The sequence below is a fragment of the Papaver somniferum genome, chromosome 1 (assembly GCF_003573695.1).
Source record: "Papaver somniferum cultivar HN1 chromosome 1, ASM357369v1, whole genome shotgun sequence".
NCBI lineage: Eukaryota > Viridiplantae > Streptophyta > Magnoliopsida > Ranunculales > Papaveraceae > Papaver > Papaver somniferum.
The window spans coordinates 182,437,263-182,491,616 of record NC_039358.1 but is presented as its reverse complement, the minus strand read 5'-3'; the positions used below and the strand labels follow the sequence as shown (position 1 = coordinate 182,491,616).

General features: G+C 36.8%; 4 protein-coding genes and 1 pseudogene across 6 annotated transcripts; 2 read left to right on the top strand and 3 right to left on the bottom strand.

Moving 5' to 3' along the window:
- Positions 1-2,972: 2,972 nt before the first annotated feature.
- Positions 2,973-11,182, top strand: LOC113309455 (annotated as a pseudogene).
- A 288-nt stretch (positions 11,183-11,470) lies between these two features.
- Positions 11,471-14,712, bottom strand: LOC113309429 (actin-like). 2 transcript variants are annotated; one of them, XM_026557862.1, is made up of 5 exons: positions 14,482-14,712; positions 13,436-13,505; positions 12,909-13,302; positions 12,153-12,766; positions 11,471-11,886 (listed from the first exon to the last, which is right to left on the bottom strand). In XM_026557862.1, exons 2-5 carry the CDS (start codon positions 13,493-13,495, stop codon positions 11,821-11,823), a joined length of 1,134 nt encoding a protein of 377 aa, XP_026413647.1. In that variant the 5' UTR covers positions 13,496-13,505; positions 14,482-14,712; the 3' UTR covers positions 11,471-11,820. The 2 variants fall into 2 exon arrangements, with proteins under 2 accessions (XP_026413647.1, XP_026413650.1); XM_026557865.1 differs by having other exon boundaries at positions 13,436-13,508; positions 14,482-14,693.
- A 493-nt stretch (positions 14,713-15,205) lies between these two features.
- LOC113355353 (callose synthase 9-like) lies at positions 15,206-26,269 on the top strand. The gene is made up of 21 exons (XM_026598192.1): positions 15,206-15,223; positions 17,165-17,252; positions 17,862-17,930; positions 18,007-18,184; positions 18,280-18,394; positions 19,805-19,924; positions 20,437-20,552; positions 20,666-20,749; positions 20,842-20,954; positions 21,124-21,176; positions 21,260-21,436; positions 21,636-21,683; positions 22,064-22,222; positions 22,934-23,047; positions 23,131-23,219; positions 23,305-23,463; positions 23,537-23,645; positions 24,629-24,748; positions 24,920-24,970; positions 25,071-25,253; positions 25,914-26,269. The coding sequence occupies exons 1-21, from the start codon at positions 15,206-15,208 to the stop codon at positions 26,148-26,150; spliced, it is 2,400 nt and encodes a 799-aa protein (XP_026453977.1). The 3' UTR covers positions 26,151-26,269.
- Positions 26,270-26,651: 382 nt separating this feature from the next.
- On the bottom strand, positions 26,652-29,860 carry LOC113309406 (actin-like). 2 transcript variants are annotated; one of them, XM_026557846.1, is made up of 5 exons: positions 29,659-29,860; positions 28,617-28,689; positions 28,090-28,483; positions 27,334-27,947; positions 26,652-27,067 (listed from the first exon to the last, which is right to left on the bottom strand). In XM_026557846.1, the coding sequence occupies exons 2-5, from the start codon at positions 28,674-28,676 to the stop codon at positions 27,002-27,004; spliced, it is 1,134 nt and encodes a 377-aa protein (XP_026413631.1). In that variant the 5' UTR covers positions 28,677-28,689; positions 29,659-29,860; the 3' UTR covers positions 26,652-27,001. The 2 variants fall into 2 exon arrangements, with proteins under 2 accessions (XP_026413631.1, XP_026413623.1); XM_026557838.1 differs by having other exon boundaries at positions 28,617-28,686.
- Positions 29,861-44,555: 14,695 nt separating this feature from the next.
- On the bottom strand, positions 44,556-45,167 carry LOC113355345. Its single transcript, XM_026598184.1, has one exon. The coding sequence runs from the start codon at positions 45,165-45,167 to the stop codon at positions 44,556-44,558; it is 612 nt and encodes a 203-aa protein (XP_026453969.1).
- Between the last annotated feature and the right edge of the window lie 9,187 nt (positions 45,168-54,354).

The window sequence follows — 54,354 nt, the reverse complement described above, 5'->3', positions numbered from 1 at the left end:
ATATTTTTTTACCCAAGATTGCATCGATGGTGTACAACAACATGGTAACACCATGTGAGATAACATATTTATGAAATATCAAGAACAGACCATGAACATCAATGATCATGATGCGACTGGGTTGGCACAACGCTTCATTATGATCAATAAGGAAGTCACCTCTTGCGTTGCTGCAATAATGCAAACCAAGAGAGGTCGGAAAAGTGGTGTTGTGGATGTTATATGGAAATACTGTATCGTACAAATTGGCAATGCAAGAATGAAAAAAATTCTAATTCGAAAGCTTTTATCATATTTTCAAAGTGTTCAACAAATATAATCCAGACGTGTTAGCAGCTAATCAACGAGTACCTGAAAGATCACCTTACAATTCTTCTGCCTCAACCCCATTTTCACCAAGTGTATCAAATCCAACTTCTTCACCAGATACCACAAGAAACCCAAATGCCAAGTTAGTTCTCAATGATGATGCTAATAAAAAATTATAGGAAGAAACTGAGCAAGACTGACTAGAAAATTAGCTCAAGAAAGGGGAACTCTGATGGTTTTAACACGAAGGAGTTTATGGAACATTAGAAGACCGCCGAGAAGCAAATAGAGGTTGGCCGGAAATACCAAAAAAGGGAGACGAAAAATAACCGGCTTTCTCAAAATCTTTTGCTAATGGCTATGATAAGCATAAGATTCTTGGTACGGACATTTCAATTATGAACCCCCAGCAGAAACATGTGTGGCAACAAGTCGATTTAATAACAATACAACTGATGGTGAGGAGGAGGATAATGAGTTCGATGCAGTAGTACCTTTAGATAATTGATGTATTAATTTTAATTCTAATTTGAAATGTTGTTGCTTTCTAATGAATATTAATTTGAAACAAAAAGTTGCTTAATTTGTCGTTGCATTCTATTTAATAACCTTTACTTAATTATGACACCACATTAACATCTTACATCGTATATAATGAGAAACCGGTGCAACTATGATGTGGTCGGGACACATACTTGGAGTATGTGGCCCATCTTTTATATTGACACGTATTGTAAAGTAGAAAATAAAGTCTCACAACGGTTTTATTACCAACTGTTTAACTTCCTAATTTTTCTCAAAAAGTAATCTTTTTACGGGGATTTAGAGGGGGCATGTTTTTAAATTAAATACGTATGTGGCCTGACCATATCTTAGACGAAAGGATGAGAAACTCCTTGAGGATGTGAAAATGAGCTTTGTATTCAAAATTCTTTATTTTCCATCTTCATCATTCATCTCGCGATCGAACATCAATTTCATCATATATCGACTTACAATCCTACGCTATATCGACTTACAATCCGAATTAAAGTAATAAAATCTTCTACTTGTTTTCTTTAAAAAAAAATCAACCGAACAGTTGTGCACGATCCCGATTGTGAGGGTTACCTATGTCATTGCATAAGATATCATGAACTTTACCCCAATAACTCTGACTGACTAAACCAGCTTGGCGCTGTTCTTCACTCCTCCTCGAATAGTATATTACATAATTTCTGCAAAGAGATAAATCTTCGTCTGGAGTAAAGTTAGGACTAGGCATATTGATTGAGATTAGATAGTGAGAATATAATATTTTTGTAGAAGTTGTGATCTTGAAATGGGATGAGTGGGTAAATATTTGGGATATATTGAAAGCCGTTGGAGATAAAGTTTTTATCACATGATCAACTGAAAACCTCCAAGTGACAATTGAATATTTTTATAAAAATTAAAATTGAATAACACAAACTACAAACAAATTAACAATTAAATGTTTAAATTAATACATTAAATAAAATTATAATTACATCCGACGTCTCATCCATAATCTTCCCACCGATTTACTCTCATATCTTCTCTTAACCTGTCATACAGATTCTGGTTCTGAATGTGATTAGTCATTTGGTATAGTTTCTTGTAGACAAGCTTTTTCTGGTTGAATCTCAGGCCTCAAATATTCATCTTCATAGTTAGTCCACTTCTGAACTTTTTGAAAATCCCAGCGATGTCCTGGAGCTTAGGTTTTGGGCTTCTTACCGCGGACAAACATTAGCTAGGACTGGTAATTTCTTAAAAACTTTTCACTAGGTCTCCTATTTCTTGATCTTTCTATGTTTGTTGAGAAAGCTCCATAATTTTGATATAGTACTTGGTGTCGGTTGCATTGATTTCTGAATGAAGATTATCCTTCGTACTCTTGATGTTTAAACTGATTGTCTAATATTTTCTTACCAATTTACGACACCTTCCAAGATAGTGACAGCATATTTTGTGGGATATCTTTTGTATCCTCTATGTTTGAATTGATTGCTTAAATTTAAAGTGACAGCATGTGGTTTAAGTAATAGATTCTTGAGGGTTTGTGTTTGCCTTTTTTCCCCCTCTCATTCTCGTACTGTTTGTTTCTTTATCAAATTAAATTACCATATGAAGGATCAGGCAGCATGATTATTAAAGTTGAGTTAGTACAAGAATTTTAGTTTCTTGAAGAAACGGTTATAATTTTCTTCCTGGTAATTCTGTGTGACCTTTTCGATATTGCTAGGTTATATGCAAGATTGGTCCTCAATTTTCACTGAAACTAAAATTGCTGTATGTCTTCTCTTAGCCTTTTAGCTCTTGTAGTTTGTAGTTTTTCTGCATTCTTTAACTTGCTGGAGTTGATGCAGTACGGGGAATGATGTACTACAGGAAGGCAATTATGCTCCAGAGCTATTTGGAAAGGATTTCTCCCGAGGTTTGCATTCTTGATTCCATATATTATATTCTTGTTTGAGTTGTATTAGGAGATGCTCTAATGTTGGAAATTACAGATACGGAAGCCACACTCTCAGCAAAGGAGGCCTTTGACACTCAAGGTTTTGAGCTGTCCCCTGAAGCTCGAGCGCAGGCAGATCTTAAGTTTACGTATGTTGTAACATGCCAAATCTATGGGAAACAGAAAACAACAAAAACCAGAGGCTGCAGACATTGCAATGCTGATGCAACGGTATTATGCAACTCATTCCGATCTCGTGTTTGTGTATGGATGTTTTATCAACTGTTTTTAGTTTCTTAGATATTGATGATTGCTTTTGCTAATAGACACGAGGCTCTTAGAGTTGCTTTCATTGATGTTTTGAAACTCTAAAGGAGGGTAGAGTTCATACAGAGTACTACTCAAAGCTTGTTAAGGCTGACGACAATGGGAAAGACAAGGTTTGAATCTAACTGACCCTCTTATTTTAGGTCTTCCTATCGTTATATTATGACATCTTTCTCTCATTGGATGTCATTTATCTTTTTTCAATTATTCCCGTTAACTATGACATCATTTAGCAAATTAGGAGGAACCTTTTAAAACATATAGGGAGCCTAAAATTTCCGACTTCACGAGAACCTAAGATGTCTATCTTAATCAATCCACTAATGCACTACTCCTTGATCAATTCACAGAGTTGAAGCAATGATTCACTACCGTATGCGGTTAGTTCTTCCTAAAAATTATAAGTCGTGAAAACTTGCTATTTCGAAACTGAAAACTGTAATAGAGTATCTACATTGTCTACTGATCACCATCATGTGCCATTGCACATGAACCCGAAACCAGTGATATAGATATTGAAACATATCAGCGGAACAAGGCTTTATGTGTAGCTTTCTTAAATTTCCAAAATTTTGGAATCCCTTCATTTCCCCACGGTTCTTGCTCTTGTGAAGGCCATAAGACCTAGTCTTAGGAGCCTAAGATTTTCCATTCCGCAAGAATACATGCTGTTTATGCTCCATGATTGCACTATTCTTTGATCCATAGTGTTAAATTTTCTAAAACTCATTAGTCACCAAAGCTAGCTAGCTAGCAGAAAACAAAAACAGTAGTGGAGTGTCAACATTGTGTAGTAATCAGCTAGTGTCATTGCTAAATATTGCGACCTGAGGCAATTCTTGAAGCTAGTAATCAGCTAGTGTAAACATATCATTTGATAATACCTTATGTGAGCTTTCCAAAATATTAAATGTTTGAATAAGAACGCTTTGCCTTCGTGTTTCTATTTTGTCATCTTATATTAGTGCGAAAAGATTTTACTTTGTAGTGAGCCTAGGATTTTCCACTTCCCCTTCAAAAACTAGATGAAAGAAAGACATCTTTATCTTCATCCTACATTAGTGCAAAAAGATTACTCAGAGAGCCTAGGATTCACTTCACAAGAACACAAGCTATCTATCTTAATCAATCAACTCCTCAGTCAGATCATAGAGTTGAAACAACGGTCCACTACCTAGAGCGTCTATTCTCTTCTAAAACTTGTTGGTCATTAAAACTAGCTACACAAAAGAAACAAAAACCCGTAGTTGGAGTATAAACATTTAGTAATCAGCCATTTATGTGCCATTGTTAAAGATTGCGATCAGAGGCAATGCTTGAATGCGAAACTGGTGTTGTGGACTACCAGCTGACTAACTGCTTTAATAAAGATGACATCTTAACAAACCCTGAAACCAAAATGCTTGTGCATACTCAAGCATGTAAAGGCCTAATACAATTTCTTTTTTTTGCTTCATGTTCAAAGTTCCTCTCATGCTAATCCAGAAAATTTGCATGGCCAATTCTTCTCGTATTGCAGGAAATATACTCCGTAAAATTACCAGGAGATCCAAAACTTGGTGAAGGGAAGCCTGAAAACCAGAACCATGCTATCATTTTTACACGTGGTAGTGCAGTTCAGACAATTGATATGAATCAGGTTACCATGACTCTTACTTTTACTGGATAAACATTATGTGTAGTAGCTATAGCCCGTCTTTCTCTATGAGTATCCTCGCCTTTATTGTTTACATCAGACTCGTATATCTGAGATTTTCTTAGAGTCATTCTACAAAATCCAGTGCACAAGAAGTGTGTGGTCTCCTGTGCCTGGTTTACAGTTTGTAGAATGATTTGCTTTTTAAACTATTGTTTGTATATGGAAAATCACTGTCCCTTCTTGGTACAATTCTTTAGTGTGTCATCTAGTAAGGTACTGTGTGTCATCTAGTAAGGTACTGTCCAATGTAAAGATAGCAAGAGCTGGTTGTGATATTGGCATAATTATGTCTGGAGAAATACGTAGCTGTACTTTTGTTTGCTTTCATTAAATTCTCTCTTTAAAAGAGATAAAGAGATAATACTCTCTTTTAAATCTGTAATTTGCTGATTACATGTCCCTATCACTTCTTTTTGGGCGACCTAATTCTTCTATGGAATATTTTCTTAGGATAATTACTTCGAGGAAGCCTTGAAGATGAGAAATTTGCTGGAGGAGTTCTATCATGATCATGGTATTCGTCCTCCAACTATTCTTGGTGTGTAAGAGAGCATGTCTTCACAGGAAGGTATACCTCTTCTTTCTTTCCTTCATTTGACAATTGTGTATGTACCATAACTGCGTCACTGTTTTCTTTTGTATCTATAATTATCAAGATCGCTTCTCTGTAATGATTCACAGTGTTTCATCCTTGGCGTCATTCATGTCCAACCAAGAGACAAGTTTTGTAACTTTAGGCCAACGTGTTTTAGCAAATCCTCTGAAGTAAGTCTACCTATCATGTGCATATGGTTTGTTTTAAATTTTTCCATACATGTTCAGAGGTAACACATTTTACATCTTTTCGAATTATATAGGGTGCGCATGCATTATGGACATCCAGATGTGTTTGATCGAGTTTTCCACATAACAAGAGGCGGCATCAGCAAAGCATCACGTGTTATTAACATTAGCGAAGATATATATGCTGGTAACTCCAATATATTGCTGTGAGGCAACTATTCATAGTTTCTCTTAGTGACTGAATTTTCTGCTGAGGAAATAGCCAATGAAGAATATCAGTTTGCTTAGTGTCTCAAAATAATGCTATCAAAAAAAGAAAAAAAAAAGGTGTCTCAAGATTATTAGTTTTTGTGCAGGGTTCAATTCAACATTGCGTCAAGGCAATATTACTCACCATGAGTACATTCAGGTATGACTGGACGTTTGCTCAAAGAACGTTTCGTATTTGACATTATATTGGGTTATTGCAGTTCTCTTATTATGTACCTACAGGTTGGAAAAGGTCGAGATGTTGGTCTTAATCAGATTGCAGTATTTGAAGGGAAAGTGGCTAGTGGTAATGGTGAACAGGTTCTTAGTAGGGACATTTACAGACTCGGTCAACTCTTTGATTTCTTCCGCATGCTGTCGTTCTACTTCACCACTGTTGGATTTTATTTTTGTACTATGGTATGCTACTCGACTGCAGTTATTAGACCATTCTCAGTCCTATAAAAAAAATTCTTGAACTTTAGACAAGATTTAGGGCTTGGGTTCACTTTCATATACACATTAGGTGAATATGTTCTGAATTTCGTTTTCTCATGTTGAGTAGATTAACTTGCAGTTTAAAGTTCTCCGGTGATTGAACATTTTCATGTTTATGCAGTTAACAGTGCTGACTGTGTATATTTTTCTGTACGGGAAGATATATTTGGTGAGTTGGCATCTCTGCTTCTATATGATACTGATAGATTCTTAAAACCAAAGCAGGTATTGTCTGAATATTCTTAATTCCGTGAAGCATGTCTTGTTGGCTGATGGCATCCTGTAAGATGGTGACTAGGCATCTATGACTCAGAGTTCAAAATTTGTGCATCTTCGATGATAGCAATAGGAACTTGCTAAATAATTCTTACTTGTTTGTTATAAATAGAAAGTAGCTATGTTGTTGCAGTTCTGTATAAAACTCTGAAGGGGTGAAAAATACGTGTTTCATTTATCCTGTCTTGCTTTTGAAGTTCTCTTGAATTACTTGAGTAGCTGAGATTTGAAGTTGCCATCTTGAAAAACTTATCCTGAGATTTGATCTAGGCACTCTCTGGAGCCGGTGAATCTATTATGGAAAAAGCCAATGTGTTGCAGAACACTGCATTGACTGCTGCTCTCAATACACAATTTCTTTTCCAGATCGGTGTTTTTACTGCTATACCGATGATTTTGGGATTCATTTTGGAGCAAGGTTTTTTGAGGGTACATCGTCTCTAAAACTTATGTCCCTTGCTATGTTTTACTTAAAATTTTCTTTGGGTGATTAATTAATGAACAGTCCTACAGCTACTTGCCATGTCACACTAATTATTAAATCTTGTTTGTTATTGATATGCATATATATATATAATGCCCCATAGCCTTGGGAGGTTGGTTTTTCTCTATGTTAAGCTTGCAGTCATGCCAACGCCATTTAAGAGAGTTAGTCTTGGTCCTGGGCACTAGCCAAAAACAAATTTCATGCATGCGCTACAGGTGACTTTAATTTTGGTAGATATGGCTTGGTCATATATTCCAGAAAAATCGTGGTATTTCCAAGTGGATTTAACTGCAATAAACATATTTAGTAAGGTAAAGGAACTGACATCTCAATATCGAGCATGTGCAAATCTGATAAGTGGTATCTTAGAAGCATCATGTCTAAACTATACGAGGATCCTACTCTGCATTGTCTTAGAGAGTCATATCTCATGGCTTCCTTATGAAGATATTATCTCATGTTAGTGTTGCTATTTTCTTCTTTTGATTTTGTTGGCAAGTTGGCACCTTCCATATGGTGTGATCTGGCTAGATCTATTTGTTGTGTTGGCCATTCACTTTATTCACCTATATAGACATTTTTACCCCTTTAAAAGTGAAAGATTTTTGATCTCGAGGAAACTTCTTTATCTCTGCATATATCTTCTGAATTCCTGTAGGCGGTTGTCAGTTTTATCACAATGCAACTCCAGCTTTGTTCTGTCTTCTTCACATTTTCTCTTGGCACAAGAACGCATTATTTTGGTAGGACAATTCTCCATGGGGGTGCAAAGGTATATTTTTGCTGATCTTTCTTAGTATCTTTTTTCTATCATTTTCATTCAGAAAATATCTAAAAATTAGTTTCTCTCAACAGTATCAAGCAACAGGCAGGGGGTTCGTGGTGCAACATATTAAATTTTCAGCAAATTATAGGCTATACTCGCGAAGCCACTTTGTTAAAGGGTATGTGGTCTGTTCTTTTGGATTTGGTGATTGTTTTTAATTAAGTTGGAGCTGTTTTTAATTCTTGTCATCCAAAACTTTATAGGTTAGAAGTTGCACTTTTGCTGGTGGTGTACGCTGCTTATAGATATGATGATGGTGGTGCTTTAGGCTATATTCTTCTTTCTGTTAGCAGTTGGTTCATGGCACTCTCTTGGCTATTTGCACCCTATGTGTTCAATCCATCTGGTTTTGAATGGCAGAAGTAAGTAACTTTCCATTTTTGATTCATTAGACGGGGACAAGTAGAATGACAAGTGTGTTCTACTGCTCTTCAGGACTGTAGAGGACTTCAGAGACTGGACAAATTGGCTCCTGTATAGAGGTGGTATCGGAGTAAAGGGCGAGGAGAGCTGGGAAGCTTGGTGGGATGGGGAATTGGTATTTTGTCTTGCTACCTTGGCTTGACGCTTTCTTTTTTGACAAACTCCCGGAGGAGTATTTTATTGAAAATTGAAATAGGAGGTGAACCTTAGTCTCAAACATCTAAATAAAAAAGAAAATATCACAAATATGTAGGTAGTCAACAGAGATCCCTCGCTCTGAGATCCGTCACTCCCCATAGCATGTTATGGAACATCAGGTGGTTAGTGCGACCATTTGGCCGTAATGCGTGGGCTAGAATATTCCCTATAAATGTGAGAGCGCCTAAATTGAGTCGTCTTTTAGTGTGCCAAACAATTATTCCAATGTACGTGGAACCTCTGTGGTACAATAGGTTTGACCTATAAAAGAAACAACAGAAAAGAGACTCTAAATCCGCAGTTGACAATTCAGTAGCAATCAGTTATGGTGAGATGGCCAGAAAGCATCTTGTTCATTCACTACTAAGTTGCTGTGGCAGATGTTTTTGGTAAGAAATATGGTACTATTGTCTGATGTATGGAAAGCTCAATAGAAGTATTGCATGTAACAGTTGTTTTAGATAGAAGAAGAGATGTGTTTCTTTTTCTTTTTTTCAGATGAGAGGAGCATACTGGTTGGCTTACATTATGTTATGCGTGCAGTTATATACAATACATAGCACAAATGTCTTAAACCTGTATACTGGCTACTGCCAAATTCGTTCTTAGAATCTGAAAAAAGCTCAGCTTTAACCTTCGGGGGCACTATCTATACCACCAAGTTTGAGATTGCGAGTGATCCTTTCTGCTATTAGATCGGGATTGACCTCAGAAACAAATTACTTGTATGGAGCTATTTGGTGATGGACAAAACCTTACACATGTTACGGATGCAAGTTATTATGTATCACCACACTTATTCTAAAAGTCTGGTTTCTGTTAAGACAGTGTCTTATAACATTTTTATTTTATCACTAGCTTTTGCTAGCATATTTTTAATGCCAAATCTTGTCTTTTAATATCTGTAGGAACATATTCGAACATTTGGAGGGAGGTTAATGGAGATCTTACTGAGTTTAAGATTTTTCATTTTCCAGTACGGCATTGTTTACAAGCTGCATGCATCAGGGGATGATACCTCTTTGACGGTAGACATTCTTGAGAAATAAAATTTGTTTTTTTTTTTTTTTTTTTTTTTGTATGGGCCCTCTTTTTTGTCATAGAAAAAGTGTAATTGCAAATCAAAAGAATTTCATTGCTACTGAAGAAACATTTCTATTGTTGCCTATGCTTGAACTCAAGTTGTTATTTATTTTGCAGGTCTACGGGTTATCGTGGATCGTGCTTGCTGTTCTCATTATTCTTTTCAAGGTAAAAACTACTTGAATCAAACCGTATCCCGTTTTCTGGAAGAAAACTTCTGGTATCATGTTATGAACATTCATTCATCCTCATGTGGTGGGTTTTCCAGGTGTTTACCTTTAGCCAGAAGATATCTGTTAATTTCCAGCTGGTGCTGCGCTTTGTCCAAGGCGTATCATTCATGCTAGCAATGGCTGGTTTGGCTGTTGCAGTGGTACTGACTAATCTATCCGTGCCAGATATCTTTGCCTGCATCTTGGCATTTGTACCCACTGGATGGGGTATTATTTCGGTAATATTCCTGGCCTGCTAGTGGTTCTTTTTCACACTTACTGTTTTTCTTTTTCCCGTTCTCTATATTGAGCTGACTGAACGAAGTGGCATTTTGATGCTTAGAGTAATCCAGTTTTATGGTAGTTGCTGTAGAGGAACATTTTGGTCAGTTGTATTTATGAATGTCAACTTCAGACTCAAGTATAGGTATTTAAGAGATGCTACTATAGTTTTTTTTTGAGGTAAAACTGAGATGGTGCTCTACTGTGGTACAACTAGTATAATGTAACATTGATGATGAGTGGTACTGGTATAGGATGCCTTATCAATTATGTTCTCCCCAGGATGTCATCACCTTCAGAATAGCCTTTTGTTTGTATATATACATCAACATTGATGATGAGTGGTACTGGTATAGGATGCCAGCTTATGACTTACGTTCTCCTCAGCATTCAAGAAATCAACTTTGTAGATTTATTGGAAATCACCCGTCAGTGAGCCTAGAACCTTATATTTAGTTGTTGTTAGTGAGGGATTAGAAGTATTGCTTCTAGGCTAAAATGATTATATGTTGTCATGAGATCTCATCACTTAAAGTTGGCATTTGAAGTATCTGTACACTCTTTTGGCATTTAATTTACAGCGACTTGAAAATTATGCTGTTTAATGAAATTATAGATAACTGTTGCTTGCAAGCCGTTGATGAAGAAGCTTGGGTTGTGGAAGTCGATACGCTCCATTGCTCGTCTATATGATGCTGGAATGGGAATGATTATCTTCATTCCCATTGCCATTTTCTCCTGGTTCCCCTTTGTCTCAACATTTCAGACACGACTGATGTTCAACCAAGCATTTAGCCGGGGGTTGGAGATTTCTCTCATCCTTGCTGGAAACAACCCGAACTCTGATCTATGATGGCTGTGTTTCATTTTAAACTCTGTATTGTAAAATGTAGGAATGAAATGTTTTTAGGCTTTACTCCATTTTTCAGTGTCAGGATAGTAAGATGTGTAATGACGTTTGATCAGTTGTGATGATATATCTCATGAGAGGTTGGAAATACTTTCTGTATAAAGAACGGTGTAATGATTCCTAATTCTTCTGTATAAAATTTTGTTTGTATTTTGATCAGTTGTGATGATAGATACTTTCCAGGAGTCTATGTTTCTCAAACCTGCAAGTGTAATTTTCATATCGATGAAATTAGGGTAATCCAGCTGATGCATAGATTTTAAAAGCTGGATTAATGAGCTAAAAATTCATGGCAGCGTGTAATAAATGTACAACTATCACCAGGTGCATAAATTTTGATTTTCCCTTGCTTGGTTTCTTGATTATGCTGTAGGAGCTGTCTTTTTCCATTATTTTATAGATTCCTTCTTTCATAGTTTCATTATGATAAAATGATAAGATTCCAACTTACTTAACGAGCCAATAACTTTTACTTGATGATTCAATAACAAATCAAGTGATGCAAAAATGTTATGAAGCACAATTTTGGCGCGGAAGATATATTTACTCAGTTATATAGAAACCGAGCTATGCTATAGATGATTTGACTTTCCCTATGTCCCGACCAAAACCAACAATGGCCATGCATTAATACACATTTTCAAATTAGGAAATTATAACAAAACTATGTCTGGACACTGAAATAGTGAAATGATAAAGTAAAGCTGAAGTTTTTTTTTCTTCTAGACAAGGAACAATACTTCTCTCTTCTTCACCTGCACAACCTGCTTCAAACTTTTAAGAAAATAAAATAAAAATCAGAAGCATTTCCTGTGAACGATAGATGGCCCGGACTCGTCGTACTCTGCCTTCGCAATCCACATCTGCAATCATATCCAAAATTTCGGTCAAGTAAGCAATCACTTACCTAACGTATCCCATTTAAGAAAAGCCACCAAAATCACGATTTGTGTTACTGTTCTCATGAGCAGGTGGAGTATGGGTTCGTTTTACCCCTTTTTCTCATTGGTGGCGAAGCCCTATCATGCCTTACTAGCCATTTAATTCGCAACCATAAATTCTCTGTTGATTCTGTTTGCCAATGTCAAAAATTTTGGGACAAATATGAAAAAAGAAAAGAAGCAAATACCTGCTGGAAAGTACTTAGGGATGCCAAGATGGATCCTCCAATCCAGACACTGTATTTCCTCTCGGGAGGAGCCACGACCTTTATCTTCATGCTGCTTGGAGCTAGAGCGGTTATCTCCTTGCTCATCCTGTCAGCAATCCCGGGGAACATAGTGGACCCACCACTGAGGACAATGTTGCCATATAAATCTTTCCTGATATCAACATCACACTTCATGATAGAGTTGTATGTGGTCTCGTGAATACCAGCAGCTTCCATACCAATCATTGATGGCTGGAAAAGGACTTCTGGGCATCGGAAACGCTCAGCTCCAATGGTGATCACCTGTCCATCTGGAAGCTCATAGCTCTTCTCTACAGATGAGCTTGTCTTGGCCGTTTCCATCTCCTGCTCATAATCCAGAGCAATGTAAGCAAGCTTTTCCTTCATATCCCTCACAATTTCACGCTCAGCCGTGGTGGTGAATGAGTAACCTCGTTCAGTCAGGATTTTCATCAAAGCATCTGTAAGATCACGTCCAGCCAAGTCAAGACGCAGGATGGCATGAGGGAGTGCATAACCTTCGTAGATGGGAACTGTGTGGCTGACTCCATCACCAGAATCAAGAACAATACCTGCACAGTAACAACATAGTTGGTATAAAGAAATACACAAAAAAGACCTATGCACAATGTGCTTTTGTTAGCATAAACAACAAGAATCTCCATCAGCATACCACATTCCTCTTAGAAACCCAGAGAATGTAGAGATGCTTACCAGTTGTTCGACCACTGGCATAAAGGGAGAGAACAGCCTGGATAGCAACATACATAGCAGGAGCATTGAAGGTCTCAAACATAATCTGAGTCATCTTCTCTCGATTAGCTTTAGGGTTCAGGGGTGCTTCAGTAAGCAGAACAGGATGCTCTTCGGGAGCTACACGAAGTTCATTATAGAAGGTATGATGCCAAATCTTCTCCATATCATCCCAGTTGCTCACAATCCCATGTTCGATTGGATATTTTAGAGTTAAAATACCACGCTTGGACTGAGCCTCATCTCCAACGTAAGCATCTTTCTGACCCATACCAACCATCACACCAGTGTGACGAGGACGTCCTACAATGCTAGGGAACACCGCCCTAGGGGCATCATCTCCAGCGAAACCAGCCTAAAATGGGAAATTTAAATCAGAGAAAAAAAGACAAAAAAGATTGTAAAAGACATTGGAGAAGTCATCATCAGGAGTGTGTAGATGGTTAATTAAGAAGAATTGTCCCATTTGAGAGCTCCCCATCAATTACCTTAACCATTCCCGTCCCATTGTCACAAACAAGGGGCTGAATATCATCAACGTCAGCCATGATGCACTACCTGCTGGAGAGAAAAAACCAAGCTTCAGCAACATAATACACAGACAAAAAAGAAAGTGCATTCAGCTCCCATCAGCTTCATTTTCTGAAGTAAAACGAGTTCTTTCGTGTTTCATATCTGGGTAAGGGAGCTTACCAAATATCTTTCGGAGGTAAACAGTCATCTAGCCCTGGCAATTGGTTGAACAAATACACAATACAACCCACTTTCCTCAAAGTGCTTGCAATGTACAGTAAAAAGACAATAGCAGGTCTAGTTCGAGGTTTGAGTGTTTAATATCATATCAAAAGGACTGAAAACAAATATCAAAGAAACCAAGTTGAGGTTCTTGGCAAAATGGTATCATGATGTCTCTGAAACAAAAAATCTATTACATTCAAAATTACACAGAAGATTAACGAGTTAAAATCTAGGAAATGCTAATACGTAGTTACCATGCGCTGAATCTTTTAATATCTTAAAATGGTCCTAGCAGATTCCAATTATATTCTTCAAAGTAGAACTAGTAGCCGAAACGAAAAAACCTTTCCTTCCCATTCCCCACAAACTCAGTAACTAGTGAGATGAATTTCGGCACATTACAGTCTCTATCTAGAGTACCAATCCCTGAACTAAAATGTTGAAACTGGTCCGAGATCGTGGTTTAAAACCCCGACATCCAAATCCATATGCAAGGATTTCAGACCTAGAATGCTCAATGGTGTTTGCCAAATTCAGTTTGCCCCATCCATCTAATGCTTTTGACAAAATATATTCCTATATCAAAACTGAGAAATGCAAATCTAGGAACATCAAAATTCCGCCAAAAATAAAGAGAAGAAACAACAAACTCATGAAACTGAGGTTTCGGATATAGATAATTCACACATGTAAAGCAGATCAAATGTATAACAAAATTCAGATCTGATTAAAACAATCACCAAATGCCATTATGAAATGTAGATCAAATATGATTCTTAAATTCAAAACCGATTACCTTGATACCCTACTTAGGATCAGAACTCAAAAATCCTTTCTTCTGGATATCTATCTCCTCGATTAAATGGTTCCTTCCGTCTACTTTTCTTGTCGACGAAAAGACAGATTATTGTTTTTTAAAAGGAAAAGTTTCAACCAAATATTAAAATTTTAGTTACGGTTACCAAAAACAAATCCAGTCTCAAACTTAAAAAACTAACCACAAAAATCCAAAGATCCAAACAACAAACTCGGTCCTCAAGAAAATAAATATTTTTAAAGAAAATATCTTGATTGCCCCTCAAAACAAACCGTTTCCAAATAAGCATAAGGCCTGTTCCTATGCATATTTCAAACAACATAATTTGTCATTTTTGCACCAAGTGGGTAAGGTAAAGTGATAAACCCGACAAAATCTCTAGCGAGCGATAGGGACTCCGTCGCTCGATGGTCTGGACGATGCTAGTGCTTGTCTTTCTAAGCTCGTCCTTTTGATTAACGCTCAATAGTTTCTCATGTCAGAATTTTTATATTTTTCTAGAATTTTTTAGTCTCTCACTAATCTTCTAATCTAAAACAAGATAAACTAATTTCTCTAGAACTTCTTAGTTTCTCGTAATATGGATTCTCAAGGGAAAAGGTAAAAGTAAAAAATGTGATAGAGCTCAGGGGTCAAATTCAATGTCTCAGAAGATGAATGTATTTGTCGTAATTATAATATTTTTTTACCCAAGATTGCATCGATGGTGTACAACAACATGGTAACACCATGTGAGATAACATATTTATGAAATATCAAGAACAGACCATGAACATCAATGATCATGATGCGACTGGGTTGGCACAACGCTTCATTATGATCAATAAGGAAGTCACCTCTTGCGTTGCTGCAATAATGCAAACCAAGAGAGGTCGGAAAAGTGGTGTTGTGGATGTTATATGGAAATACTGTATCGTACAAATTGGCAATGCAAGAATGAAAAAAATTCTAATTCGAAAGCTTTTATCATATTTTCAAAGTGTTCAACAAATATAATCCAGACGTGTTAGCAGCTAATCAACGAGTACCTGAAAGATCACCTTACAATTCTTCTGCCTCAACCCCATTTTCACCAAGTGTATCAAATCCAACTTCTTCACCAGATACCACAAGAAACCCAAATGCCAAGTTAGTTCTCAATGATGATGCTAATAAAAAATTATAGGAAGAAACTGAGCAAGACTGACTAGAAAATTAGCTCAAGAAAGGGGAACTCTGATGGTTTTAACACGAAGGAGTTTATGGAACATTAGAAGACCGCCGAGAAGCAAATAGAGGTTGGCCGGAAATACCAAAAAAGGGAGACGAAAAATAACCGGCTTTCTCAAAATCTTTTTGCTAATGGCTATGATAAGCATAAGATTCTTGGTACGGACATTTCAATTATGAACCCCCAGCAGAAACATGTGTGGCAACAAGTCGATTTAATAACAATACAACTGATGGTGAGGAGGAGGATAATGAGTTCGATGCAGTAGTACCTTTAGATAATTGATGTATTAATTTTAATTCTAATTTGAAATGTTGTTGCTTTCTAATGAATATTAATTTGAAACAAAAAGTTGCTTAATTTGTCGTTGCATTCTATTTAATAACCTTTACTTAATTATGACACCACATTAACATCTTACATCGTATAATAATGAGAAACCGGTGCAACTATGATGTGGTCGGGACACATACTTGGAGTATGTGGCCCATCTTTATATATTGACACGTATTGTAAAGTAGAAAATAAAGTCTCACAACGGTTTTATTACCAACTGTTTAACTTCCTAATTTTTCTCAAAAAGTAATCTTTTTACGGGGATTTAGAGGGGGCATGTTTTTAAATTAAATACGTATGTGGCCTGACCATATCTTAGACGAAAGGATGAGAAACTCCTTGAGGATGTGAAAATGAGCTTTGTATTCAAAATTCTTTATTTTCCATCTTCATCATTCATCTCGCGATCGAACATCAATTTCATCATATATCGACTTACAATCCTAAGGCTATATCGACTTACAATCCGAATTAAAGTAATAAAATCTTCTACTTGTTTTCTTTAAAAAAAAATCAACCGAACAGTTGTGCACGATCCCGATTGTGAGGGTTACCTATGTCATTGCATAAGATATCATGAACTTTACCCCAATAACTCTGACTGACTAAACCAGCTTGGCGCTGTTCTTCACTCCTCCTCGAATAGTATTACATAATTTCTGCAAAGAGATAAATCTTCGTCTGGAGTAAAGTTAGGACTAGGCATATTGATTGAGATTAGATAGTGAGAATATAATATTTTGTAGAAGTTGTGATCTTGAAATGGGATGAGTGGGTAATATTTGGGATATATTGAAAGCCGTTGGAGATAAAGTTTTTATCACATGATCAACTGAAAACCTCCAAGTGACAATTGAATATTTTTTAAAAATTAAAATTGAATAACACAAACTACAAACAAATTAACAATTAAATGTTTAAATTAATACATTAAATAAAATTATAATTACATCCGACGTCTCATCCATAATCTTCCCACCGATTTACTCTCATATCTTCTCTTAACCTGTCATACAGATTCTGGTTCTGAATGTGATTAGTCATTTGGTATAGTTTCTTGTAGACAAGCTTTTTCTGGTTGAATCTCAGGCCTCAAATATTCATCTTCATAGTTAGTCCACTTCTGAACTTTTTGAAAATCCCAGCGATGTCCTGGAGCTTAGGTTTTGGGCTTCTTACCGCGGACAAACATTAGCTAGGACTGGTAATTTCTTAAAAACTTTTCACTAGGTCTCCTATTTCTTGATCTTTCTATGTTTGTTGAGAAAGCTCCATAATTTTGATATAGTACTTGGTGTCGGTTGCATTGATTTCTGAATGAAGATTATCCTTCGTACTCTTGATGTTTAAACTGATTGTCTAATATTTTCTTACCAATTTTACGACACCTTCCAAGATAGTGACAGCATATTTTGTGGGATATCTTTTGTATCCTCTATGTTTGAATTGATTGCTTAAATTTAAAGTGACAGCATGTGGTTTAAGTAATAGATTCTTGAGGGTTTGTGTTTGCCTTTTTTTCCCCCTCTCATTCTCGTACTGTTTGTTTCTTTATCAAATTAAATTACCATATGAAGGATCAGGCAGCATGATTATTAAAGTTGAGTTAGTACAAGAATTTTAGTTTCTTGAAGAAACGGTTATAATTTTCTTCCTGGTAATTCTGTGTGACCTTTTCGATATTGCTAGGTTATATGCAAGATTGGTCCTCAATTTTCACTGAAACTAAAATTGCTGTATGTCTTCTCTTAGCCTTTTAGCTCTTGTAGTTTGTAGTTTTTCTGCATTCTTTAACTTGCTGGAGTTGATGCAGTACGGGGAATGATGTACTACAGGAAGGCAATTATGCTCCAGAGCTATTTGGAAAGGATTTCTCCCGGAGGTTTGCATTCTTGATTCCATATATTATATTCTTGTTTGAGTTGTATTAGGAGATGCTCTAATGTTGGAAATTACAGATACGGAAGCCACACTCTCAGCAAAGGAGGCCTTTGACACTCAAGGTTTTGAGCTGTCCCCTGAAGCTCGAGCGCAGGCAGATCTTAAGTTTACGTATGTTGTAACATGCCAAATCTATGGGAAACAGAAAGAACAACAAAAACCAGAGGCTGCAGACATTGCAATGCTGATGCAACGGTATTATGCAACTCATTCCGATCTCGTGTTTGTGTATGGATGTTTTATCAACTGTTTTTAGTTTCTTAGATATTGATGATTGCTTTTGCTAATAGACACGAGGCTCTTAGAGTTGCTTTCATTGATGTTGTTGAAACTCTAAAGGAGGGTAGAGTTCATACAGAGTACTACTCAAAGCTTGTTAAGGCTGACGACAATGGGAAAGACAAGGTTTGAATCTAACTGACCCTCTTATTTTAGGTCTTCCTATCGTTATATTATGACATCTTTCTCTCATTGGATGTCATTTATCTTTTTTCAATTATTCCCGTTAACTATGACATCATTTAGCAAATTAGGAGGAACCTTTTAAAACATATAGGGAGCCTAAAATTTCCGACTTCACGAGAACCTAAGATGTCTATCTTAATCAATCCACTAATGCACTACTCCTTGATCAATTCACAGAGTTGAAGCAATGATTCACTACCGTATGCGGTTAGTTCTTCCTAAAAATTATAAGTCGTGAAAACTTGCTATTTCGAAACTGAAAACTGTAATAGAGTATCTACATTGTCTACTGATCACCATCATGTGCCATTGCACATGAACCCGAAACCAGTGATATAGATATTGAAACATATCAGCGGAACAAGGCTTTATGTGTAGCTTTCTTAAATTTCCAAAATTTTGGAATCCCTTCATTTCCCCACGGTTCTTGCTCTTGTGAAGGCCATAAGACCTAGTCTTAGGGAGCCTAAGATTTTCCATTCCGCAAGAATACATGCTGTTTATGCTCCATGATTGCACTATTCTTTGATCCATAGTGTTAAATTTTTCTAAAACTCATTAGTCACCAAAGCTAGCTAGCTAGCAGAAAACAAAAACAGTAGTGGAGTGTCAACATTGTGTAGTAATCAGCTAGTGTCATTGCTAAATATTGCGACCTGAGGCAATTCTTGAAGCTAGTAATCAGCTAGTGTAAACATATCATTTGATAATACCTTATGTGAGCTTTCCAAAATATTAAATGTTTGAATAAGAACGCTTTGCCTTCGTGTTTCTATTTTGTCATCTTATATTAGTGCGAAAAGATTTTACTTTGTAGTGAGCCTAGGATTTTCCACTTCCCCTTCAAAAACTAGATGAAAGAAAGACATCTTTATCTTCTCATCCTACATTAGTGCAAAAAGATTACTCAGAGAGCCTAGGATTCACTTCACAAGAACACAAGCTATCTATCTTAATCAATCAACTCCTCAGTCAGATCATAGAGTTGAAACAACGGTCCACTACCTAGAGCGTCTATTCTCTTCTAAAACTTGTTGGTCATTAAAACTAGCTACACAAAAGAAACAAAAACCCGTAGTTGGAGTATAAACATTTAGTAATCAGCCATTTATGTGCCATTGTTAAAGATTGCGATCAGAGGCAATGCTTGAATGCGAAACTGGTGTTGTGGACTACCAGCTGACTAACTGCTTTAATAAAGATGACATCTTAACAAACCCTGAAACCAAAATGCTTGTGCATACTCAAGCATGTAAAGGCCTAATACAATTTCTTTTTTTTGCTTCATGTTCAAAGTTCCTCTCATGCTAATCCAGAAAATTTGCATGGCCAATTCTTCTCGTATTGCAGGAAATATACTCCGTAAAATTACCAGGAGATCCAAAACTTGGTGAAGGGAAGCCTGAAAACCAGAACCATGCTATCATTTTTACACGTGGTAGTGCAGTTCAGACAATTGATATGAATCAGGTTACCATGACTCTTACTTTTACTGGATAAACATTATGTGTAGTAGCTATAGCCCGTCTTTCTCTATGAGTATCCTCGCCTTTATTGTTTACATCAGACTCGTATATCTGAGATTTTCTTAGAGTCATTCTACAAAATCCAGTGCACAAGAAGTGTGTGGTCTCCTGTGCCTGGTTTACAGTTTGTAGAATGATTTGCTTTTTAAACTATTGTTTGTATATGGAAAATCACTGTCCCTTCTTGGTACAATTCTTTAGTGTGTCATCTAGTAAGGTACTGTGTGTCATCTAGTAAGGTACTGTCCAATGTAAAGATAGCAAGAGCTGGTTGTGATATTGGCATAATTATGTCTGGAGAAATACGTAGCTGTACTTTTGTTTGCTTTCATTAAATTCTCTCTTTAAAAGAGATAAAGAGATAATACTCTCTTTTAAATCTGTAATTTGCTGATTACATGTCCCTATCACTTCTTTTTGGGCGACCTAATTCTTCTATGGAATACTTTTTCTTAGGATAATTACTTCGAGGAAGCCTTGAAGATGAGAAATTTGCTGGAGGAGTTCTATCATGATCATGGTATTCGTCCTCCAACTATTCTTGGTGTAAGAGAGCATGTCTTCACAGGAAGGTATACCTCTTCTTTCTTTCCTTCATTTGACAATTGTGTATGTACCATAACTGCGTCACTGTTTTCTTTTGTATCTATAATTATCAAGATCGCTTCTCTGTAATGATTCACAGTGTTTCATCCTTGGCGTCATTCATGTCCAACCAAGAGACAAGTTTTGTAACTTTAGGCCAACGTGTTTTAGCAAATCCTCTGAAGTAAGTCTACCTATCATGTGCATATGGTTTGTTTTAAATTTTTCCATACATGTTCAGAGGTAACACATTTTACATCTTTTCGAATTATATAGGGTGCGCATGCATTATGGACATCCAGATGTGTTTGATCGAGTTTTCCACATAACAAGAGGCGGCATCAGCAAAGCATCACGTGTTATTAACATTAGCGAAGATATATATGCTGGTAACTCCAATATATTGCTGTGAGGCAACTATTCATAGTTTCTCTTAGTGACTGAATTTTCTGCTGAGGAAATAGCCAATGAAGAATATCAGTTTGCTTAGTGTCTCAAAATAATGCTATCAAAAAAAGAAAAAAAAAAGGTGTCTCAAGATTATTAGTTTTTGTGCAGGGTTCAATTCAACATTGCGTCAAGGCAATATTACTCACCATGAGTACATTCAGGTATGACTGGACGTTTGCTCAAAGAACGTTTCGTATTTGACATTATATTGGGTTATTGCAGTTCTCTTATTATGTACCTACAGGTTGGAAAAGGTCGAGATGTTGGTCTTAATCAGATTGCAGTATTTGAAGGGAAAGTGGCTAGTGGTAATGGTGAACAGGTTCTTAGTAGGGACATTTACAGACTCGGTCAACTCTTTGATTTCTTCCGCATGCTGTCGTTCTACTTCACCACTGTTGGATTTTATTTTTGTACTATGGTATGCTACTCGACTGCAGTTATTAGACCATTCTCAGTCCTATAAAAAAAATTCTTGAACTTTAGACAAGATTTAGGGCTTGGGTTCACTTTCATATACACATTAGGTGAATATGTTCTGAATTTCGTTTTCTCATGTTGAGTAGATTAACTTGCAGTTTAAAGTTCTCCGGTGATTGAACATTTTCATGTTTATGCAGTTAACAGTGCTGACTGTGTATATTTTTCTGTACGGGAAGATATATTTGGTGAGTTGGCATCTCTGCTTCTATATGATACTGATAGATTCTTAAAACCAAAGCAGGTATTGTCTGAATATTCTTAATTCCGTGAAGCATGTCTTGTTGGCTGATGGCATCCTGTAAGATGGTGACTAGGCATCTATGACTCAGAGTTCAAAATTTGTGCATCTTCGATGATAGCAATAGGAACTTGCTAAATAATTCTTACTGCTTGTTTGTTATAAATAGAAAGTAGCTATGTTGTTGCAGTTCTGTATAAAACTCTGAAGGGGTGAAAAATACGTGTTTCATTTATCCTGTCTTGCTTTTGAAGTTCTCTTGAATTACTTGAGTAGCTGAGATTTGAAGTTGCCATCTTGAAAAACTTATCCTGAGATTTGATCTAGGCACTCTCTGGAGCCGGTGAATCTATTATGGAAAAAGCCAATGTGTTGCAGAACACTGCATTGACTGCTGCTCTCAATACACAATTTCTTTTCCAGATCGGTGTTTTTACTGCTATACCGATGATTTTGGGATTCATTTTGGAGCAAGGTTTTTTGAGGGTACATCGTCTCTAAAACTTATGTCCCTTGCTATGTTTTACTTAAAATTTTCTTTGGGTGATTAATTAATGAACAGTCCTACAGCTACTTGCCATGTCACTAATTATTAAATCTTGTTTGTTATTGATATGCATATATATATAATGCCCCATAGCCTTGGGAGGTTGGTTTTTCTCTATGTTAAGCTTGCAGTCATGCCAACGCCATTTAAGAGAGTTAGTCTTGGTCCTGGGCACTAGCCAAAAACAAATTTCATGCATGCGCTACAGGTGACTTTAATTTTGGTAGATATGGCTTGGTCATATATTCCAGAAAAATCGTGGTATTTCCAAGTGGATTTAACTGCAATAAACATATTTAGTAAGGTAAAGGAACTGACATCTCAATATCGAGCATGTGCAAATCTGATAAGTGGTATCTTAGAAGCATCATGTCTAAACTATACGAGGATCCTACTCTGCATTGTCTTAGAGAGTCATATCTCATGGCTTCCTTATGAAGATATTATCTCATGTTAGTGTTGCTATTTCTTCTTTTGATTTTGTTGGCAAGTTGGCACCTTCCATATGGTGTGATCTGGCTAGATCTATTTGTTGTGTTGGCCATTCACTTTATTCACCTATATAGACATTTTTACCCCTTTAAAAGTGAAAGATTTTTGATCTCGAGGAAACTTCTTTATCTCTGCATATATCTTCTGAATTCCTGTAGGCGGTTGTCAGTTTTATCACAATGCAACTCCAGCTTTGTTCTGTCTTCTTCACATTTTCTCTTGGCACAAGAACGCATTATTTTGGTAGGACAATTCTCCATGGGGGTGCAAAGGTATATTTTTGCTGATCTTTCTTAGTATCTTTTTTCTATCATTTTCATTCAGAAAATATCTAAAAATTAGTTTCTCTCAACAGTATCAAGCAACAGGCAGGGGGTTCGTGGTGCAACATATTAAATTTTCAGCAAATTATAGGCTATACTCGCGAAGCCACTTTGTTAAAGGGTATGTGGTCTGTTCTTTTGGATTTGGTGATTGTTTTTAATTAAGTTGGAGCTGTTTTTAATTCTTGTCATCCAAAACTTTATAGGTTAGAAGTTGCACTTTTGCTGGTGGTGTACGCTGCTTATAGATATGATGATGGTGGTGCTTTAGGCTATATTCTTCTTTCTGTTAGCAGTTGGTTCATGGCACTCTCTTGGCTATTTGCACCCTATGTGTTCAATCCATCTGGTTTTGAATGGCAGAAGTAAGTAACTTTCCATTTTTGATTCATTAGACGGGGACAAGTAGAATGACAAGTGTGTTCTACTGCTCTTCAGGACTGTAGAGGACTTCAGAGACTGGACAAATTGGCTCCTGTATAGAGGTGGTATCGGAGTAAAGGGCGAGGAGAGCTGGGAAGCTTGGTGGGAGGGAATTGGTATTTTTGTCTTGCTACCTTGGCTTGACGCTTTCTTTTTTGACAAACTCCCGGAGGAGTATTTTATTGAAAATTGAAATAGGAGGTGAACCTTAGTCTCAAACATCTAAATAAAAAAGAAAATATCACAAATATGTAGGTAGTCAACAGAGATCCCTCGCTCTGAGATCCGTCACTCCCCATAGCATGTTATGGAACATCAGGTGGTTAGTGCGACCATTTGGCCGTAATGCGTGGGCTAGAATATTCCCTATAAATGTGAGAGCGCCTAAATTGAGTCGTCTTTTAGTGTGCCAAACAATTATTCCAATGTACGTGGAACCTCTGTGGTACAATAGGTTTGACCTATAAAAGAAACAACAGAAAAGAGACTCTAAATCCGCAGTTGACAATTCAGTAGCAATCAGTTATGGTGAGATGGCCAGAAAGCATCTTGTTCATTCACTACTAAGTTGCTGTGGCAGATGTTTTGGTAAGAAATATGGTACTATTGTCTGATGTATGGAAAGCTCAATAGAAGTATTGCATGTAACAGTTGTTTTAGATAGAAGAAGAGATGTGTTTCTTTTTCTTTTTTTCAGATGAGAGGAGCATACTGGTTGGCTTACATTATGTTATGCGTGCAGTTATATACAATACATAGCACAAATGTCTTAAACCTGTATACTGGCTACTGCCAAATTCGTTCTTAGAATCTGAAAAAAGCTCAGCTTTAACCTTCGGGGGCACTATCTATACCACCAAGTTTGAGATTGCGAGTGATCCTTTCTGCTATTAGATCGGGATTGACCTCAGAAACAAATTACTTGTATGGAGCTATTTGGTGATGGACAAAACCTTACACATGTTACGGATGCAAGTTATTATGTATCACCACACTTATTCTAAAAGTCTGGTTTCTGTTAAGACAGTGTCTTATAACATTTTTATTTTATCACTAGCTTTTGCTAGCATATTTTTAATGCCAAATCTTGTCTTTTAATATCTGTAGGAACATATTCGAACATTTGGAGGGAGGTTAATGGAGATCTTACTGAGTTTAAGATTTTTCATTTTCCAGTACGGCATTGTTTACAAGCTGCATGCATCAGGGGATGATACCTCTTTGACGGTAGACATTCTTGAGAAATAAAATTTTTTTTTTTTTTTTTTTTTTTTTTGTATGGGCCCTCTTTTTTGTCATAGAAAAAGTGTAATTGCAAATCAAAAGAATTTCATTGCTACTGAAGAAACATTTCTATTGTTGCCTATGCTTGAACTCAAGTTGTTATTTATTTTGCAGGTCTACGGGTTATCGTGGATCGTGCTTGCTGTTCTCATTATTCTTTTCAAGGTAAAAACTACTTGAATCAAACCGTATCCCGTTTTCTGGAAGAAAACTTCTGGTATCATGTTATGAACATTCATTCATCCTCATGTGGTGGGTTTTCCAGGTGTTTACCTTTAGCCAGAAGATATCTGTTAATTTCCAGCTGGTGCTGCGCTTTGTCCAAGGCGTATCATTCATGCTAGCAATGGCTGGTTTGGCTGTTGCAGTGGTACTGACTAATCTATCCGTGCCAGATATCTTTGCCTGCATCTTGGCATTTGTACCCACTGGATGGGGTATTATTTCGGTAATATTCCTGGCCTGCTAGTGGTTCTTTTTCACACTTACTGTTTTTCTTTTTCCCGTTCTCTATATTGAGCTGACTGAACGAAGTGGCATTTTGATGCTTAGAGTAATCCAGTTTTATGGTAGTTGCTGTAGAGGAACATTTTGGTCAGTTGTATTTATGAATGTCAACTTCAGACTCAAGTATAGGTATTTAAGAGATGCTACTATAGTTTTTTTTTGAGGTAAAACTGAGATGGTGCTCTACTGTGGTACAACTAGTATAATGTAACATTGATGATGAGTGGTACTGGTATAGGATGCCTTATCAATTATGTTCTCCCCAGGATGTCATCACCTTCAGAATAGCCTTTTGTTTGTATATTATACATCAACATTGATGATGAGTGGTACTGGTATAGGATGCCAGCTTATGACTTACGTTCTCCTCAGCATTCAAGAAATCAACTTTGTAGATTTATTGGAAATCACCCGTCAGTGAGCCTAGAACCTTATATTTAGTTGTTTAATGTGAGGGATTAGAAGTATTGCTTCTAGGCTAAAATGATTATATGTTGTCATGAGATCTCATCACTTAAAGTTGGCATTTGAAGTATCTGTACACTCTTTTGGCATTTAATTTACAGCGACTTGAAAATTATGCTGTTTAATGAAATTATAGATAACTGTTGCTTGCAAGCCGTTGATGAAGAAGCTTGGGTTGTGGAAGTCGATACGCTCCATTGCTCGTCTATATGATGCTGGAATGGGAATGATTATCTTCATTCCCATTGCCATTTTCTCCTGGTTCCCCTTTGTCTCAACATTTCAGACACGACTGATGTTCAACCAAGCATTTAGCCGGGGGTTGGAGATTTCTCTCATCCTTGCTGGAAACAACCCGAACTCTGATCTATGATGGCTGTGTTTCATTTTAAACTCTGTATTGTAAAATGTAGGAATGAAATGTTTTTAGGCTTTACTCCATTTTTCAGTGTCAGGATAGTAAGATGTGTAATGACGTTTGATCAGTTGTGATGATATCTCATGAGAGGTTGGAAATACTTTCTGTATAAAGAACGGTGTAATGATTCCTAATTCTTCTGTATAAAATTTTGTTTGTATTTTGATCAGTTGTGATGATAGATACTTTCCAGGAGTCTATGTTTCTCAAACCTGCAAGTGTAATTTTCATATCGATGAAATTAGGGTAATCCAGCTGATGCATAGATTTTAAAAGCTGGATTAATGAGCTAAAAATTCATGGCAGCGTGTAATAAATGTACAACTATCACCAGGTGCATAAATTTTGATTTTCCCTTGCTTGGTTTCTTGATTATGCTGTAGGAGCTGTCTTTTTCCATTATTTATAGATTCCTTCTTTCATAGTTTCATTATGATAAAATGATAAGATTCCAACTTACTTAACGAGCCAATAACTTTTACTTGATGATTCAATAACAAATCAAGTGATGCAAAAATGTTATGAAGCACAATTTTGGCGCGGAAGATATATTTACTCAGTTATATAGAAACCGAGCTATGCTATAGATGATTTGACTTTCCCTATGTCCCGACCAAAACCAACAATGGCCATGCATTAATACACATTTTCAAATTAGGAAATTATAACAAAACTATGTCTGGACACTGAAATAGTGAAATGATAAAGTAAAGCTGAAGTTTTTTTTTCTTCTAGACAAGGAACAATACTTCTCTCTTCTTCACCTGCACAACCTGCTTCAAACTTTTAAGAAAATAAAATAAAAATCAGAAGCATTTCCTGTGAACGATAGATGGCCCGGACTCGTCGTACTCTGCCTTCGCAATCCACATCTGCAATCATATCCAAAATTTCGGTCAAGTAAGCAATCACTTACCTAACGTATCCCATTTAAGAAAAGCCACCAAAATCACGATTTGTGTTACTGTTCTCATGAGCAGGTGGAGTATGGGTTCGTTTTACCCCTTTTTCTCATTGGTGGCGAAGCCCTATCATGCCTTACTAGCCATTTAATTCGCAACCATAAATTCTCTGTTGATTCTGTTTGCCAATGTCAAAAATTTTGGGACAAATATGAAAAAAGAAAAGAAGCAAATACCTGCTGGAAAGTACTTAGGGATGCCAAGATGGATCCTCCAATCCAGACACTGTATTTCCTCTCGGGAGGAGCCACGACCTTTATCTTCATGCTGCTTGGAGCTAGAGCGGTTATCTCCTTGCTCATCCTGTCAGCAATCCCGGGGAACATAGTGGACCCACCACTGAGGACAATGTTGCCATATAAATCTTTCCTGATATCAACATCACACTTCATGATAGAGTTGTATGTGGTCTCGTGAATACCAGCAGCTTCCATACCAATCATTGATGGCTGGAAAAGGACTTCTGGGCATCGGAAACGCTCAGCTCCAATGGTGATCACCTGTCCATCTGGAAGCTCATAGCTCTTCTCTACAGATGAGCTTGTCTTGGCCGTTTCCATCTCCTGCTCATAATCCAGAGCAATGTAAGCAAGCTTTTCCTTCATATCCCTCACAATTTCACGCTCAGCCGTGGTGGTGAATGAGTAACCTCGTTCAGTCAGGATTTTCATCAAAGCATCTGTAAGATCACGTCCAGCCAAGTCAAGACGCAGGATGGCATGAGGGAGTGCATAACCTTCGTAGATGGGAACTGTGTGGCTGACTCCATCACCAGAATCAAGAACAATACCTGCACAGTAACAACATAGTTGGTATAAAGAAATACACAAAAAAGACCTATGCACAATGTGCTTTTGTTAGCATAAACAACAAGAATCTCCATCAGCATACCACATTCCTCTTAGAAACCCAGAGAATGTAGAGATGCTTACCAGTTGTTCGACCACTGGCATAAAGGGAGAGAACAGCCTGGATAGCAACATACATAGCAGGAGCATTGAAGGTCTCAAACATAATCTGAGTCATCTTCTCTCGATTAGCTTTAGGGTTCAGGGGTGCTTCAGTAAGCAGAACAGGATGCTCTTCGGGAGCTACACGAAGTTCATTATAGAAGGTATGATGCCAAATCTTCTCCATATCATCCCAGTTGCTCACAATCCCATGTTCGATTGGATATTTTAGAGTTAAAATACCACGCTTGGACTGAGCCTCATCTCCAACGTAAGCATCTTTCTGACCCATACCAACCATCACACCAGTGTGACGAGGACGTCCTACAATGCTAGGGAACACCGCCCTAGGGGCATCATCTCCAGCGAAACCAGCCTAAAATGGGAAATTTAAATCAGAGAAAAAAAGACAAAAAAGATTGTAAAAGACATTGGAGAAGTCATCATCAGGAGTGTGTAGATGGTTAATTAAGAAGAATTGTCCCATTTGAGAGCTCCCCATCAATTACCTTAACCATTCCCGTCCCATTGTCACAAACAAGGGGCTGAATATCATCAACGTCAGCCATGATGCACTACCTGCTGGAGAGAAAAAACCAAGCTTCAGCAACATAATACACAGACAAAAAAGAAAGTGCATTCAGCTCCCATCAGCTTCATTTTCTGAAGTAAAACGAGTTCTTTCGTGTTTCATATCTGGGTAAGGGAGCTTACCAAATATCTTTCGGAGGTAAACAGTCATCTAGCCCTGGCAATTGGTTGAACAAATACACAATACAACCCACTTTCCTCAAAGTGCTTGCAATGTACAGTAAAAAGACAATAGCAGGTCTAGTTCGAGGTTTGAGTGTTTAATATCATATCAAAAGGACTGAAAACAAATATCAAGAAACCAAGTTGAGGTTCTTGGCAAAATGGTATCATGATGTCTCTGAAACAAAAAATCTATTACATTCAAAATTACACAGAAGATTAACGAGTTAAAATCTAGGAAATGCTAATACGTAGTTACCATGCGCTGAATCTTTTAATATCTTAAAATGGTCCTAGCAGATTCCAATTATATTCTTCAAAGTAGAACTAGTAGCCGAAACGAAAAAACCTTTCCTTCCCATTCCCCACAAACTCAGTAACTAGTGAGATGAATTTCGGCACATTACTCTCTATCTAGAGTACCAATCCTGAACTAAAATGTTGAAACTGGTCCGAGATCGTGGTTTAAAACCCCGACATCCAAATCCATATGCAAGGATTTCAGACCTAGAATGCTCAATGGTGTTTGCCAAATTCAGTTTGCCCCATCCATCTAATGCTTTTGACAAAATATATTCCTATATCAAAACTGAGAAATGCAAATCTAGGAACATCAAAATTCCGCCAAAAATAAAGAGAAGAAACAACAAACTCATGAAACTGAGGTTTCGGATATAGATAATTCACACATGTAAAGCAGATCAAATGTATAACAAAATTCAGATCTGATTAAAACAATCACCAAATGCCATTATGAAATGTAGATCAAATATGATTCTTAAATTCAAAACCGATTACCTTGATACCCTACTTAGGATCAGAACTCAAAAATCCTTTCTTCTGGATATCTATCTCCTCGATTAAATGGTTCCTTCCGTCTACTTTTCTTGTCGACGAAAAGACAGATTATTGTTTTTTAAAAGGAAAAGTTTCAACCAAATATTAAAATTTTAGTTACGGTTACCAAAAACAAATCCAGTCTCAAACTTAAAAAACTAACCACAAAATCCAAAGATCCAAACAACAAACTCGGTCCTCAAGAAAATAAATATTTTTAAAGAAAATATCTTGATTGCCCCTCAAAACAAACCGTTTCCAAATAAGCATAAGGCCTGTTCCTATGCATATTTCAAACAACATAATTTGTCATTTTTGCACCAAGTGGGTAAGGTAAAGTGATAAACCCGACAAAATCTCTAGCGAGCGATAGGGACTCCGTCGCTCGATGGTCTGGACGATGCTAGTGCTTGTCTTTCTAAGCTCGTCCTTTTGATTAACGCTCAATAGTTTCTCATGTCAGAATTTTTATATTTTCTAGAATTTTTTAGTCTCTCACTAATCTTCTAATCTAAAACAAGAAGATAAACTAATTTCTCTAGAACTTCTTAGTTTCTCGTAATATGGATTCTCAAGGGAAAAGGTAAAAGTAAAAAATGTGATAGAGCTCAGGGGTCAAATTCAATGTCTCAGAAGATGAAGTAGTTGTCGTAATTATAATAGTTTTTTACCCAAGATTGCATCGATGGTGTACAACAACATGGTAACACCATGTGAGATAACATATTTATGAAATATCAAGAACAGACCATGAACATCAATGATCATGATGCGACTGGGTTGGCACAACGCTTCATTATGATCAATAAGGAAGTCACCTCTTGCGTTGCTGCAATAATGCAAACCAAGAGAGGTCGGAAAAGTGGTGTTGTGGATGTTATATGGAAATACTGTATCGTACAAATTGGCAATGCAAGAATGAAAAAAATTCTAATTCGAAAGCTTTTATCATATTTTCAAAGTGTTCAACAAATATAATCCAGACGTGTTAGCAGCTAATCAACGAGTACCTGAAAGATCACCTTACAATTCTTCTGCCTCAACCCCATTTTCACCAAGTGTATCAAATCCAACTTCTTCACCAGATACCACAAGAAACCCAAATGCCAAGTTAGTTCTCAATGATGATGCTAATAAAAAATTATAGGAAGAAACTGAGCAAGACTGACTAGAAAATTAGCTCAAGAAAGGGGAACTCTGATGGTTTTAACACGAAGGAGTTTATGGAACATTAGAAGACCGCCGAGAAGCAAATAGAGGTTGGCCGGAAATACCAAAAAAGGGAGACGAAAAATAACCGGCTTTCTCAAAATCTTTTTGCTAATGGCTATGATAAGCATAAGATTCTTGGTACGGACATTTCAATTATGAACCCCCAGCAGAAACATGTGTGGCAACAAGTCGATTTAATAACAATACAACTGATGGTGAGGAGGAGGATAATGAGTTCGATGCAGTAGTACCTTTAGATAATTGATGTATTAATTTTAATTCTAATTTGAAATGTTGTTGCTTTCTAATGAATATTAATTTGAAACAAAAAGTTGCTTAATTTGTCGTTGCATTCTATTTAATAACCTTTACTTAATTATGACACCACATTAACATCTTACATCGTATAATAATGAGAAACCGGTGCAACTATGATGTGGTCGGGACACATACTTGGAGTATGTGGCCCATCTTTATATATTGACACGTATTGTAAAGTAGAAAATAAAGTCTCACAACGGTTTTATTACCAACTGTTTAACTTCCTAATTTTTCTCAAAAAGTAATCTTTTTACGGGGATTTAGAGGGGGCATGTTTTTAAATTAAATACGTATGTGGCCTGACCATATCTTAGACGAAAGGATGAGAAACTCCTTGAGGATGTGAAAATGAGCTTTGTATTCAAAATTCTTTATTTTCCATCTTCATCATTCATCTCGCGATCGAACATCAATTTCATCATATATCGACTTACAATCCTAAGGCTATATCGACTTACAATCCGAATTAAAGTAATAAAATCTTCTACTTGTTTTCTTTAAAAAAAAATCAACCGAACAGTTGTGCACGATCCCGATTGTGAGGGTTACCTATGTCATTGCATAAGATATCATGAACTTTACCCCAATAACTCTGACTGACTAAACCAGCTTGGCGCTGTTCTTCACTCCTCCTCGAATAGTATATTACATAATTTCTGCAAAGAGATAAATCTTCGTCTGGAGTAAAGTTAGGACTAGGCATATTGATTGAGATTAGATAGTGAGAATATAATATTTTTGTAGAAGTTGTGATCTTGAAATGGGATGAGTGGGTAAATATTTGGGATATATTGAAAGCCGTTGGAGATAAAGTTTTTATCACATGATCAACTGAAAACCTCCAAGTGACAATTGAATATTTTTATAAAAATTAAAATTGAATAACACAAACTACAAACAAATTAACAATTAAATGTTTAAATTAATACATTAAATAAAATTATAATTACATCCGACGTCTCATCCATAATCTTCCCACCGATTTACTCTCATATCTTCTCTTAACCTGTCATACAGATTCTGGTTCTGAATGTGATTAGTCATTTGGTATAGTTTCTTGTAGACAAGCTTTTTCTGGTTGAATCTCAGGCCTCAAATATTCATCTTCATAGTTAGTCCACTTCTTATCACGACGACTTTCCAGAATTACCAATTATGTATAATTATGCAATTGATATGGGACACAAATGATTGTGAACTTCCTCTTCAAAATTCCAAATGCCCGTTCCACATCCTTCCTCAACGCCATTTGGTGTTGGTTAAAATGCTGGTATGAGTGACCCAATTGCCGGCAGGGGGCTGACGGTAATATTGAACCAATGTTGACCATTTTGGATAAATCCCATCCGCAAGATGATACATGTGTGGTAAATTTTTTCAAAGTACTTTTGGAAAGAAGCTCTTCCATTTTAGACCTGCTTTTAAAAGCTACTTTGCACTAGCTTTTAAAAGCTGGAAATGCAAAACCTATGGACCCACGTAATTTGATTTAATTGATTCTCAATTTTAACCTTATTATTTTATTATAAAAAGATGTTTTACACTTGTCATTATATTTATAGCTTCTATTTAATTCCTCTATTCTTCATTTTTTCCTTTTAAAATAATAAATAAAAATATTGCTTATTAATAGATAAAGAGTATTACATTAACTAGGTGGAAGCCTAACAAGCTAAGCTCCAACAACATATTACTACATTAATTGAACAAGTTGTTGTGCTAGCCTACCAGTGAGCCTCATGGGTAACCTAGCCAAGGGAACCGAAGCGGATGGTGGTGTATTTTCAAATGTTATTGTAGATAGTGGTGAAAACTGGGTTCTTTTCGAACTTGTGAAGGTAACTCTTTTTTTTTTAAGATTTAAACAAATAAATAAATGAAGGAAATTAATAGTAATGTCAAGATTTTAGAAAGATGAAGGCTCATGATTCACTATTACTTCAAGTTGATTGGTTATAAATAATATTTCAGAAATTATTATTAAGCTCTTTTTCTTATTAAATCATTTTTTAATTTAAAAGGTGTCCAAATATTAAGTTGTAATCCTTAAGCATGGTTTATCAAAGAATATATTCTAAGCATAAAACATCAAACTGATTCACAAATAATTAAGAAAACCATTTTATCCCTTTTTTTATATTTTTATCCAAGTGAATTAAATAAAATAAATAATTAACGAAATGATAAATAAAAATATTACCAATCAAACATGAGTGAATAGATCCTCCATTGCCTCAATCACCAGGTATTTTAGCCGCTCATCATGTTGGAAAACCTCTCAAAATATTTCATTGATGCTCAAAAGTGTTTTACAATGAAGAGAAAGACAAGAAAATGATATAAAACAGGATTCTGAGACCCACAGAAGGCGTCCAGAATCAACGATAGAGATAAAGTGCTGTTGTCGTTGAAAAACTATGACCCACGAACGATAGTCGTTGTCTTTGTTGGTAAACGACTGCCTTTGGTAGTCTGTTCTTCCTCTTCTTCTTCCTCCTCGAGCAGCAGCAGCAGCAGAACCAGAATCTCTGCAACTTCAATTTTCTTGCTCTGTAGTGCTCTAAACCTCTCCCAATTCCCTCTAAACTTCGCTAGCTGAATCAAAGAGCCTTCAAATCTTCACAATAACTCCCAGAAATCTCCATTAACGTCGGGAATATTTTCTTTGTATTTCATGCAGGATATGGGATTTTCTTCCCTGTTTAACTCTTCTACGCGTCTCTGGATTGTCTTAAATTGTTCATATAATATCATGAGAGAATATCTTCCCAAATATCTTCTCCCAATCTTCACACAGCTTCCGTAATTAACATAATCTTCTAAAATATCTCGGTCCCCTGTTTACTTCCAAACTCGGATTTCTGGCCCAAGTTACTCGATCAAATCGCTTGCATATACCCTGTCTAGTGTATTCAGGCCCAGCCCAACCGTTTCTAGCGATTGAATCTCGCTGAAATCCCTCCAACAATCCGACCCAAAATCAACAGCGTCTGCATTAAGTATTCCCGCCAAAACCAAATTCAAACAAAGAAGATGACCTCCCCCTATCCAGTTCAGGGGTGCGAATAGCAAGTGGTCACCCCTTATCAAGTGGGTGCCCCTTATCCAAAGCAGAGAGACCGAATAACAAATGTCCCCCGGGGATGCTCCGCATAATTTTTCGAGCCGATTTTTCCAAAATTATTTATTTCCAAAAAAATACCTACAAACACACAAAACACCATAATAAGGACGAAAACGAGTACTAACAAAATACACAAAAGAGATGAAAATAGACACATAAATGCGTCTATCAAATACCCCCAAACTTATTATTTGCTAGTCCTCGAGCAAATTTATTCTAGAAAGGAAAATCATTTGAACCCCTAGGTGGCCCTAGTGGCGGAGTGTTGTCTCCGGAGGGTTTACCAGAGGTGTACCCACAAAGCCTTTACTCCAGACCCTAACTATCTACGCAAAATCTTGGAAAGCACTAAAGAATCTCCTTGGTTGGCATACTTATTAATTATAGGAGGAAGTACCCTGATGCGAAATTCCAATTACTGTACACGAGTTTTCACTCAAGCATACTAAAATTCATATAAGTGACAGAGATCTACTAAGATAGTTTCACGATGGACATCATACTCGGAGTCAGACTAATCACATGAAAAGATTAAGAAGATGGAAAAAGAAAAATGTAGATGGTTGAAAAGTGAACGGTGTTTCCCATATCTGTCTAAAGGCCTCTGCCAAGGTGAACCTAACCTAAATGACTGAGATACCGGTCTGACTAATATTAACACACTGGCATATACAAGGGAACGAGTGGTCAATAATCCTAACTCTAGGTCAACACAACTGGCATATACAAGGGTACCAGTGGTCGACTTTATTAAACACACATTTATTTAAGAACTAACAACATGATTGGACCTTATGGACCCAAGCGCATGTTTCTTGTCAGCAGATTACATGGTAATTCCCGTGGATCCTGCATTCCACGCTTGTTTAGGCGACGGAGACAGGGAGAACACACACATATTGCTATCCAAGTGTTAGTATTTATTCCGATTGGTCTACTGGTCTGGTCTGGTCTAATTTTTTTTTTTTTTTGAAAAGGTAACTCAGTCACTCTATTTCACCCTAGCAAAGGTAACAACTTGAATCGTGTGCCCCACCAAATCACTTGAAATAAAAGAAAACTGAAAATAGAAAGTGAAAAGGACTCGACGAGATATGGCGAAACTATCATGTTATTTCTAACACCTGAGCTCTGTGCTTTTATGAATAGACTCTATAGATGTTTCCATCTAGTCAGATTGGTTCCTCAACTCCTAAAACAAAAATGTTTCCATCCACTTAGATTGGTTAGTGCTATCCTTAATAGGCATAAATTTCTAGGCTCTGGAGTTTATTTATTGCAACTTAAAACTAAAAAAAAGTTTCTTCCCCACCCCCAAACTTAAATCTAACATTATCCCCAATGTTTCTAATGAAAGAGCAGTACCAAAAGTAACATAACACGAGGAGAAGTTGGAAAGATAGTACCTGGGTGAAGAAAATCAAAAACTAATATACAACATACAATCCGCCTCGATGGTCAATCAAGGGTAAACAGGGTCCTCCAGAGGGACCTCCTCAACATCACCTGTAGGCAAGGGCTCTAAAAAGGGTTTCAATCTCTGACCGTTAACCTTAGAAGAACTACTACCATCCGGTGACTTAATTTCAACAGCTCCATGAGGAAAAACAGTGCGAACAATAAAAGGACCCGTCCACCGAGAACGCAACTTCCCAGGGGAAAGATGTAAGCGGGTATCATACAGAAGAACTTTTTGACCTGGAGAAAATGTATTTCTTAGAATATTCCTATCATGCACAAGTTTCATTTTGTTCTTATACTCCTTCGCACTATCATACGCATCTCTACGAATCTCTTCCAACTCATTGAGCTGGAGTTTCCTATGGGCTCCTGCCTTGTCGAGTGAAAAATTTAGCTGCTTAACAGCCCAATAAGCTCTATGTTCTAACTCAACAGGTAAATAACATGCCTTGCCATAAACAAGCCGATAAGGCGATATTCCAATAGGAGTCTTAAACGCAGTACGGTAAGCCCATAAGGCATCAGTAAGCCTAGACGACCAGTCTTTCCGATTAGGATTAACTGTTTTCTCTAATATACGTTTTATCTCCCTATTGGAAACCTCAACTTGACCACTAGTATGTGGATGATACGGGGTAGCTACCTTATGAGTAATACCATATTTCTTCATTAAAAGCCTAAAAGGTCCATTACAAAAGTGCGACCCTCCATCACTAATTATAGCTCGCGGTGTACCAAAACGTGTAAGTATATTTTCTTTCAAGAACTCTATCACAACCCTATGGTCATTGGTTTTACACGCAACCGCTTCAATCCACTTAGATACATAGTCTACAGCGACAAGGATGTATAGGTTACCAAAAGAATTAGGGAACGGACCCATAAAGTCAATACCCCACACATCAAAGACCTCAACAATCAGAATCGGGTTCAAGGGCATCATGTTCCTACGGGAAATGGTTCCTAATTTTTGGCAACGTTCACAAGTAACACAGTAACTATGGGAGTCTTTAAACAACGAAGGCCAATAGAATCCACACTGCAATATCTTAGCAGCAGTCTTCTTAGCACTAAAGTGACCCCCACAAGCATGATCATGACAAAAGGAAATAATACTGGACTGGTCACTCTCAGGTATACATCTCCTAATAATCTGGTCTGGACAATACTTAAACAAATAAAGATCATCCCAAAAGAAGTGCTTAACCTCGGCTAAAAATCTAGAACGATCTTGTTTACCCCAATGTTGGGGCATTCGACCAGTAACAAGATAGTTCACTATATTCGCATACCAAGGTAATTGGGTAACAAAGAACAATTGTTCATCAGGAAAGCTATCCCTTATAGGAAGGGAATCATCTGGGGAACTAACAACTAGCCTAGACAAGTGATCTGCTACAACATTTTTGGCACCCTTTTTGTCTCTAATGTCTGGAGAAAACTCTTGCAACAACAGAATCCACCTAATCAATCTAGGTTTAGTATCCTTCTTAGACAAAAGATATTTTAAAGCAGCATGATCAGTATATATGATGATCTTAGAACCTAAGAGATAGGGTCTAAACTTGTCTAAGGCAAACACAATGGCTAATAGTTCCTTCTCGGTAGTGGTATAGTTCAACTGGGCATCATTCAGAGTTTTGCTAGCATTGTAAATCACATGAAGTAACTTATTTTCTCGCTGACCTAGCACAATACCAATAGCATAATCTGAAGCATCACACATGATTTCAAAGGGTAGGTTCCAGTTGGGTGCCTGGACTATGGGGGCGGTAGTGAGTAATGACTTAAGCTTCTCAAAAGCCTCTAAACAAGCATCATCAAAGACAAACTTAACATCTTTTGCAAGCAAATTGCAAAGAGGTCTAGACATCAAGCTAAAATCCTTAATGAAACGACGATAAAAACCAGCATGCCCTCAGAATGACCTAATATCTCTTACGGTTTTTGGGACCGATAAAGTTTTAATAAGGTCAACTTTGGCTCTATCTACCTCTATACCCTTTGAAGATACAATATGCCCTAGAACAATTCCTGAACGAACCATAAAGTGACATTTCTCCCAATTAAGCACTAAATTCTTTTCCTTACACCTAGTCAAAACTAATGACAAATGATGCAAGCACTCATCGAAAGACGAACCAAACACTGAAAAATCATCCATAAAGACCTCTAAGAACCGTTCTACCATGTCAGAAAATATGCTCATCATGCAACGCTGAAAAGTCGCAGGGGCATTACATAGCCCGAAAGGCATGCGTCTATACGCAAAGGTACCAAAGGGACAGGTAAAAGTGGTTTTCTCCTGGTCTTCTGGGGAAATAACGATCTGATTATATCCAGAGTAGCCATCTAAAAAGCAGTAGTGACTATGTCCAGCTAATCTCTCTAGCATCTGGTCGATGAAGGGAAGGGGAAAGTGGTCCTTCCTAGTGACCTTGTTCAATTTCCTATAGTCAATACAAACACGCCAACCCGTGGTCACTCGGGTCGGGATTAACTCATTGTTATCATTCTGGACTACAGTAATACCAGATTTCTTGGGAACAACCTGAACGGGGCTGACCCACTTACTGTCTGAAATAGGGTAGATAATGCCTGCATCTAATAGCTTAAGAACCTCAGTTCGAACTACTTCTTTCATATTGGGGTTTAGTCGACGTTGCATCTCCCTAGAAGGTTTGGTGTCTTCCTCTAAATAGATCTGATGCATACAAACAGTAGGACTTATACCCTTAATGTCTGCTATGGTCCACCCTAAAGCTTCCTTGTTGTTTTGAAGGACGGTTACTAGCCTACTTTCCTGATCTCTATCCAAGTCGGAAGAAACAATCACAGGTAAAGTCTCAGACGGGCCTAAAAACACATACTTCAGGGTATCTGGCAATGGTTTTAGGTCCAACTTAGGAGGCTCTTCTAAAGAAGGAACTAGGGTAGACTTAGAAACTGGTAGTGGTTCGAACTTAGGTTTCCATCCATTACTAGTATCTAACAAAGGGGTTGAATCTAACAAAGCATTCACCTCATTAATCACTTATCATCATCAAAATCAATCCCAAAGTGAGCTAGGCATTTCTCTAATGGATCTTCTAACAAAGTGTTTGGTAATGACTCCTCGACTAATGTTCCTATCATGTTCACCTCTTCTATATTCGAGTCATCTAGTTCAGAGGGTAGCTTACTAATATTAAAAATGTTCAGCTCAATAGTCATATTACCAAAAGACAAATTCATAATACCATTTCGACAGTTAATGATCGCATTGGATGTAGCTAAAAACGGGCGACCTAAAATCACTGGTATTTGGTTCTCTGGGTCAGGGACAGGTTGGGTATCTAGGATAAAAAATCCAGGATATATAAACTTGTCGACCTCTATGAGAACATCCTCGATCACACCACGAGGAATTTTAACGGACCTATCAGCTAACTGAAGTGTCATCTGTGTAGGTTTCATCTCACCAAGTCCTAGCTTAAGGTACACATGGTATGGCAGTAAGTTCACACTGGCTCCTAAGTCAAGCAACGCTTTCTCAACACGGTACTTACCTATTGTACAAGCAATGGTAGGGGACCCTGGGTCTTTATACTTAGGAGTAGTGGTATTCTGAATAATAGAACTCACATGACTAGCTATGAAGGCTTTCTTCTGGACACTGAGCTTACGCTTTCGCGTACACAAGTCCTTAAGGAACTTGGCATAAGAGGGAATCTGCCTAATTGCATCTAATAACGGAAGGTTGATATTAACCTGCTTAAAAACCTCCAATATATCATTAAAGTTGGACTCCCTCTTAGTCGGAACTAGCAGCTGGGGGAACGGGGCTCTGGGAACAAAGCCGGGCTCATCAGGACCCTCATTGGTCTCTTTGGAGACTCTATCAGTCTCTCATTTTCTGGCTCATAAGGGTGAACTACATGTTCACTATCAGGCATGGCAACCTTATTGTCAACTTTCTTTCCACTCCTAAGGGTTGTAATAGAGTTCACATGATTGTACGATTTCTCTGCTTTAGGATTGGGTTGAGTTTGACTAGGAAACTTACCTTTTTCCCTCAAAGACTCATTTATATGACTAACCTGGGTTTTCAACTCGGAAATAGCCTGAGAGTTAGCCTGACCTATTCTCTTATTTTCTTCTATACCTTGAGCAACAGATTGCTGAAACATAGTGTTACGAGTTAACAAAGCAAGAGACTCTTCTAAACTCATAATCTTCTTATCCGAAGGGTTCTGAAACTGTGCCGGGGCTGAAGGATTCTTAGGATAGCCAAAACCTGGGGGAGCTTGAGAGTTACTAGACTGACCTTGATTCTGGCCCTTAGACCAAGAAAGGTTGGGATGGTTTCTCCAGCCAGGGTTATAGGTTTCTGAATAAGGGTCAAACTTCTGACGGTTATCGAATCTAGTGTTGTTATAAAGAGCATTGGCTTGCTCTTCAACAGTATGGTCTTCCCAAAAAGGCTCTATTCTACCACTAGTACCACTAGAATGACCTAATTCCAACGCTTCTAACCTTTTGGCTATGGCTGCTATTTTAGCATCTGACTCATAGGATCCTTCTACCCTATTGACATTTCCTCTACTTAGAAGAATTGTTTTCTGGGGTTCCCTATTATTTTCCCATTGTTGGGTCTTATTGGCGATTTCATTCAAAAATGTCATCGCCTCATCAACAGTTTTATTCTCAAACCCACCTGTGCATAAGGACTCAACCATGGTCGTTGTTGAATAGTCTAAACCCTCGTAGAGGATCTGAACTAACCTAACCTTCTCTAAACCATGATGAGGACATTGAGAAATTAAGTCATTGAACCTTTCTAAATACCTATATAAAGATTCTCCCTCTTGTTGAGCAAAAGTACAAATTTGTGTCCTAATAGACGATGTTTTGTGCCTTGGGAAAAACTTATGTATAAAGGCAGATGTAAGTTGTTCATAGGTTTCAATTGACTCAGAATCCAAACTATACAGCCAAGATTTGGCTTTATCTTTTAAGTAAAAGGGGAATAACCTAAGTTTCAGTGCATCATCACTAAGGTTTTTAATTTTCAGAGTACTACATACTTCCTCAAATTCCCTAACATGAAAATAGGGGTTCTCATTCTCTTTTCCTAAAAAGGTTGGGAGCATCTGTAAAGTCCCAGGTTTGAGTTCATAATTTGCCTCGGTTTCAACTAACTTGATACAAGACGGACGAGAGGTCCTAGTTAGGTTCAATAAAGCTTTTAAAGTTGCCATTTCTGGCACTACCAAAGGACTAGGAGAAATTTCTTCACAAAGACGCAGATTCTCAAAACTGAAGTTTCCAAAAACGGGGCTCTCTAAAGAAGAGTCTTCGAGCTCCCCGCCTCCACAAGAAGAACTACTAGGTTTATCACTAATCAGACGACCTAGAGTATCTCTTTTCCAAGCCCTATTAACAAAATCGGGCATACACTAAAAAAAATCAAAAAGAAATAAAAATCCTAACAGGAAGGTTCTAGCAATCACACAACAGGCTGACTCGACTTTACCACAGCAAACCTAGAGATTTATAGCAAACAACAAGCATGATGGCTCACTTAGATTGTTTCTAGACTAGCTTCCATATCTCGAAAGGGAATTCGTTACAATTTAAGCAAACCCCTCTGGAATCAATCTGAGTCAAAGTAAGTTGAATCGAGGCGAGGAAAGCTTAGTGGAGCTTTGATACCCAAGGCCTCACCGCAGTACAAGGCGGCGCAGTCACGCATTCAACTCACAGAAACCGTCATGAACTTCGAAGTATGCTAAAAGAATAACCAATATCCTTCGAAATTTTTTCCTAACAAGCTCGATACCCTATAGGTCTCTTTCTAATCAGATTTTAAAGCTTGGGTTCGTGTTAGGTTTTGTTCTCCTAAAGCGGGCAAGAAGGGAGCGGTGATGAAATCCGAACCCTTATCTTGTTTAGGCCAGGACTTGCCCTTTACTAGGAAAATAAATACAGTCCAAATTCGTCCTCAATCAATGATCACCTTAAGGAATACAGTAACTCGCTGACAGGAGATTCGCGAGTGTTTCGATTGGACTTACATCCCGTACCAGACGGGGGATGAACCGTTGTCGTCGACTCGGGCCACGAATCCTATGCCGTGTGGAACCCGAGGGGCCGAGGTGATATTGTAATCACCGTCCTTCCCTGCACACAGTTTGTATTTAACTACCCTTCCGTAGGGTTTTTAAAAAAATAATAATGATAAAGTCCAAGAGTCCAGTCCAAAGTCCAAATAAAGTAAAGTGCAAAAGAAAAAGAAAAAATAACCTAAAAAAAAAAAAAAATCTCTCTTTTTTTTTCTCTCTTTTCTATATATAAAACAAAAAAAAAATTCCTCTTTCGCTCCTTTCGCTTTAAGCTTTTCCTTCCAAGGTCCTTAGTACTCCACTTCGAACCTGCAAATCAAAGACAAAAAGAAAAGTAAAAAGGAAAAAAAAATAATAAACCTAAAAAAAAAATCTACCTAAGCACAGGTCCGCGTCGGCGGCGCCAAAAATTTGGTGTATTTTCAAATGTTGTGGTAGATAGTGGTGAAAACTGGGTTCTTTTCGAACTTGTGAAGGTAACTCTTTTTTTTTTTAAGATTTAAACAAATAAATAAATGAAGGAAATTAATAGTAGTGTCAAGATTTTAGAAAGATGAAGGCTCAGGATTCACTATTACTTCAAGTTGATTGGTTATAAATAATATTTCAGAAATTATTATTAAGCTCTTTTTCTTATTAAATCACTTTTTAATTTAAAAGGTGTCCAAATATTAAGTTGTAATCCTTAAGCATGATTTATCAAAGAATATATTCTAAGCATAAAACATCAAACTGATTCACAAATAATTAAGAAAACCATTTTATCCCTTTTTTTTATATTTTTATCCAAGTGAATTAAATAAAATAAATAATTAATGAAATTATAAATAAAAATATTACCAATCAAACATGAGTGAATAGATCCTCCATTGCCTCAATCACCAGGTATTTTAGCCGCTCATCATGTTGGAAAACCTCTCAAAATATTTCATTGATGCTCAAAAGTGTTTTACAATGAAGAGAAAGACAAGAAAATGATATAAAACAGGATTCTGCGACCCACAGAAGGCGTCCAGAATCAACGATAGAGATAAAGTGTTGTTGTCGTTGAAAAACTATGACCCACGAACGACAGTCGTTGTCTTTGTTGGTAAACGACTGCCTTTGGTAGTCTGTTCTTCCTCTTCTTCTTCCTCCTCGAGCAGCAGCAGCAGCAGAACCAGAATCTCTGCAACTTCAATTTTCTTGCTCTGTAGTGCTCTAAACCTCTCCCAATTCCCTCTAAACTTCGCTAGCTGAACCAAAGAGCCTTCAAATCTTCACAATAACTCCCAGAAATCTCCATTAACGTCGGGAATATTTTCTTTGTATTTCATGCAGGATATGGGATTTTCTTCCCTGTTTAACTCTTCTACGCGTCTCTGGATTGTCTTAAATTGTTCATATAATATCATGAGAGAATATCTTCCCAAATATCTTCTCCCAATCTTCACACAGCTTCCGTAATTAACATAATCTTCTAAAATATCTCGGTCCCCTGTTTACTTCCAAACTCGGATTTCTGGCCCAAGTTACTCGATCAAATCGCTTGCATATACCCTGTCTAGTGTATTCAGGCCCAGCCCAACCGTTTCTAGCGATTGAATCTCGCTGAAATCCCTCCAACAATCCGACCCAAAATCAACAGCGTCTGCATTAAGTATTCCCGCCAAAACCAAATTCAAACAAAGAAGATGACCTCCCCCTATCCAGTTCATGGGTGCGAATAGCAAGTGGTCACCCCTTATCAAGTGGGTGCCCCTTATCCAAAGCAGAGAGTCTGAATAACAAATGTCCTCCGGGGATGCTCCGCATAATTTTTCGAGCCGATTTTTCCAAAATTATTTATTTCCAAAAAAATACCTACAAACACACAAAACACCATAATAAGGACGAAAACGAGTACTAACAAAATACACAAAAGAGATGAAAATAGACACATAAATGCGTCTATCAGATGGGGGGATGATATTGTGGCACAAGGGGGGCAAACTAATGCTACCTTCCATGTTAATTTCTGCAGTATTAAGCCATTGGGGGCTCGAACCTGGGACCTTCTGGAACGCGTGAAACCTATGTGGAATGGGGATGACCAGCTGAGCTAGGTGGCCCTTTTTTTAATAATATTTCGAGGCAAACCATAATCAGAAAATTATTTATTTCTTTTCAAATAATAAATAAAAATTACAATAATAATAATTTTTCGAGGCAAACCATAATCATAAAATTCTTTATTAAATGATAAAACTAATTATAAAAAATAAACGGTTAGCTAGCTCAGCTGGTCATCCCCTTTCCACAAAGATTTGGTGCGATCAAGGAGGTCCAGGTTCGAGTCTCTGATGGCGCAATATTGCAGAGTTTGACATGGAAGGTAGAGTTAGCTTGCCCCCTTTGCGACATAATCAGTCCCCTATCCGCTTCGGCTCCCTTGGCTGGTTCCTCATGAGGCTCGCTGGTAGGCTAGCGCGGTAACCTGTTAAAGTAATGTAGTAGTGCGCTATTGGAGCTTAGCTTGTTAGGCGTCCAACTAGTTTCCTGTAATAATAGTCTTTTTTTTTTTTTTTGAAAAGAGAAAATTATATTAAGAAAGAAAAATATTTACAACTCAGGGAGGGTTCAAACACTTATATTAAGAGTGTAGAACCGTTTCCCAATTAAACAAAATAGGCAACGGGAATAGGTATAAATGTTTCCTTATCATGAAGCCAAAGGACAACATCATGTTTAATAAGCAGTACTAATTCAGACACAGTCTTGTGTCTAGCACCAAAAGCTCTATCATTTCTTTGCTGTAAAATGTGCCAAATGATAACATAATGTATCCTCTCCCAAACATCCCTACACCTGCCTCTGAGCTTACACTGACTCCACATCTCAAATAAACTCTGTAATGTAAAAGGCATCACCCATTGCATTCTAAAAGTTCTTAAGAACTCCATCCAGATCTCATAAGTATACTTACAGTTCACAAAAATATGATCAGCATCTTCCACCTCAGTCTGACAGAAGTGGCATCTATCTGAAGCAACTTCAACACCTCTATGGCTAAGCATAGTAAGAGTTGGAGTGGAATTATGCATGTAAGCCCATAAAAGGAAACTGACCTTAGTAGGTACCTGCTTTTTCCATAAGAACTTCTGAAAAGTAAGTATTTCTGCATCTTCCAGCTGCATCTCATAGATCTTCTTCACACTGAATTCTGCTTCATAAGTGATTTCATCCATGTCTTCATTAAAAACTGTTACAGGACCCAGTTCATTACACATACTATCCCATTCCAGCTGTTCAATGCATTCATCGTATAATAATAGTCTTTAACCAATAATAAAATATGTGTATAATAAAAACTAAATAAAACAATAAAATAAATATTACTTACATTTTGTAAATATATTAGAATTACACAGCGCTTTTTAAATTATAGTTTACCAAACGTCATGCTGTTTTATTTTCACAGCACAACACAACAACCCGTAACAGAAAGGTTTTTAAAACTCACAGAAACTCCAAACTGGATAATAGATGTAGACTGTCCTTAACAGGCCAGTAGTAGCCATGAGATTTTCGGCAATATCTATGGTGCCAAAGTAAAAAAATTCGTACATGGGATAGGGCAAGTTTTGATTTACAAAATATTTTTTGGTCATGGTATCAAGCTGGATATAATTTTGAAAATTGCTAGTTGGTCCACAAACTCGTACACCACTTATCCTTTAGTCTAGCGGGAGATATTTTTTAACCGTTGGTCCAAAAAAGTAAAAAAAAAACGAAATTACCAAGCTACCTATAACCAAAAACACGTGTGTCAGAGTAACACGTGAACACGCAGGTTGCAGTTTCTCATTTTCCAGTTTACGTATTGATATGTACTGAGTCTCCGAATGGATATGTGATATACATATTGACATGTATAGAATACAAAACAATGCTTGGCTAAGTTAGGCTAGATAAAGAGCGGCCGAGATTTATCTAGGACGGATAAATCTACGGACGTGGTTTTTTCAACTAACTATTATACATACTTTATTAATTAGTGTCCTATTAATTTCTCATGATGAATGATTAATTAATTTTTCATGATAAATGTTCATTTAATGAATCTAATAAATACACATTTTTATTAATAAACAAGTTTATTAAAACCTATATACTGATCGGTAAAGAATTTGGTGCTAGCGAGTTTCGAACCCAGGTAACTGGTATCATCACCCAATGACTTTACCACTGTACTACAGTGACCCCGGTTAAAGATTGTATTAATAATTTTTAATGGTGGTAGTGAAAGAAGCAGTGGGTGGTGGAAACAGTGGCGGGTATTTGTGAGTGGTGGAGGTGATAACATTACTGGTGGTGGACAAAATAGTGGGTGTGGCTGGTTTTTACGTACGGTGGTGGATATTAGTGAATAGTAGTGGACAATAATAGTTTTATGTCTTTACAAAATGGGAAACATTTTATTGTGATAAATGCAGTTGGTTGTTTTTAGCACAACTGGTAAGGACAAAACACAAATATTTTGAGGAGGATACTAAATCATACAAGACAATATGATCATGACCGCTGGATCACCCAAATGGGATCCCAACTATTTATTTTACCCGATCGAATAAATCATGGTTTTTAGTATTAAAATAAAATTGATTATATTTCCATAATACAAAACAAAGTTTGAAAAAGTTAGGCTAGATAAAGAACAATCAAATTTATACTTGCAGAACATAAATCTACCGCTATAAATGATCACGTTTAATTAAAATTTAATAATAAATGTTCAATTGATATTTCATGATAAATGTTTCTTTAATTAATCAAATGGATATATTTTTGTTGATACATAATAAATTTATTTGATATTAACTATATCAGTAAGCATTAATGGTGGTTGTGATGGTGCGCAGTGATGGGGATAATGGTTGTGGTTATTGGTGAGACTAGTGGAGTGGTGACGATAATGTGGTGGTGGAATAAGTAGTGGTAGTATGGTGAGAAAAGGGGTCCTAAGATAGGTAATTAAGCACTAATGGTGGTTGTGATGGTGGGTGGTGGTGGTGGATCGGCGGTGGAGATAATGGCGGTGGGAATAATGGTGGTGGGTATTGGTGAGACTGGTGACGATAATGTGGTGGCGGTAGAAGTAGTAGTAGTAGGGTGAGAAAAGGTGTCCTAAGATAGGTAAATTACTTAGTCACCCTTAGTTAATTTTTCTATGTTTTTTTTTAATTTGATTTTAGTTTTCAAGTTACTTTTTGTATTATTTTTTAAAATTAAAACAATTTTTAAAGGCCAGATTTTTCCAAAAAACAAGATGTTGTGATTTTAAAATTTGTCGGGTAGGAGGCAGGAAGAAAAGTGAAATATATAAAAAAAAATTGACCAAACACAAGGCTACTTTCGAATTAGTTGTAATCGGTTCAGTTTCTCACATCTCTCTTTATTCCCCTTCTTTATCGTGGTTTCTGTCATTATTTCTCCCATACTTCATGGGATTATGGAAGGCTACGCGTGAATTAATTGTAATCGATTCAGTTTCTCACATATCTCTTTATTCCTCTTTTTTGTCGTGATTTCTGTTTTTGTCATTTCTCTCCAACTTCGTGTAATTATGCATGCTTGAGAAATAATTCATGATAATAGGTAAAGAGACAAGAAAAGAAATGGATCAAGAATTAAATATTATTATAAATTTTAGGAAAATGAATAAACACAAATCTATGTAATTTGGGAACCCAACAATTTATATCAAAGACAAAAATTAAATTCTAATGCTAACAGATTTTGCAAGATTAATCTAATTGATTTTAAAGTAATTTTAGGTGTTTTTAGTTTTGTTACAAGTTTGGTGAATGACCTTTGATGATATTTTTTGAAGTAGTGAACGAAGTAATGTTCTACTTCCCATAGGATTTACTCTAACGATTAACTATGTTTGTCCCAAAGGGTTGTATAACTTACATACACAATATTAAAAGATTTGAGGATAAGGAAATGTTCATTAACCAACTCCTCAAAACATTTAGACCTGGATCTATCGGTTCGATTCTTCTCAGACAATTACAACATGTATGAGTCAATAGATACAGGGGCGGAGCCAGCCCATTGCAAAGGTGTGCAATTGCACCCCCTGCCCAGCTGGCTCCAAAGCCTAATTTAAGGCCCAATAATTTTTTGGGCTATCTATAAGCCCAATTTTGCTTTTCTGCACCCCCTAAAATTTATTTTTGCACCCCCATTGGAGAAATCTTGGCTCCACCCCTGGATGGATACATTTGAAACACATATCCTTACCCGTGCTGTTACGGAACGGGTTGAGACCTAGTACTACATGATAAAGAAAAGTCTCTGGATGGATATGTGCTATACATTGATATGTATTGACATGTTGTGTGCAGACATGTACTGAGTCTCTGAATGAATATGTGCTATACATTTTTATATGTATTGATAACATGTACTGCAGGATGAAGAAGAGCATGCTATATGCAGTTACGTATTGGTATGAAATGTAGGATAAATAACAAAACATTGTGATACATATCAATATGTACCATTTATATGAATGAGTATGTTCCATATATTTTGAGAAACATGATCATATATATACATAAAAAAACATGCTAATGAACTGCAGCTATAAAAGAAAAAAGAAAATTGTTGCACGATATGTCTAATGAACAACATATATCAGAAATACAAAAATCAGATTACAAAAATCACAATCACTTAAAAATCGAACGAAAACTAAATAGAACAATGTAAATCATAATAAAAAAGATTAGTTGCTAATTGATAAAAGAAATTGAACAATGTACATCATATACAATTATTCTGTCATGATTTCAAAAAAAAAAAAAAAACAGAGCAGCAACAAAGAAAGATGATTATAGTAAAGTACCTTGTCCGAATCTGAGATAAACCTAATTCGAAACTGAGATAAACATAATTGAAAGACACCAGCAACAGCAGAGAGCGGGAGACACAAAAAGCAGCAACATAGAAACGAGAGACTCGGATCTGAAATGAAGAAAAAAAAAAGGAAAGAAATATAGCTCGAATTTGATTTCCTTGTTATATAGAGTTGCATAATGGTGCATTTGGTATATGCAAAAAACAGATTCAAATCACACACACGTGTGATTAAAAAATCTGGTCAAAAAACCCAGCGATTAAATGTTTTTTAGTGATGGACTGCACACTAACCGTTCTCCTATACCGGATTACATGACCTTTTTTGGCTACAAATTATAAAAATTTGTACAATGGTAAAAAAATTTCCTCCTAGCCAAGGCCCGTTGGGAGTGGGAGATCACATAATCCAAACGTTGCAAACACATTCATTAGATCATTAACCTTGTCCTTTTTTTGTTGATCTTGTTGTTGTTTTCTCTTCAATTTTCACCTGTTTTCATCAATTATAAACCTAATTTCTTCATCCTTATCCTTTTGTTGTGTTTTTTTTATTTCTGATCTTTACCTTCTTTTAATGTAATCGAATCTTACAATTTTGGGAGTTTCCTTCTTATCTCTCTGGTGTTTGTTTCTGATTCCTTGTGTTTTGTTTATAATTTGTTTTCTGTTTTCTTTGTTGTCTTCTTCAGAGTTATGCAACTTTAAAGCCTGGTTGTCGGCATCAGTGGTTACATCAATGTCTATCATCTTCAGTTGGCTCAAATTTCATTGGTTACAGGTCTGTTGGCTTATCCTATTTGCAGTGGTGCATCTTTATTATCATATTAATCACAGTATATCCTCAATTGCTACATGGTTCTTCCTGAATGGGCCTGAAAACTTTAAATTTAGGTATAACACATTACCTTCAATTGTAACACCTCCTTTTCATCTCTTATATTACTCACCTTCTTGTTTTTCAATATTGTTTAACACTTATCATCGACCTTTCAACATCATACTTACACCCACCTGCTCTAAGTTTTCTTTAAATACCTTCTCAACCTCAACTATTCAGTTACCTTTTCTTCCTCTATATCCGTGGCTTTGTTTTCGTCTTCTCACAATGTCTGTTTATATTAACAACATCTCTTAGCATATGGAAGGTATTGATTTAACAGATCATCCTGAAAAGGCTAGAGTTGTAACTCACTCTACTACAACTATCTCTCAAGGTATTAAAGATTGGAAAATATGTTTAGCTGGTAAACTTTATGCTCCGGGCATCATTTTGTGGCAGAATGCAGAAAGAGCTGCTAAATTCATTTGGCCGTACCTCAAAAGGGAAAATCATCAGTGGCAGCTTATGGTGAGATCTCTTGAACCAAATATCTTTGCTATTAGATTTTGTACAACAGAGGATAAGGATGCTATCTTATTTGGTGGAGCTTGGAATTTTGATGGTCACTTTGTTTTACTTAGAGACTGGCATCCCTCTTACCCATATCATAAATTAAATTTTTACACATCCGCGTTTTGGCTAGAGTTCAAATATCTTCTCCCTGAATTTTCATACCCAGAAATCCTTCGTCTTTTTGGTAATATTGTTGGAGAAACAATTGTTGTTGAACCTGATGGTATACGTCCCACTACTTCCAACAAATTTAGGGCTCTAGTTATGCTTAGAGTTACTACTCTGATGATAAAAGGCATTCATGCTGATAATGCTTCCGGAGTTGCAAGATGGGTTAGATTCTTCTTTGAAAAACAACCGTATAAGATCTGTGATGAGTGTAAATTTCCATCTCATGATACAAGACTTTGTGGAGATCGAAAGACTAGAAGGTTGAATATGGAAGGAACTGTTAGAAATTCTGGTCCTGTGTTGGAACCTGTTCTGTTGCCTAAAACAAATCCTCAAGAATTGGCTAATTTGTACATGCAGTATGGACATTAGAGGAGATCTTTTTTACAAGAACCTATTACCTTTCAAATGGGTCATTTAGGTGGAATGCGTATCTCATACTTCACAGCTATAGATTCTCAATCTGATTCTTCAATTGCACCGACAGACATAGTTATGCCTCATTCTCATAATGTTTTAGTTCCCGCAAGTTCTAATTTCGTAGTTGGTTGTCGTACTTTTACTCGCCGCAAAAGAAGTAGAAATATGAATACGGTGGTTCCCTCCGAGGATGATTCAGAACAAGCTACTACTAGTAACCATGTTTCTACTAGTCACCATGCTAATGCAGCTGCTCAGGCTTCAACAAGTCGTCACCTTGATGGAAATCGTTACTGGGAAACTCAATCTACTGTTAATCTTGTCCAACTAATACAGACATTGATGAAAGGTCTCGATTCAATCGTAATCCCACTGATGCTGACCAACATGTATGCTCTATATTTTTTAGTCTTGCTTTTATTTACATTTTGGTTTTAATTCTCTTTACTATAATTCTTGTTTTAATCTGTTTTCAATCCTTTATTATCATGAAACTCCTCTCTTGGAATTATCAGGGTTTTGGAAATCCCACCACCCAAGATTATCTTCACTTTTGTATCAACAAATATAATCCTGATATCTTCTTTTTGTCTGAAACTAAAACTCAGGATTCTAAAATGCATTTTTACTTGCAACAATTCAAATATCCTAACTTCTGGTATGCATCTTCTGTGGGTTTGTCTGGTGGTATAGCTATTGCATGAAAATTAGATATTGACCTTGAAATTATGCACACGACTTGGCATAACATTCATGCCATTTTTCATACTCATTTGCATCATCCTGATATCTTGATAAGTTGTATGTATGGAGCTCATGACCCAGATGAAAATCGAGATCAATGGCAGTACTTTTTAGACATGCAGCCTCAAGTAGATTTGCCATGGGTTTTAATTGACGACCTCAACATCACTCTAACTGATTCAGAAATTCAAAGTTCACACAATTCTCGTCATCAACACTCTAGATTAATTAGGCCTATTATTCAACAATTTGGACTAATCGATTTAGATTTTTCGGGATCCACTACAACTTGGTCTAACCACGAAGTGATAATGATTATACTGCTGCTAGACTTGACAGAGCCTTAGCAAATGTTCTATGGATGAATAGTTATTCTACTTCTTTTCTTCAACATATCCCACATGTTGCTTCAGATCATTCTCCGATTTTATTATCAACTTGTCGAGCATCTGGCCCTAGGATGGTTCCTTTTCATCTTTACAGATGTTGGTTTTCCTAAGCTTCTTATTCTGATAGTATCAACAATAGTTGGACTCAAACTTTTGTAGGATATCCTTTATATCAGTTAACTTCTAAATTGCATCACACCAAACACATGCTACAACTTTGGAAAAAACAATCCTTTGGCAACATTGAAGCTAGAATTCAGTCCATACATCAAGAACTTCAACATTTTTCCAGCTTAGATTTACCCTCTTCTCATCCTATTATTGTTGACCTCACTAAATCTTTGGAGCACTGGTTAGCAATACAAAAAGATTTTTACATGCAGAAAGATGGTACTCATATACATGATGCAGACAGAAACACTTCTTACTTTCATTCAACTGCAAATTATAACAAGAAAAGAAACCAATTAGATGCAGTTCAAGATTCTTTTGGGATTTGGCACGATTCTAAATATGAGATTGAAAATACTCTGCTCCAACACTTCTCCAATATTTGCACCACGACTAAACCGCTCACTGACAATTCTCTTTTATCTCAGTTTCAGTCATGTATTACAGATGAAGATAATAATGCTCTACTTCGAATACCTTCTGAACAAGAACTAAAAGGAGTGGTTTTCCAGATCAGACCGTGGGCCTCGCCGGGACCATATGGATTCACATTTTATCAACAATGTTGGTCTACTGTTGATACATAGGTAACTTCAATGGTTCAACATTTCTTCATTCATAAGTTTATGCTTCGAGATATTAACATAACTTTTTAAGTCCTTATACCTAAAACATTACATCCTCAAACACCAAATGAATACAGACCTATTAGCCTATGTAATGTTAGTTATAAGATTATTTCGAAAATCATGTCCAACAGATTGAAACCATTACTTGCTACTTTCATCTCACCAACTCAATGTGCTTATGTTCCTGGTAGACACATTCAAAACAATATTATTATCGCACTTGAACTCATCCATACAATGAAGAAAAAAAGGAAGGGGAAAGTTTCTTATATTGGTCTCAAGTTGGATACGTCGAAAGCTTTCGACAGACTTGAGTGGTCTTTTCTTTTTGACATTCTCCTGCAGCTTGGTTTTCATCAGGATTGGATTCAGATAATCAAGCAATGCATTACCTCAACAAGCATCTTTCTTCTCATCAATGGAAAGCCATCAGCTTCTTTCACTCCTTCACGAGGAATTCGAAAAGGTGATCCATTATCACCTTATCTCTTCCTTATTATTATGGAGGCCTTCTCTAGAATCATTCAATCACAAATTCTACAGGGTAACTTAAAAGGTGTCAAAGTTGCGAAAAACAACCCGGAGGTGAGTCATCTCTTTTTTGCAGATGATTGTTTATTATTTCTTGAAGCTTCTCCGAATCATCTACGAAATCTCCAACACATTCTTGATCAGTTTAGTAAGGCTTCAGGGCAAGTAGTAAATCTGCAAAAAACAACGATTTCTTCAGTAAAAATGTTTCACCTTCTCTCAGGAATGATTTTATTAACATTCTTCATATGAAAATTATGGGCCTTGGTGAAAAATATTTAGGTATACCCTTACAGTTGCACCGTTCAAGGAAAAATAATTGTCAGCCTATATTGGAGCATATGTCAGCGAAGCTACAAGTATGGAGTAGCAAAATTATCAATCAAGCTGGTAAGACAACTCAACTGAACTCAGTTCTCAGTACAATGAGTATGTATCATATGCAAGTCCTGAAATTACCAGATACAATCATAAGTCAAATGGATCAACTTCGGCGGAATTACTGGTGGAATAGTTCTTTAAACCATCCAAATAAACACTTTATTTCCTGGTCCAAAATGAACATTCCTAAAAGATTAGGGGGATTAGGTCTGAAACACCTACATCATTACAACTCTACTATGTTAGAAAAGTTAGCTTGGAATATCATTCATAACCCAGATGATTCTTATGTACAACTCTTAAAATCAAAATATTTCCCTTTTCATGACCTCAAACATGAACCCCCTCCTGATAACAAAAAATCTAGTTGGATTTAGCAGAGTATTATGCATGGTATTCAGATTGTTCAGCAGTTCAGTAAGTGGCAAGTTGGTGACGGCTCAACCATTAATATATGGAAGCACAATTGGATCCCAAGTGAAACTTAAGGCTTACTTTCTTGGAATGATCTTAATATTAATGATATTCAATGGGTATCTCAACTTATCATTTCAGACACGACTGAATGGAATGTTCCACTTCTTCGGCAACTTTTCACTCCCCTTCAGGTGCACTCTATTTTAATTATTCCCTTAAATCTGCAATCACAGGATAAGTTAATTTGGCCCCTGACTTCAACTGGTGTTTTCTCTACTGCTTCGACTTATCGTCATCTATG

Bases quoted from the DNA above. Each gene is read 5' to 3' on its own strand.
- LOC113309429 (XM_026557862.1), bottom strand. From the start codon at position 13,495: ATGGCTGACGTTGATGATATTCAGCCCCTTGTTTGTGACAATGGGACG. The intron at 12,767-12,908 runs GTAAGCATCTCT...GTTACTGTGCAG, and splicing joins TGCCAGTGGTCGAACAACTG to GTATTGTTCTTGATTCTGGT. The intron at 11,887-12,152 runs GTATTTGCTTCT...ATATGATTGCAG, and splicing joins CCCTAAGTACTTTCCAGCAG to ATGTGGATTGCGAAGGCAGA.
- LOC113355353 (XM_026598192.1), top strand. The intron at 24,749-24,919 runs GTAGACATTCTT...TTTATTTTGCAG, and splicing joins GGGATGATACCTCTTTGACG to GTCTACGGGTTATCGTGGAT. The intron at 25,254-25,913 runs GTAATATTCCTG...ATGAAATTATAG, and splicing joins CTGGATGGGGTATTATTTCG to ATAACTGTTGCTTGCAAGCC.
- LOC113309406 (XM_026557846.1), bottom strand. From the start codon at position 28,676: ATGGCTGACGTTGATGATATTCAGCCCCTTGTTTGTGACAATGGGACG. The intron at 27,948-28,089 runs GTAAGCATCTCT...GTTACTGTGCAG, and splicing joins TGCCAGTGGTCGAACAACTG to GTATTGTTCTTGATTCTGGT. The intron at 27,068-27,333 runs GTATTTGCTTCT...ATATGATTGCAG, and splicing joins CCCTAAGTACTTTCCAGCAG to ATGTGGATTGCGAAGGCAGA.
- LOC113355345 (XM_026598184.1), bottom strand. From the start codon at position 45,167: ATGTGTAATGAACTGGGTCCTGTAACAGTTTTTAATGAAGACATGGAT.